Consider the following 72,089-nt stretch of genomic DNA (forward strand, 5'->3'; position numbering starts at 1 on the left):
CCTTGGGATCCCTTAGTTCAGATTTGCACTCGATCAAGCGTTTTGAACGCAAGAACGTAAGGCATGTATGTGTTGTGCTGCCTGCTGAAGGGTTGTTTTGTTCTCTGTATTAACTATGTGTTGCCTATACAGCTGAAGTTTCACTTAGTGCCCTCTGGAGTAAACAGGTGTTACTACAAGCTTGCATTTCTCAGGAATCTTCCTTATTACGGTTTGGGGGCGTAATTTTTTTTAACGCGTTACTTTTAATAAAATGTATCAAACTGAATGAATGCGTTAAATCGACAGCCCTTATAAATACTATAATTTATTTTTATAAAGACTAGTTGCATTGACCTAACTACAGAAAAAAGGAGCCATATAGTCTTATATGCTTCTGGCTTTGCATAGTATATAGATTTTAGTAAATAAACTGGCCTTGTTTTGTAAACTGGCACTTTTTATTTTAATTTAACAATGCATTTGTTGAGGGGGCCTGGGTAGCTCAGCGAGTAAAGACGCTGACTACCACCCCTGGAGTCGAGAGTTCAAATCCAGGGTGTGCTGAGTGACTCCAGCCAGGTCTCCTAAGCAACCAAATTGGCCCGGTTGCTAGGGAGGATAGAGCCACATGGAGTATCCTCCCCATGGTCACTATAATGTGGTTCTCGCTCTCGGTGGGGCGTGTGGTGAGCTGTGCATGGATGCCGTGGAGAATAGTGTGAAGCCTCCGCATGCGATAGGTCTCTGTGGTAATGCGTTCAACAAGCCATGTGATATGATGCATGGATTGACCATCTCAGATGCGGAGGCAAATTAGATACGTCCTCTGCCACCTGGATTGAGTCACTACACCACCACGAGGGCCTAGAGCACATTGGGAATTGGGCATGACCAATTGGGGAGAAAAGGGGAGAAAAAACTATGCATTTGGTGATTTGTTAATAGTTCACTGAAGTCCGATCAAGATGATTAAGAACATTGAGTGAAATATCACAATATATCATATTTTTGATCGTAATACATCAAAAATAAAGAACCGCAATCATATCGTATCTTGACCGAAATATCAATATAATATCGTCTTGCCAATTATTCTGCGATTCCCACCACCAGTTCATATGTATATGTTAGAAAGATTTTTTTTGCCTTTTCATAGTTCAGAACAAAATTAATATGATAACCATTAATCAACTAAATTTAATTCTCTATCAAATCATTTAGATGCAAGAGCAATACAGGGACGAGAGTAAACAAAGAAAATAATATGAGAAAACAATACATCTAGGTTATGGATTTAACCTCCGTTCCCTGATGGATGAATGCTGTTTCATTCAGGATTTTTCTGAGCCGACAATGAGGTTCGGCCGCAACAGTGGCTCGGTTCAGCGACGTGGCTGGGAGGACACAACGTCTCGTTCCCTCCATCAGGGAACAGAGGTTACATCTGTTACCTAGATGTTTCCCGTCTGTCACTCACTTCGACGTTGTGTCGAAGAAGCGACACTTGGTATCCAATTTAAATCACGCCATGCGCTGAGCCGTGTAAGTGTACTGCTGACACAGGAGCGGGCAGGTATTTTACGTGCCAAAGAGCTGTGCCAGGCTGCACATACCCTTCCCCAAGGCCCCATAAAATTGTCAAAGACTTCTGGTTCTTCACCCCCGACAGGGGGGAAAAGGGGACGTATCTCTCTATGTTTCTTGCATGGAGTTAAAGCAGCTGGGGCCATCTAAACGCTATCATACGCATCGGGGAAGGCGATCTTTTCCAGTTTTCCTATTCTTTCCAGGGGGAAAGACCCTGTGGAGACCACACCTGCCCAGACTGGGGGCGGTAAAGAGTGGTGAAATACATCTCATGGGCTTTTAGGTCACATGTGGAGAATGGCACAGTGGTAGATCCTACCTCATTGGGAAGGAGGAGTTGCTACAAACACGGCGACCGGGGGTGCGTGAGGACTGTACAGGGGAGACGCAGGTCCGCTCGCAAGGGGACCATACTCACAGGGAATAAAGTCCACGTGGGAGCCCGTCCTGTGGAGCACCTATTCCAGTACAGGGTAAATTGAGTACCTGCATTGGTCTTGGTCGGCAACTTCTTCCGCTGAATTCGCGGACCAGATGGCTAGGGAGGAGTCATCCAGGGTGCCGAGTTCATGGGATCTCCTGGGGTAAAGGCGCATGGTATTACCTCAAGGGGGGGGGAGTGCGCTATATGCAAGCGGTCCACTCAGTCAGTTTGTCAGCATGTACCAAGTTCTACCGGCTCGGACCTGAGAAATCACGGGACGAAACCGACTCAAATCTCTTAAAATGTTGCAAAGGTATTGGGTGTTGCCCGACCCGCTGCTCTGCATATGTCTGCTAGGGAGGTGCCCCTGGCCAATGCCCATGAGGACGCGACAATTCTTGTTGTGTGTGCTCGTGGGGGGGGGGGCACGGCTTGGGTGCGATAGGCGAACGTAATGGCGTCCACTGGGAAAGCCTCTGTTTGGAGACAGTGTTCCCTTTCCGCTGTCCACCAAAGCAGACAAAGAGCTGCTCAGAACGTCTAAAGCTCTGCGTGCAGTCCAAGTATATAAGAAAAGCACGTACTGGACATAGCAATGAAGGGGCTGGGCCTGCCTCCTCCTGTGGCAGCGCTTGCAGGTTCACTACCTGGTCCCTGAAGGGAGTGGTAGGAACCTTGGTCACGTAGACCGTTTGCGGTCTTAGGATCACGTGAGTGTCTGCCGGACCGAACGCCAGGCAGGTGTCGCTGACAGAGAACGCTTGCAGGTCCCCAACCCTTTTGATGGAGGCGAGCGCGATCAGGAGGGCCATCTTCAAGGAAAGAAGGGAGAAAGCCGTTGATATGCACTGTACATCCAACAGCAATCGCACTCAGAGATGGGAGGAACAGTGTGCGACTTGCATCTCGCTGCATACACAACTAGTCGGCTCCGAAGAAAATTTCTTAATGAAACAGCCGCTTTCCCTCCCTTTATACCCGTATGTCCGGGGGCGGGACATGCAAATTCTGTCTGCCAATTTCTCATTGGCCTTTTCTCATAGATCAGGGATGCAAAAGGCTCTCAAGAGAGACCCCTAGTGTCGCTTCTTCGACACAACGTCGAAGTGAGCGACAGACGGGAACACAAGATGCAATTAGAATGTAAAGTGTGTAAGTGCTCATACTAGTATGGCATGGCATTTATTTTTCATAATGCTTTACAGGAAAATCTAGTATGCAAATTTTAAATGTACAGTACATTGTAGACAGTGTGGTCACAATACCAACATTTCCGTGGTCTGTAACGATACTGTGAAAACTGATGATTTTCAATACCACAGATAATTTGAACAAATTTGTTAATAACGTAACATTAATTTTAATTCTCAAAAATTATAAAAGACAAAGATATAGTCAGTAAAAACATACGAAAAAAGAAATAAAAGAAGAAAACAGTGGCACAAGACATACAGTAATTACAATAGGAATAGGTCGCATCAGCCTTTTTGACCGCTTCTCTTTTTTGAAAATGTATTTTCCCTTAGCTGGGACCAAGATATATTCGCGCCGGGGAAGATGTTCTTTTCCCCCACAGAGACCACATCCTGCCCAAAGGGAGGTTAAGATGTGGAGAGCACATCACATGGACTTACCTACTGGGAAGTACCACACATGGAAAGGAGTCCCTACGGTAGTCCCTACCTGGAAGGGAGGAGCTCCACATGCGCAGCAACCAGTGGCATAGTAGAGCTCTGCCCAGGGGAAGACACGGGTTTACCATCAGGGAAACCGTACCGTGGAAAACATATGGGATTACTGGCAGGGAACCACTACATATAGAGCACCTATCTCAAGTACAGGGGCTGACCTGACAGGGTATACTTCATGAGTACTGGGCCTGGCATCAAATTCCTCCACCAAATTCGCCTGCCACTGGGTGCTGGGGAGGAAAGATATGCTGGGTTTGCTGGTCCTGGGAACTCACATGGATGAAAAAGCACACGTTATCCCCTCAGGGAGAAGAAATGCGCTGAGTGCAAGTGGTACACTCAGCTGCCCACATATTTACCTGTTCATACCTGCTAACACACAGAACGAAACTGGCACAACCGGGAGATTGTAAAATCTTTCAAAGGTGTTGGGTGTCACCCAGCCTGCTGCTCTATAGATGTCTGTTAGAGAGGCGCCGTTCCCCATGGTCCAGGAGGATGCCACACTCCTAGTGGAGTGTGCTCATACTCCCAGGGGGAACAGCACGTCAGAGTATGCCAGACCGAGCTCTAGGCACATATTGCTGACAGAGAACATCTGCAGGTCCCCAACCCTCTTGATGGAAGTGAGCGCAGTCAGGATGGCCATCGTCAATGAAAGGACTTTTAGCTCGACTGACTCCAGTGGCTCAAATGGGGCTCTCTGTAGTCCCAGCAAGACTACGAAGAGGTCCCAGAAGGAATGAGGCATGGCCTAGGAGGATTCAACCTCCTGGGACCTCTAAGAAACCTGATGATCAGGTCATGCTTCCCCAAGGACTTATCGTCTACCACATTGTGGAGTGCCGCTATGTCGGCCACATACACTTTTAAGGTGGAGAGGGACAGCAGCCCCTCCAACCTCTCCTGCAGGATGGAAAGCATCGACCTGACTGCTCATCTCTGTGGGTCTTCACCTCGGGAAAAAATTAATTTACAAACAGACACCACTTAAAGTCATACAGCTGCCTCATAGATGGAGCTCTGGCCTTAGTGATAGTGTCTACCACTGCTGGTGGTAGCCAACTTAGGTCTACATCTCATCCAGGGGCCAGAAATAGAGGTTCCAGAGGTCTGGCCGCTGGTGACATATCATGCCCCATCCCTGAGATAGGAGGTCCTTCCTCAAGGGAATTCGCAAGGGAAGGGCAGTCGCAAGGAGCGTGAGCTCCGAGAACCAATCTGGGTGGGCCAGTAAGGTGCCACCATCATGACTTGTTCTTCGTCCTCTGTGAAGGCAGGCTCACTGGGGGAAGCATATATTTGCGAAGGCCCTGGGGCCAGCTGTGTGCCAACACGTCCGTGCAGAACAGGGCCTCGTCAGGGAGTACCATAGCAGGCAGTGGGAGGATTCCTGGGAAGCAAACAAGTCTACCTGTGCTTTGTCGAATTGACTGCAAATCAGCTGAACCACCTGGGGGTTACTTATCATATGGCTCGCTGTGCATGACACTGCGAAGACTCACTGTACGTGGAGACTCATGCTATTCTCTGCGATCAACGCACAATTTACCACGCACCCCACTGAGACAGAGAACCACTAATCGTGACCACGAGGAGGTTACCCCATGTGATTCTACTCTCCCTATCAATCAGGCCAATTTGGTTGCTTAGGAGACCTGTCTGGAGTCACTCAGCACACCCTGGATTCAAACTTGAGACTCCAGTGGTGGTAGTTGGCATCAATACTCGCTGAGCTACCCAGGCCCCAACAGGTATTTCTTTTGTAATTAAAACGGTCAAATTAATTTGTTTCTTTTTGTTATATGAAGGTCACATTAAAACTGTCTTGGAAACTTTTAAGCATGTCCTTGTCACAGACACCGATTTTCAAATGTAATTTACTTAAATCCATCATACAATATTGTTACGTTTTAAATGTTATTATAACTTAGAGAGAAATAATCATCAACCCTTTCAACATTCGTAAAAATTAATGAGAAAATTATGACTTTTTTACAGTTGTTGTGGCATCATTTACACCATAAAGCAAGTTAGTGAAGAGCATAATTCCGATGAAATGAGGCAATTGGTGGTGATGTGTGGAGAAAACAAAGAAAATCAGTTAATAGTCTTTTTAAAAAATGTCCAGTCAACCTGCAATTTTATCAAACTATGCAAAAAGTGTGGAAATATAATTTCATTGTATTTAGGATATGTCTCGGGTTACTTAACTGTAACCCCTGTTCCCTGGTAAAAGCGTAAGCATTCCCTATCAAAAAGCTACACTTTGATGCTGCGCTGATTTAGCATTTTGGGAACGAGAATACCCACGCCGCCGCACTGTGGATGTCCGGACCCCTTACGGTTGTGTAGTTGTCCTCACAAGAGCGCGAGAGGTCTCAGACATCAGCTTGTGATGTTGACTCAAGGACATAAGAGCCCGGAGTGGCATGAACATCCAAACTATAAAATCTTATGAATGTGTGTGGAGAGGACCAGCCTGCCGCATCACAAACAGGCTGCAGAGGGACACCTCTAGCCAAGGCTTTAGAGGACGCGACCCCTCTGGTAGAGTGAGCCCTGATCTGGCGAAGCTTGACTGCGTGCCTCGTAGGCCAGGGCAATAGCGTCCCTCACCCAATATGACATAGTTTGCTTGCTTGCGGACACCCCTTTGTTGCAGCCCCATGGCAAATGTATAGTTACCCTGACTTATGCCACTAGCTAGTGTGGTGGACATAAGTCTGAAGGGCACGGACTGGATACAGTCCATGAAGTCTTTCCTGCTCTGGTGTTGTAAATGATGGGGAGCAGAAGGCTTCGAGAGTGACCGGATGTACAGAGAGAAAGGAACCTTAGGCAGGTAGTCTGGATGAGGGTGCCAAATTGCTTTAGCCATTCCTGGGGCAAAATCTAAGTAGGCTGGCAAGACAGACTGTAGTTCCCCAATTCTTTTTAGAGAAGTAATTGCCATAAGAAAAGAGAGTCAGAAGTTTATCAGATGCTGACTCTAGAGGTTCGAAGGTGTTCTCATCCAGACCCTCAAGGACTAGGGGTCTCAGTTGCATGGCTCCACGAACAAAGCAAGTGAGCAGAGGATGTCTCCCCAATGGCACCCCTTCAATCGAGGGGTGGCAAGCCGATACAGCAGCCCCGTAAACCCTGAGAGTAGCGGGGCATGTGTCTGCTGATAATTTCTCCTGCAGAAAGTCCAGAACTGAAGCAATCTGGCAGTTAACTGGATCTGCATTATGTGCACTGCACCATCTTTCAAAGACACCCCATTTATTGGCATAACTTCTTCTAGTAGAGGGAGCCCTAGCACTTAGAATGGTCTCGATAACTTCAAGTGAAAGCCCAGTGTCCCTCAGTTGGTACCCTTCAGGGATCAAACTCCTTGATGGTTAATGTAAGAGGCTACCGCTGTGTTGTCCACCTGCACCAAGACATGGCAGCCTTTGGAGGAAGTATTTCAGCACGCTTCAGACTTACGAGAAGGACCAGCTGAATCTGGGGAGAGAGCGAGCAATAGGGACTAATCCATCTCTCGCTCCTCAGCCAGATCCATGCAAGAGCCCCACGATGAAAAAGTGGTCACTGGCTATTGGAAGCGAGAGGAGTGCGAAGCATTTTGACTGCAAACAGATCGCAATGCTCGCACCCGCCCTGCCCGCCCCAATGCAAGAGCAGCATGCTCTTCCCCCAAACACACAAAACAAAACTGGTGTGTGTCCGTTTCAGCCATAGAGCTTAAACATGGGAACAAACACTGCTTGCTTTGCTTCACACTCATTCTTGGAAAAGAGAAAAGGTTTTCTGCACACTACCTAACAAATTCTAACTGAGAATTCCTAACAGAGGAAAGCAAGTTCTGACAGCTTGAGAAGCACAACACACACAGAGTGGTCTGAAGACAAAAGACCTGACGATGCACCTGTGACACATCTATTTATAGCCCTGCTACAGGTGCATCCAATTATGTCACCAGCAGAGGCTATAAATTCTAAACATTTATTTTGTTAAACATAAATATGTAATATGAGATATGGTGGAAATGTCATTGTGGTGAAAATATTCATGGCAAAAATGACAGAATTCCCCTGTGATGCATGTATACGATGGACATCGTTAGTGCACACATTAAATAAACTAGTGAGAGTGTGAAAAGTGTTTTTATAAAAGTTTATTTTCTTAAAGTCCACATGACCAAAGGTAAACCAGGGCCCAAGTATCAAACAACCAGGCAAACTCCAAAGCACACTGCACTCACTATATATACCTCAGTCAAAAAGAATACAAATAAAACAGCTGAGACGCGCAGCTTGTGTCTGAACAGAATGGGTCTTTATTCAGGGAATGAAAGAAAAAGATTGTAATCAACACCCCATTTAAATACAAAACAAATCAAAATAAAGAACAACATGATATTCAGTTTGCATATCAAAGATCCATTCAGTAATAATTACAGTCAGAACACTTCATAAACCACTTGTGTGAATCTATACACAAACTTGATTTAGAAACTAGAACATTAACAATTTTACAAAGATTTTAGCTTTCAAAAAATAATTCGAATCGAAATAATATTTTAGCAGTTAGCATCATAAAATTATATATTCATAAATTTCCACATAAAAATACAAAATAATATTAATGACATATAATATGAAAAATTATCTCAAATATTTTGCCACTATCAGAGTAAAATTAAAACAAAAACAAACAAAAAAGAAATAGAAATATGCATGAAAAAGTTTCTCCATTTGTTAGCAAAACACTATCCAAAATAACTACAATCATTTACATCAGTACAAAGATATCTGGATTTAAAAATAGTTGCAATGAAAAAAAGGGGTTTCATCTTTTCTGACAGTAAAAAATGACACTGTGAATCAGAAATTTGCAAAATATGCAATGAAAAAAATAAATCTGCATTAAAAAGGTATACACTGCAATTCTTACTTTTTTATACAAACATTAGAAACAGTATTGCACGTCACAACACAGATTCGAGGTTAGTAAGCCTTTCAAAATGTGTTATATTCAAGTTTCTGAGTATCAGTGAGGGGAGGGCTGATACCCCTCCATTTAAACGGGGAAAGTCTCAAGTGTTTTCCATGAACATAATAGAACCCTCAATGTTTCCTTTCTTCAAATAAAATAAATGACAAACTTAAATAGTAATCAAATCCATGTGTGTTAAGCAATAATACATAAATATATACACGTAACTTTACGGGTGTTTCAAGAAAAAACAGGGTTTTACATATTTCATGTCAACACAACCATAAATACATTGGGAAATAAAGTGAGTGTCAGACCTTTATGAAAATAGAAAAATAAAATTTAAATAGTCAAATAAATAAGATTTGTTTTTTTAAATGACGATTACGAAAACCCACACATACATGTACACAGCAAACAATGTTGAACACAGAAAACAGAACACAGTACTCGTCACGAGACAGGTTTTAAAAGGTGTAGATGACAAACAATGTAGCGGCCATCTTGTTCAGAACAAGATCATCACACAACATTTTTTTGCCATTTTGATGGGATAATGATTCACGTATTCCACCCGTCGTGGCGTTGACAAGGTCCCAGAAACACCTTCGCTATTTCATCCGATTACATGTTAGATTACCTATATCATTTAAACAGACTCTTTGTCCAGCGTCTTACACAATACATGAAATAAGTTACTATGTAAAAATAAAGATATTTAAATGATCTGATAGACTTAAAATAGGTTTTGATTCTTCAAGAGTGTAAGAGTGAACAAAAAAACATGATGTGATGCAAAATAAAAGAGACTTTTGTTTTGCATTCGAGTCAAAATTTCATTGGTGGGCCGGACTGCTAGGGAAAGTGGGATTGCTTTTGTCAGCGAAGAAAGGAGAGGAGAGAGGGGATGCACAAGGGTAGTGCATCATGTCCTAGAAAGTGACTCAAGATTCGAAAGTCTGGGAATAGATGACGTCAAGAAATAAATACAAAAAAATTTAATAAATAAAACATAAAATCTCAGCTCACTGTTGACACTTGAAAGATTAAATCACACATCCGAACCAATTTCTTCGGATATATAGAGTGCAAAAAAGAACGCAAGAGCAGATAGACAAATAGAAATCGCAGTACAGTACCAAATGACTGGTTTCGGCACCAGCATCCATTGCTTCTGTAGAGATTGTCCAAAAGACTGATCAAACACAGAGAAACCTCTGATTCCTCCGAAAAGGAATCTTAATACGGACGTTACGCTACAAAACTATTCTACAAAAACCTGACAAAAGGGTTCCTTTTGGAAAATCTCTCTCCTCTCTTTTCTCCATTTATGTATATTCCTAGTATTTACCGATAATTGTTTGTCCAAAGAATAATCTACAAAACATATGACAAAACTGGGCCCACACACAGACAACAGTCACAATTACGATTTCATCTAGAACCTTTTGCGTGAATTCCTATATCTACAGGAACAGACGACAACAAGAGTGTAGAATGTGCCTTCTACATTCTTTTTCCACGACAGAGCATGTCGCTCGAGTGACTATCATAATAAGAGGAGCGGAGGAGGGGGGAGGTGTTCAGAGGTGTACAGGAAGGGCAAATTTTAAATGTCGATAAACCGAACAAAAACCTCAATTCATAACTAGACTCACACTGCACGAAGACGAGACACAAAACCACAGGACAACACCCTTCTCTTGACTAATTATCGAGTTACAAAATGGCAGAACTCACTACTCTAAAAACTAACGTCACTTCTCTCATAATAAGTTCGTAAAGGAATCATCACAACAATGCATGCAAATGTTTTTTACGAATGATTTTACACTGTTTGTTTTTCTTTCATTATTATTGATTATCTTATATCTAAGAGTCTGATCTTTTTTGCCTCATGCTACATAAATTCCTGTTTATCGTTAATATGCATCATGTTTTGTTTGTTTTTTATCTTTTCTTTTATGTGCTCTTAACTTTTACACTGCATGCAAATGATGTACAACCACAAACATGCATGCAAGTTTTCACATTCTGTGTTTCCATGGCGATGATCAGCCATGCCTTTTTGAGATGGAACAGACTGCATTTCTGTTTGCAAATTCACCATTGGCATCACACAGAACACCTACACTATCTATTCGGAATATCCTATATAGCAGCAAAGCTTCTATAGCTTGTGATTAAATTGCAAGAGTAGAGCAATAACAAGCCAGATTTTATATTCTGAGGTATTATCTTTTTTACCAGTGGAAAATTATTGAATCATTCCTATTCCTGCTAAGAGCACATTGGAGCACATCAAAACAATAGAAGAGGGGAAAATATAATGTTTTTAAATTTTTATTTTAATTATTCCGCGGCAGAAATGTCTCTTTTTCAGGCCGCATGTTTTGCTACCTTTGGTTCGAGAAACAGGCCAGGCATCAGAGATTACGTTATCAAGGTTTTTCTAGAGACAAATGCCCACTTTGCCCACTGGGGGGGATGATTTAGCAGCAGACGAACACGTAGACAAACAAATGAACTAACAGAATGGACAGACCCCCCCACCCCCCCAGCGAAAACATTCTTGTTTCTACTTTTCAAATCTCACATATAAAAATAATTTGAAAAAAACTACAAAAATCAAACTCTTTTTTTCTTAACCTCCTTTTAAAAAAACACGAAAGTACCACAAAAATGCTGTTTTGAGCCTGAGATGTGCATGGAGGGAGAAGAAGTGGTTTGGTGAAATAAACTGAGGCTTGTGTGTTTCTGGCTGCTACAAAAGATAAAGATATATTTTTATATTTATAGTCATATATATTCTCTATATACTGTATATGGTCACGTAACTATACTGACAGCTTGGGTTTAAGGGCCAATAAACAAAGCAACTCTTTATCCACTGCAGACGTGTTGTTTCTATGATGTCTTGCATGCTAGCATTCCCAGCTCTCCCTGAATTCCAATCTTTAGTTCCATCGGAAGTGGATCTGGCGAGGACGGTCGGCTCCCTCTTTCACGAGTGGCTTGTGGAATTCGCGGCCGGCGCGGGAGTGGATGTTTGCCCAACAGAACTCGCAGTAATACTGCAGGCAGGTGACATTAGCGCAAAAGAACGGGGCGAACTTTCCGCCGCAACGTGCACCCTGACATTCATCACATAGCTGGTCATCCAACACATACGGTTTCACCTCCACCTGCATCACAGAAATAAAACAAATTTGGTTATCCTTTGTTAATTTCTATTCTATTAAAGACATGTAAATACAGTCATAGTTAAACGGCACATAAATGCCCACAATATCATATAATTCATTTAAAATGATTTGTGTGGATATTAAATTGACTCTAACACAGCTCTCTCTGTTGTAATGCATGAAATAATAATAAACGTATACCCTACAACTAAACATCATTATATGATCCCAAGTTTTTTAGATTGCAAGAAAATAGGGTTTGATGAATAATCAAAAAGTGATATCAGCCACAATTTCCAACATCTCTCGGAATAGTTATGTTATTCTGAACACTCGTTTCCCTGTCAATCCAAGCATTATTCCCAAACAAAAACAAGCTTAACATGTCTGGTTACCCGTTTGTCGATGTCACCATGCTGCAGCTGGACGAAGCGGGCGCTGATGGCAGCGATGTAGCTCTGCTGATTGGAGAAGGCCACACGCCCTGCCCCCTTTGGGTACTTCAGTTCTGGATCAGTGTCAATACCCGCGTAACACACCCCACCATACAAGCGGTCCATGATGATAGCCAGCTCCACTGCAGAGCGGGACACAATTAAACAAATTCAGGTCTATTTCCAAAAAGAACAAATACATTAGTAAATAAAAATATATTTAATAATAAAAAAAAACATTTATTAATTTTAAATCTAAAAAGTAATTATAACCAAAAAAATATTTCCTGAAAAAACATAGAAAAATTCTACTTGCTAAAAGAACATTCATTAAAATATATACATTTGTTTAATACAATAAATGAAAAATTATGATTAATTATTTTACTAAATTTAAATTGAAAAAATAATGCTATTAAAAAAGTATTTCCTAAAAGAACATATCCATTACAAAATGTATATTAGTACATAGAATATTTAAAAATGTTATAACAATTTTTATTAATTTTAAATTGAAAAAGCAATTCAAAGTCTATTTTTTTAATTAACAAACATTAGAACATGTACATTAGTATAAAATATATTTAATAATCAATAAAAAATATTGTAATAATTTTTTTAATGAAAAATTATTTTAATAAAACCATTTAGTCTATTTCCTAAATATAGCACAAACATTAGAACATATACATTCGTATATAAAATATATATTTAATAATTACTTATTTAAATTAATTGTTACATTGAAAAAGTTATTTTAATTCAAACATGAAGTCTATTTTTGAAAAAAAAAAAAATAGAACATATAGAACATTTATATTAGTTACATTACAGAAAATATGTAATAGTACACCTATAGTACTAATATACATTAGTAAACAGTATGTATATATATATATATATATATATATTGTCAAGAAAAAAGTACTGCATATACAGTACTTCTTTTCTTGACAAAATGCATTTATTTCCTTTCATAGGAAATAAAAATAAAAACAAACAATATGTAACAATAATGCCTTATCAACCCTCAATAAGACTTCTAACAGTATAAAGGCAATGCACTAAAATAGCACCAATTCAAGTAATATTAAATATTTCTCTAAATTGAAGTGGGAGGTTGACTTATTGAAAGAATTAGTCTCCTCACAGTATTCATTGCAATGTGCATTTAAATCACTTAAACTCTCATCCCCCATATTTTGAATCTGCCAGCAGGCTGTGGCTTTCCACTTTGGATAAGTAATGCAACTGATTCACATCAGGGTGTCAAGAACTGCTTTGAACTCCACTGAGTCATGTTCATCCTTCATCCAAATTGTCTTTTAATCAAAGTGAAACACTTTCACTTTGAAAGATCAGTGACAATGGGTTCGAAGTTGAAAATATTGAACACCCACCACGGCATTCTCTTTTAGGTGACAGTTAAGACTTGACATGTTTCTGTGGTAATTAAATTATGTCGAGGCTACAAGGTACTTGATTTCATCACTTGATCATCAACACGGAATCGCTGTTGTGTGTTTTTTGTGGTGTGTACATCAGTGTAATAATGACCCTGCACACAATGCAAAGGTTCCTCCCATTAGAGTGGCAGAGGCTATTTGCACTCCTAATTAAACACTAACATACAGTATAGGGGCATCACTGCAGTGTGTTTATTGTGTTTAATTAGAGTCCCACAAACACCCTACACCAATCCCAACCCCCACCCCTAAACCTAACCTTCCCTTACAAAAATAACCACAGTTTTACTACAGTAGCCATAGTATCACCATGACATTTTGTATTAAAATCATAGTAACCACACAATTGAAAATGGTTACTATATTTACACCATATTACTAAAGTATCACCATGATTAATTGCATTAAAACTATAGCTTCCAATAAAATCATGGTTACACCAATATTACTGTAGTAAAACCATGGTTCATTTTACTCAGATCAAACCTTTCTCTCAACTCCCAGACATCACTGTGACCAAATCACTGTGAGGAAATCAACCTTTATATACATTTTTATTTATTATTATAAGTAGTATAAAGGAAATATTAAGAGTGGAGAAAGGAAACAGGATGGGACAACTGGGAAAAAAGTCAGAATCAAACTCGGTTCGCCTGAACGAAAAAAGCACATCCACACCATCTTTACACCCCACACCACTGCAGCAACACTAGGAACGCAGTTTGTCTTTAATTGTTGTTTCCACCAGACTATTGGAGTTCAAATAGCCATGCTGTGTGGCAGGTGCTGTTTACACCTTTTTTGAATACTTTTTAGAACTTGTTACAAAAACACAATTACTGTCACATGGTTTAAATTCTTGGTTTTGTTTTTAGCATCATTTCACAAAGCAGCCCATGGTAATCTCTCATTTCAAACAAAGGCACAACAAAAATGTGTAGATGAGTCACTGACGTACCTGCTCTGAGTGGGCGTGGCACTCCTCCTACAAAGATGGTCTTGCGAGGGTCCAGTGGCTGAGATCCGTCCATCACAAAATCACTGTCACTCAGATTCCATGGACGAATCTGGACCTGAAACATCAAACACAGATCCAACATATAAAACAAGTGTACACAACAACAGAAAAAAGCTTATTTTTTATAACACTTATTTTCCAAAAAGCGCCACATATAGTATATCATGTATCCAAGGCAACAAAATATTTTTTATTGCAAATATAGTGATGGCATGTGTTAGATATGTTGAGGTTACATGTAGGCAGGACAGACAGTATGAACATACATGCAGATTATAATGTGGTGTCCTCTATTCTGAAGTGCTGAGGATCTATCCACACGAAGTGCAAATTAAGGCGATTTTCTCCAACAATAAGTTGTGAGAGGCTGTGTGTTACAGCGATTGCGCCAAATCGCTAAAAATAGACTTCATTTTCTATATGCAAAATATAATGTCTTATTTGTTTCTTTTCATTTTGGAGTAAAATATGACCAGGACATTTTCTTGACAAGTTGAGAGATATTTTTTTGCAGGACACAAGCTATGTTGACCACATTTATGATACTTTTAAGGTGCTTTTTTGTCATTTTGAAGCTTGGCAGTCACAGTCCCCATTGTGTTTCTTTATATGGAAAATAGCAGCCAGGATATTCTTAAATTCACAATTTTGTGTTCCACGGAAGTGAGAAATTCATTCGACTTTGGAACTAATATGCGTGTGAGTAAATAATGACAGAATTTACATTTCTGTGTGAACCATTCCTATAATGTGTTTGTATTTGGATTTACAGGCTTGTCTTTGATGGTGGGGCTTGACACACACAGGTAGAGTTTCCCATCCTCCTCCAAACAGGCTTCAATAAGGGCCTGAACCGAGGTCTCCTCTTGAAACAGGAGGAAGGCGTAACCTAGAGTACACAACACAGTCAAAGCTGTAACCATGACAACCAGAGCTTTGTGTACCACATAGAATGTTGTTCTGAGAGGATGATGTATTGAAAGGAATACAATTAAGGCAACACTGTATCCAGATTTGTTGGGTGATTCTCTGAACTAGTCAATCAATCAGTTTGAAACAAACAATTAAAAAAAAGAGGCATTTTTTCACTTTCTGTGGCATTGTGCCCAGAGGCACCCTTAATTTCTCACCCTGATGTACAGAAATATTTGTTGTGCATTATATTTATAAAGCTGTACTGATAGATATGTGTTGATCTTTCTGGAAGTACCTTTAGGAGGAAAGTAAGACTTGCTCTCAGCTTTGTGTGGCCAATCAACAATCAGGTGACCAAAGCGTCTAAAACTGCTTGTGATTTCATCTGTGAGGAAGATCAGACAGTGAGAGAATCAGAGAGAGACAGTTGCAGGAACTGCTACAGATATTCATTCATCCAGGAAACATGACAATTTTAGTCAGCAAAATGCATTTATTTCCTTTCATAGGAAATAAAAATACAGAAAGACATTGCAATTAAAAATGACACAATTCTTTTCCATTGGTTCAGCCTGACCCTGATCTCTAAGCAAGACCTATGCATCAATATCTGCAGTTGAAGTTTATTGAGAGATAATGAGTTCAAGTTCTGCTCTCAGCAGATCTTCACTCAGCTGAGATTTTAGGTTTCTGTGCAATCAAGTTTTGGATCCTTTACAATCTTATCATAACCCAAAGGAAAATGCTCAGAGGTTGCTATATCATGGCTCAGAAGACTTAATTGAATTATCTGTTATATAAAGTGCTGGCTAGTAACAGATTACATGCAATCTGGATTATGTAATCAGATTACATTACATTATAAATACTCATTATTGGATTAGAGTTACTTTTTATGGATTACATGACTGCATATTAACTAGACAATGGGAGTTAATTGTTCATAATTATTTATCCCCTAATTCTTCTTAAAAAAAGACATTGTTTATTTAAACGTTTGTTTTTTTAAACAGCCTAATACTGATATACTGTATGTTTAATCATTTTTTCTCTCTTTGTATTTTTATGTCAAAATGATACAAGACTATCCTACTTGAAGGCATGTAACACAAAAAAAATATAGTTAGGTCAGACGTAATAAAAAAAGTAATCAGATTACTTAAACATGTAATCCAAAAGATTACATTACGGTTACTATTTCAGCACTGATTATGTTTCATATAAGTATCAATTTTGTCTCAGATTTTTCTTCATAACTTCCTTAAAAAATATATAAAGAATAGAGTATAAAACAAGTGTTGACATACAGTATACGTATAGAGATCTAACATGGATTCTGAGAGTATTAGCTCAGATGATTAGTATTGAAAGAATTTAATGAGAAATGTTTGAGCTCATATTCATTTCTCTTATTTTTAATTGCAGACTTTGATATCTTGGCAAATCTGAGCACAGTTTGAGACAGAATCAAGAACTCTACAGGAGACAAGTGGGACATTACACATGTCGTTTTCTTGTGAGAAAAAATCTGTGAAGCAGGAGACTAAAGCAAATGTCTAGGAGACATTATTGAGATTTCATTTCTGACAAAACTGTTTTATTTTATGTTTTACACTCTCTCAAACGTACCTTCGTCAATGTCTGGGGGTAGGCCGCCAACAAACACTTTGCGGGAGAACCTCTCGATGCGTTCCCCGTTCTGATGGGGGTAACAGTGAGGAGACCCCAGGACTCCCGGGACACCCTGGTTGCCGTGGCTGTCGTCAAGGAGACCGTCGTCAATGGGGAAGAGGGAGGAGCGTCCTGTGGAAAAATTAATGATAGGTGAGATGATCCTTAAACACACACACAGGCCACATTTACACCTGGTAGTAACATACGTCTCGCATGTACTGTATCTCCTGTAAACACTGATGATCTGATTTCAGGAGAGGGTGTCTAACTTTGTGACTTCATACATCACTCACTAGTACATCAGTTTATCAGCATGTTGATTTCTGGCACAGTTGTGTATGTACATTGAATTATGGGTACTTCCTAATTTAAAACTCTGGTGCAATGATCATATGTTGCATTAGTTGGCAGTTTTTATGCATTGTCTAAGTAGCATCAGAACACAAAATGCACTGAACTCAAATTACACAAGTATTTAGTACTGACCACTTGTTATCAGATCACACAAGACCTGATACTCTATTAAACTAAAATAAATATTTGCTAGTGATCAATAATGTCACAGGGAAATGTTGCATAGCTTTTGAGTAAACATACACACACATACACAGTGCACCTATGAATAGAATTTTGCCATGCCAACACATAAAGCTGTACAAAGTGAAATTTACCTCGTCGTCTCCCATAGCTCCTGGCTGCATGTGAACAAAAACAATACAGAAATCTGTGAAACAACTGACTGAACACTACCTTCAGTATACATACATAAATGTTTATTTATGTTGATGTCCCTGCCCCGTTGAAATATTCAGTAGACTATTGCTGGTCACCATGGTGCTGATAAAAAAAATCACATACATGCATTGGGATATTCTAAATCAGTGATTCTCAACCTTTTTTGGATTAATGCCCCTCTCCTTCAATCCCTTACCCCAATACCAATGGATGCAGATGTAAATGTACTGGTATTAACAACAGTAAGATTATATATAACATCTATAAAAAATTATTCTGACAGTGTGACTGAGATGAAACTCCTTTCATCAGTTTCTTATTGATTCAAATTCTGTCATCTCTTGGAATTTCTGAAGGCAAAAAAACTGTTATATTTTCTTATGTGCAAAAAATCAAAAATATATATGTAGAATTCTGTGCCGATTTCAAATGGGTTCTCGTGTCGTGCTTCTCACTTGTTCTCACTGCACTGTGATAATCAGTGGTGCGCATTTACAAGCTCGAGACCGGTCTGCGAGAAAAAACGCACCTGCTTTGCGCTTGCGCTGCTCTGTCTATTGAGCTATAACCAACTACAGAACCATAGAGTTGCATTAGTGGAGGTTGTGACTCCACCTCTCTATTTGATGCTGCTAAACCAGATACTTCAGATGCATTGCTAGACTTTAGAATCAGATGAACCATGGTACAAATGTATTCCAACACGTATAATAGAGAACAGGTATATTACAAATCTAAATATGTTTTTGAGCAAAGAGGAAACTGAAGAAAGATTTGATTAATATGACCGATAAACACCCCCATTTGTCAACTAATGCCCCCCTCTCTACTAACATGTTCTAAGTGCCCCCTGGCATCCTTTGAATTCCCCCGTTGACAACCCCAATTCTAAATCAATCTGGATATCGAAATTTTTTCGAGTGTTTGCAATCTTTGTTCCTAAAATGTTACCTGTTGGACGTTCGAACAACAATCAAGCCAGCTACGAAGAAAGTATTTGTGTGCGTTTATTATGAAATTATGGTAATCTCCATAGAGAACACAGATAAATCGCACTGCGAATTCAGAGAGAGGAGGTCGAAAGTTCTGCTGCTGAAATCGGTCTGTGCTTACCGAAAATAAACCACTGACCTCAGTGGCTGAAGCTGGAAGTGTTGTTGAATTGATATATCCACAGACTGGCGTCAAAAGCGATGTTTATAGTCAACAGAAATCCATATAATATTTTATGAACCCTAACACAGACCCCAACCCTAACCTAACAGTCAGTAGAGTGAAAATGTAATTTTAGAGCAAAAATGCAACCTCCAAATCGTGCTCACCATTGTTTATGTGAACAACATTACTTCCTGGTTTCCATAGGGCTTGAGGTTTGTCGTGCAACATGCTATCAGCAGCGCTAAGCGGAAAGGTGATATTGGTTGAACTGATGAAAATATTTAATGACTGATGGTGCTTGTCAGTGAATTGCCAGATTGGGGTCAGTTATTAAGCGATAAGCGATACATAAATTTCCATTGTGATCATGTTGGAGAAGAGAAAGTTGGTGCTGTTGATATCTGAAAACTTCGAGCACTCTACTAAATTTTCTGTTGCTTGTAATTTGTTTCTTTGCTTTCTTACTAAATGTTTATGTGAAAATGTACCTAAAAAACGTAGCAATGTTTCCTGAGCTAAGAAATACTGGAAGGTTACATGGCATTGTTTTAATGTCAGTTGTTATATAAATGTTTCCAACAGCATATTAGTCCAGAATCCTAATCACTGGTTCTGGCATCGACAACTGAAATTTTAGTATTGTGACAACCCTAGTTAATACACAAATATAACTCTTATAATGGCAGTTTGTCTCATCTATGCATGTGTTCTTACTGGGTCTGCTGGTTACCAGTTTTAAATGATGGTGTGCTGGTTTGCCAACTTAACTTGCCCTACTCAAACTTCCTATCTAGCAAGATCGCATTGGTCTTCCTCAGAAAGACAGTGCTGGTCGATCAGCGTCTTCTGCTAGTTTACCAACTACACCAGCACCGAACCAGCCCTTTACCAGCATATACCAGTCTGTTTTGTTTTAGCAGGGGGAAGGTACAATATGAGGTTTTGCTCATATGAAGATTTTAAAATGCTCCCAATGTGTCATCCCCAATAAACATAGCTCACAATACACGTTTCAATGAAGCACTTGACAAACATCACTGAATACTCCTAAACATCATGTGATCTACACTTACACATGTCCTGCTCACTCATGTGACTCAAACCAGCTCCACAACCCAGTTAAACACAACATAAGACAATGGTAATGTTGTTATTTCGGTTTGATCACGGTCATAATGCTAGGTTTTGTGGTTTTTAGCACATTGCTATGCAGTTGCTAGGGCATTGCAAGTTAGCTAAGAGCCCACCCACAAGTCTCTATGATACGCTGGTCCCCCTTTCACTATAATTTGGGGATTTTTTGCCTGTTTTATTGCCCACAAGGAAAAAATAATTTGGAAAAGTAATAGCACACCCCACATGCCACAGGATTTAAAATAGCATGTTCATGTTTAAAATAGCATGTTCATAGCATGTTCATGTGAAGGGTGAAGTTTATTACAAAGGGTCAGGGGTTTGATCAAATCTTTAAACCTAAATATGAATGATTAGTGATGCTTCACCACAAATTAATGAGACAAAGCACACAAAACAAAGCCTTTAAGCTTATATTTCTAAGGGCAAGTCTGTTCTTATTCTCTCTAAATACACAAGAATGAAACAAATAAAGAGTGCACTCTGTTGTGATCCATTTATCCACAAAGCAATGCAACAACAGCTGTTACTGAAGTGAATCTCAGCCCAGCCAATGACAACAAGCAAGAAATCAGACATGCTGGCTAAAATGAGCCTCCTGCCCTCCTGGCAGATGCTCCGTCTATACAAAGTGTTAGTTCAAACTGCCACAACAAACAGCATAATTCAAACATTCTAAAGTTGGCTGTTGGATTTATACATTTGGGGAACTGTCATTTTCACACGGGCCCAACAAATAACAACGGGGTTAACAAAAAAATCATCCAACACAACACAACAACCATTGGAATTTAGTGTTTGCTGGTGTTTTTAGGCCAATGTGAACAAGCCTTAAAAATATTGACATTTTGACATAAATAGCCATGATATGTTATTCATCAAAGCCAAAATATTCAATAAACCTAAACTTTCCTACACTGCCTGCTGATATTGGATGATTAATAAAAAACATATGTTAAGTTAGTTATTAATTATGTTAGTAAACATTATTTCCTCAAAATTACCATATTTGAAAATACAAAACATACATTGTGGATTTACTGAAGAAAAAAACTGTATTTATTCAACATTAAAATCACAATATGATTTTTATTAAAGTGTGTGTTGTTTTCTTAATGTATATAAACTGATATCAGACAGCCTATCTTCATTCAATTTTCCAAGTCACAAATTAGTTTCTAAGGATGGAATAAAATAGTTGACACAAAAATGAAAATTCTGTCATTATTTATTCACCCTCATGTCATTCCAAACACATATGCTGTTATTAAAGGAATAGTTCACCCAAAAATGAAAATTCTCTCATTATTGACTTGATGCCATCCCAGATGTGTATGACTGTCTTTCTTCAGCTGAGCACAAATAAAGATTTTTAGAAGATAGAGCTCTGTCAGGGCCTTATAATGGAAGTAAACGGGTGCCAACACTTTGACTGTCCAAATGTCACATTTAGGCATGATGCGTGACTTAAGTACGTTGGTGAGTTCAGGCGAGAATTTGGAAGAGCCGCTCATTTTCAACAGAAGAACGAATGTCATGCGAGAGTTTGGACATTTCAAACAGCATCAGAGCCATGGACGGAAGCAATGTTTTAAAGTTAAAAACATTTTAATTATTGACATATTTCTTACATAAACCTATCGATTAGCTTTAGAAGACATTCACTGATCGACTGGAGTCACATGGATTACATTTGTGCCTAAATGTGACTTTTGGTCCATCAAAGTGCTGTTACCTGTGCATTTCCATTATAAAGACCTGACTGAGCTCTGTTTGCTTCTAAAACTCTTTATTTGTGCTCTCCTGAAGAAAGACAGTCCTACACATCTGGGATGGCATCAGGGTAAGTCAATAATGAGAGAATTAAAATTTTCTTTAATATTCACATGCTGCTGTTTTCCATACAATGAAAAGAGACACTGACTACGTGCTGTCAAGCTTCTTAAAGCATAAAAAAGCACCATAATAGTTGTCCATTTTACTTGTGGACTATAGTCGAAGTCTTCTGAAGTCATACGATAGCTTTGTTTGAAGAACAGATCCAAGTTTAAGTCATTTTCTTGGATAATCTAATTTTCACATCAGCTCTCAAATCTCATTTAAACTTGCGTTCAATACAAACATTGCACCTTTAAACCAGTCACTGCAGGTTTGATGTCACTGACACCAAAAGCCAACAAATGAGATTTGAGAGGTGGAGGAAAACGACCTATATTTCATTCTATTTCTCACACAAAACTCTCATTTGACTTTAGAAGATTTGGAATATGGCACACGAGTTAAAATTAACTACTTATATGAGACTTTTAAGAGACAGCCAATGGGAACTGTTGTATGGAATAAATTCTCTTTTGGAGTGACAGGTGAATGGCTTTCAGTTTTGGGTAAACTATTCCTTTAAGAACAGAAGAGAAACAGAAAGACTAAAGCTTGCTGTCATAATTACCATTGAGCATGAGTAGGCCGTCAACACCTGGGCGGGGGCATCCCACACGGCCTGAACATGAGACAGAGAGAGAGAGAGAGAGAGAGAGAGAGAGAGAGAGCAGTGTGAAACATGAGCATAGCTATGCCTGATCATCCAGTTCCTTACCCAGAGTTCTTGGTTATGTTCCAAAACCTAGTGAGCTGCCTACATAGGCAGCATTTTAAGGCATCATAGGCACACTCCAGAGACAAAGGTTGTTCCAAAAGCATGATTATGCTGACATCTATGATACCTCCCTAATGAAAAATACAGATTAAGCTGGTAGCTGTGTTTTGGATGGTAGCTGGTTTCAAGCTGGTCATTAGCTGGTCCAAGCTGGAAAACTAGCATAAACAAGCTACCAGATTTTTATACAGCTTATGTTGGCCAAGCTGGTTTTTGGAAGATGATAGCTGGTCGACCATCTACGGACCAGTTTGGACCAGCTCATGACCAACTTGGACCAGCTCTTTACCATCTTGGTCGTGGGACCAAGCTAACATACACTGGACCCCTGGTCCTATGTGGATAGGACCAGTTTGGACCAGCTACAATACTCCAAAACACAGCTACTAGATATTTTCCAGCAAGGCTTGTTTTGGCCAAATTCTAAGGCAACACCGCATGTATTCTTTGCGGAAAAGCAATATTTGTGTATTTTTCTACGACTTTGGGCACTTGTCCCAGACCTAGACTTTCAATATTTAACTATGAAAATAACACATTTTATTTCAAAGGTTTGTTTACTTGTAATACAAGCTGACAAACATGTCAGTGAGGAGCAAGCATTGAACTGCATTATTAGACAAGTTCATTATAAGACAAAAGTCCATTAAAGCTGCAATTTTGTTAAAAATATTATTTAATTGTCTGTATTTAGGATACATAAATGTTAGACACATAATTGTATTAGACCCATAACAGACTTTGAGATGTGCTGCAAATGATACTGTAGTGGGAATTTTCATGACTTTCAGAGAAAAAGAGACAAAAATTACATAAAATCTCATGTGTTGCATGTACATACACTGTTTGACATTGTTGGTAGACCAAAAAAAATAAAAAATGAGTGCGAGTGTGAAAAATGTTTTAACAATACATCACTTTCTAGACGTCGACAGTGCTAAGAGTTGCTGAAGTTGAAGAAACACCCATTTATGTTACAGAATTAGCTTAGCAACATGCTAACAAAAAAACTTCACTAAAATAAATTGTCGCGTTTCCTGGGATCTACATGTGAGTAGAGCTATTTGTATTTTGCATAGTTAATTGAGCCCTTGTTTCTTCAGAGGAATTTTTTGAACCACAATGAACTAGCTTTGTGATGTCACCCTTAAGTTTGACCCCCATCAGATGACAGATATCACACATAGAGTGAGGGTCCAAAGGTCGCTCAGATGACAACCCCAGTAACAAATGCATGTGAGCACTTAAGCCGCAGAACAATTTGCTTCAAATTAGTAGCTGTTATATAGACTGACCATAAATCTTCCTAAAGAGTCAGCATCATACAGAAGTTGCTGCCACAATGCTAGCATGTTGTGGATGGTTGTCAGGGTCTTCTTATATGGTTTCTAAGGTGTTCTGAGTCATTACTAAGGCGTTTCTAAGACGTTTTCCAGGTGGTTGCTTGCTTGTAGAGATCAACTGATATTCACACTTTTCTGCTTAATTGGTTATATTTTTTAAATATCCAGTATATTGACTCTGCCGATAAATGCTACCTGGTATATAAACAATAGCACCCAAAGATGCTGCAGTGTGTTAAAGACACAGAGATGTTAACAGGTAAATCAACTTTTATTGTAACTTAATGTTATTTAGTTTGCTGTACACAGTCAGATCTTTTAACAAAATCTGTACTTGCAAAACTGCCGAAATTACATTAACATACTGTATACTGTTATATTGACTTAGTTTCACCATTATTCCTCATCCATGTTATCACAACTCTGGAAAACAGATGTGTTTTGACTAAGCCATATATATACTGTATATAGTATATACTGTATGTATAACGTTTACAAACATACATTATATTCTACACTTATATTTTAGTAATATTATTTTATTAATACATTGACATTCATATTATTATAATATTCATAGACTAACGTTATTTTTTTGTATTTTTTTTAAGGACCATGTTTAATTACCAAAAGCTTTAAAATATTTGTTTTGCATATCAGTAATCAAACATGTAAACGTAAAAATCATTGTTTGCTATTGTTGAACCAACATGGTTTGAATGATGGATGTAGGACAGTTACAATAGACCTTATTCATGCTAGCACCATCTTTGATTTTTATTGGGAATGACAATGAGGCTGTGAGGGATAGATGTTTAAAGTGTTTTTGGTTCACCATTCTATAGGGCTTGAATCCCTCATTATGAAAATGTGGGAATGGAAATGTACTTTATTGCCCCAATAGAGGCATACAATCTAAATCATTTGGTATAATTTAGCAATTTAATAGAAAAATTTAAATCTACTCAATTTACACCGTAAGGTTTTAAAATGCCTGCCCGAAGGTAACAATCCATAATTAACAAAAAGAATGTGAGATGGGTCATTTAAAATGATCCTAGCTTCCCTTAGTGTACACTGTTCATACAGAGATTGCATGCTATAATAGTCCTTCTGTCCTGTCAGTTTCATTGCTATATGCGTCAGGTGCATCAGTCTAGATTTTGATTTCACAGTAAGGCTTCCATACCATGTGGTTACACGATAACTTATAACACTCTCTTATATAGCTTTGTAAAAAAGCAGAAGGATTTTGTTGTTCACCCCATTGTATCATAGTCGATGCAAAAATACAATACAATACAATACAAAAGTCTTTGATAAACTTGACTACCAGATCAACATGTTTGTCCCAAGTAAGTGAACTATCTATGTAGACTCTGAGATACTTAAAGGACTGCACTTGACAAATTTCCTGGCTATGTATGAATTTACTTTGATGCACTGTTTGTTAGAAAAGAATTATACCAATGTATAATAGCAGGGTTAACACCCATTCGATTCATCTTTTTAATTATGATGCGTGGATGAATAGTATTAAAGGCTGAGCTAAAATCAATAAAAAGCAGCCTGGTGTATCTGACTCGTCAAGGTGTTTTAAAACTAGGTGTATTAAGCTATTGATGACATCACAGTTCCTCTGCCTTGCTGATAAGCAAACTGGAATGGATGCAGTTTATTTTTAACATCTGTCTTTAGCATTGACTCTACACATTTCTCAAGACATTTCATCACTATGGAAATTAGAGATACAGGTCGAAAGTTGTTATTTTCTAAAGGACGAGCTATCATTGGCACAGGAATAATAAAATTCCTCTGCATATGTGTTTAAAAGAAAGGATGGGATGCCATCTGCCCTGCCATTAATATCATAAATGTCCATATGCTATAACAAAAAAATTAAAAAGAAGGAAAAATCAAATGCACACATTGAAACCAATCCAGTACAAGATATTCTAAAGGATTTGTTTGAAAACGCTCAGGTACACTGAGAATCAGTTGTGATACTTCCAAGTCCTCTTAACACAAATCCACCCAATCTGTTATTCAATAAATACATGAGAGACATCACAATGTCCACAGATTCCACAAGCTCTTGAACATCTATCCCATAATGACCTTACAGTTTTGATTCAGCTGTTTCTATTCACATTGCAAGACAAACCAATACTGAGTGTTGTTCTCCAGTATCTGTGTTTAATATTTCAAAAGGAGTTGTTTTCTGTTTTGCTTCGGCAGGAGTCAGCACGTTCCCCGATGCGGGCATCCACGACCGCTTGTGACAATCCATTAACTGTGCAATCGTTTACTTAGCATGTTACTGAGAAGTGGTTTGCTCAGCACATCTCACACAAACTGTTTATTTAAGAGCATTATGGCATGTCACAAAAGCTAAGCACATCAACTGAGCTGGTAGCTTAGCTACCCTGCAACTAGCAAAACATTTAGATGGAATTTTGATGGTTTCATATTGCCCCCACTGCTGTTTAAGTCAATATGAAACAGAATTTGTGGCCATTTAACTTTGATAATGTAGTATATCTTTTTTAGAGTGAAACAGGATATTCAATGTAAAAGAATGTAGGGCAGGGTGTGATTTTATCGATCACGATTTAATTGGAAATATGGGTGTTCCATACCAGAATGGAGCCAGACTGGAATGTGAGTTCACAGTGAATCCTCTATTAAACACCAGCAGCACCCACTTTTGAAGGGTTTAAAACAGAATATTTAGTGATAAATAATCAGCCTGATGTCATGAAAATTACATGACAGTGGTGACATTTTTGCAAAATGACATAACGTGGTTAATTACATGTATAGCAGCAGTTCCCAGGTGAAATGTCAACATAGTGGCGAGTTAAATGTTCCCCAGACAGAGGATTTTAAGGTTAATGATCTGTTGAGCTTTAAATCAACAAAACTGACCTCCCTTCCCTAAAATGTAAACCTAAACCTAACCAATAGTGTCAGAAAAAGCAAATGAAGAAGAAGAAGAAAAAATGCTCAAACAACCATGTAATTTTGTGGCTCTTCTATAACACTTTCAATTCACATGTTGACTTGTGTGCTCTTCAGGACTTTTCCAGCTCCTTTACATCGTAAGTGCAACAATCTTTCAGTTGAGTTACCACACAATTTAATCATGATCATACAAGCTTGTAAATGCAGTTGGTTATGTTATACAAATGTTAAAATGTATAGCTTAGCAAGTCATGCACTGTAATGAAAGTGTTTTGATGTCACCAGAGAGCATTTACAAATCATGTTTTAAATGTTAGGTATACATGATTGTATGACCAGGTTGGAAATAATGTAGACAAGGGGGAAGATTTTTTTTAACCATCTGGATTTTCTTGGATCGTGAAAAATAAGCTATGATTGGTAAATATTATTTTTCCCTGCCTGCATGGCCTTGGTGACATCAGCCGAAAAGGAAATTAGTTTCAGTGGTAATTACATTTTGATGACCAAGATAAAAAAAAATATTTGTAGAACAACATGCACCAATGAACTGTGCATAATAAGACCAGGAAAATGTCTTTAGAAAGTAAATGGGGTAAATTTTTATTTCATGTTGACTTTAAAGAAGGGAATGTGGAAACCGTTGTAACGTCCCCTTGTTCACTCTCTTCTGTCCTTTAGCTGTCACACACAGAGTGGCAGAGTATGTCCTGTGCTAAATATAGTCCATACCCACACCCTTCTCTCTCACCCTCTCTCTGTAGTGAGTGCTGCCCCATGAGTCCGCTCCACCTGCTCCAGCAGGCTGAGCAAGAAGCTCCAGTGTGAGTGAGTGAGTGAGTGAGTGAGAGAGTGAGAGAGAGAGAGAGAGAGAGAGAGAGAGAGAGAGAGAGAGAGAGAGAGAGACTGCAGCACAGTGCCACACCCAGCACTCACAGCTCTGCCCTGCTATGACTGAAAGACTGGGCATTATACTGGCATTCTACACTAATTAACAACATACAGAATGTTCTTTTGGGTCCAAATAAAGCAAAAAGCTACAGTAGGCTTAGCACTACCATGATTTTACCACAGTTAAGTTTATCCGATAGCCCAACATGGAACGTGCCTAAAACACTAAATGTGGAACAGCATTCACAACCGATTTAACTTCAGTAATCTGACAATTCTGAGTGAAACAGGATATTCAATGATAAAGAATATCCTGTGAGAATTGATAGGATCATGAAAAGCAGGCATTCCACAGTCTCAAAACAGTCAAATATAGGCAGATTTATCAGTTTGGTGACAAATTTGTGCAATACAACGGCTCATCCAATCCAATTTTAGAACTGAAACCATCCATTTTATAAGCTCTCCATCAAAAAGCTTGACAGTCAGACCCTATAAATATATTGTCTTTAAAATCTATAGAGAATGCAGGATGTTTTGACCCTGTATCCATCATAATATGATAAACTGAGAAATCTGTTGTATTTTTCTACATGAAAGCTCTCTTCAAAAGACTTGTAATACTGTTACCATAACAATGGTGCAATGCACAGGAAATGGATCTTACCCTTCAAAGGGTCCTGCTCTGCCCTCATGATGTCGATCAGGGAACTCTCCAGCGAGTGCATGTTCAGACTGTCATACATCCTGGACCGATCCTGAGATCAAGACAGAGAGAGAGACAGGGGAGATAGACAACGTGTCAATATGTGCAATACAGATCGGAGCAGCTAGTGTCAAGTCACACATGTTCATTAAATGGTTGCACCACTAAATCATGTAGCATTTTAGGGCAAAAACATGCATCTTTTAGCAATATAGTTTAACAAGACACTAAATGTGCTGAAATACCTTTGCGTCATGGCTTTTTCAATTAGGAACTCACCAATTGATCGGCCAATAATCATTCTCGTTCAATACTTGTTTTAGCAAGTTATTACCTGCTCCCCCCTGCTGCGAAACCCTGCCCAAAAACAATCATCCCCTTAGTGCCCCTCGCACGTAGCTTGGACGCATGGCTTTCGCTGTCCAACCCATCGCGCTGGTTGACTAGGACCATCTGACTGTGCTACGTGATTCAATTAATTTCAGCGGTATTCGCTCTACTTTGAAGCATGGCGGAAACGCCAGCACTTTACAGGCAGAGATTACAACTCTGCTCCTCAAGGATGTGATAGAGCCTGTCCCTGCAGCCGAGATGAATGGGTTGTGGCCAATCTTGGACTTGCGAGTTCTCAACCAAGCTTTACACAAACTCCCGTTCAAAATGCTCATGCAGAAACTTGCGTTCGGCATCAGATTGATTCTCAGCGGTAGACCAGAAGGACACGTATTTCCACGTCTCCATTCTGCCACGACATCGATCCTTACCTACGGTTCACGTTCGAGGGGCAGGCGTTTCAGTACAAGGTCCTCCACTTCGGCCTGTCCCTGTCCCCTCACGTCTTCACCAAGGTCGCAGAGGCAGCCCTTGTCCCGCTACGGGAAGTGGGCATCCGCATACTCAATTACTTTGACGACTGGCTCATTCTAGCTAATTCTCGAGAGTTACTATGCGCTCACAGGGACCAGGTGCTCAGGCTCCTCAGCCATCTAGGGTTTCAGATCAACTGGGAATAGAGCAAGCTCTCCCCGGTTCAGAGCATCTCTTTTCTCGGCATGGAGTTAGACTTAGTTTCAATGACAGCGCGCCTCACGAACGAGCGCACACAGTCGGTGCTAAGGTGCCTCGCTCTCAGCGGTTAATCTAAAACAGTTCCAGTGCCTCCTGTGGCATATGGCATCCTCAGCCATGGTCGCGCCGCTCGGGTTGATGCAAACGAGAACGCTTCGGTACTGGCTTCAAACTCGAGTCCCGAGATGGGCATGGCTCCGCGGCACATACCGTTTGTTAATCACCCCTTCATGCTGTCAGACTTTCAACCCTTGGACAGACCTCTGTTTTATGCAGACTGGAGTCCCCTTACAGCAGGTGTCCAGATGTGTCGTGGTCACCACAGACGCCTCTCAACTGTGTTGGGGCGCTTTGAGCAATGGGCATGCCACCGCTGGCTCCTGGACAGGGCCCCGGCTGCGTTGGCACATCAAGTGCCAAGAGTTGCTGGCGGTAATCCTTGCCCTGCAGAGGTTTCTCCCGCTGATTCGGGGCAAGCATGTCTTGATCCTTTCAGACAGCACCACGACAGTAGCGTACATATATCACCAAGGCAGCATGCGCTCTTGTAATATGTAACAACTCGCCTGCCATCTCCTCCTTTGGAGTCAGCAGCGACTCAGGTCGGACACGCTGTCGTGACAGGTATCGCTCAGCGGAGAGTGGAGGCTCCACCCCAGGTGGTCCAGCTGATTTGGGGCTGATTCGGCATGGCACAGGTAGATCTCTTTGCCTCCAACGAAAATGTTCTACTGCCCGCTCTGGTCCTCCCTAACAGAAGCCCCTCTTGGTACAGATGCGCTGGCACACAGCTGGCCTCGGTTGCTGCGTAAGTATGCATTTCCCCCAGTAAGCCTTCTTGCACTGGTGCTGTGCAAGGTCAGGGAGGACGAGGAATAAGTCAACTTATTGGCTTCTTTCTGGCCCACTTGGTCTTGGTTCTCTCGACAGCACCTCCCTAGCAAATTCCCCAGGGCCTTCATTCCCAGGGACGGGGCACCCTCTGGCATCCTCGGCCAGATCTCTGGTACCTCCACGTCTGGCCACTGGACAACACGCGGAAGATCTGAGTGACCTACTACCTGCGGTCGTAGACACAATCAACCAAGCCTGAGCTCCCTTTACCAGGCAGCTTTATGCCCTAAAGTGGCACTTGTTCGCAAATTGGTGTTCTACCCGGTCTGAAGACCCCCAGAGATGCACAGTTCGGATACCCACGTTATCCTAAGACCGCGACTGGGCTACGTGCCCAAGGTTCCTACAATCCCCTTTCAGGGACCAGGTGGTGAACCTGCAAGCAAGCTGCCCCGGGAGGAGGCAGACCCAGCCTTCATTACTGTGTCCGGTACGTGCTTTGCGTATCTATTTGGACCGCACGCAGAGCTCTAGGTGTTCTGAGCGACTCTTGTCTGCTTTGGTGGACAGCGGAAAGGGAACGCTGTCTCCAAACTGAGGCTGCCCGCTGGGTCGTCGAATGTAAATGGCCGTACCTTATTCTCGGCTTCTCAGTGCAAAAACCTGACTGACAGATGCATGGCCACTTCCATTTATACCCGTATGTCCGGGGGTGGGACATGCAACTTCTGTCTGCCAATTTCTCATTGGCCTTTTCTCAAGTTCAGTGGTACGTGAGGCTCTCAAGAAAGACCCCTTGTTTCATTACAATGGCATGGACCAATGACAGTACGACGGTGTTTAACAGCCAGCACAAAGTTTTCATGCTGGAAAGCAGTTTTGAACCACCGCAATGAACTCAAAAACACCTGTTTTTTTTTTTATGAACTCACCTTCGATCTTTCTTTGATTTTTTGCTATAAGTATATTGGTGCCAGTGCATGCAAATCAACAATGCTATCAGAGGGAACAATTCATTCTTTGTTAATTCCCAACACACTGTGGCGATCCATCATCAGGCAATTACAGTATTATAAGGAGTGGCAATTCTAGATCATTTTAAATGGGGTGCTTGTAGGGGGGCATCTGCAATTTACTTTTAAAGGGATAGTTCATCCTAAAATGAAAATTCTCTCATAATTTACTCACCCTCATGTTGTCCCAGATGTGTATGAATTTATTTCATCACCAGAACACATTTGAAGCAAAATAGAAATATATCTCAGCTTAGTAGGTCCTTAAAATGCAAGTGAATGGTGATTTTTCTTTTGACATAAATCACAGACAGTTAGCATAAACGTCATCCATACGACTCCAGTTGTTACATTAATATCTTGAAAACCTATACAATTGCTTTTGGTGTGAAAAGGATACATTTAAGTACTTTTATAACTCTAAATAATGCTAAATAAAGTACCATCTACTTGCAATTTAAGGCTGAGCTGAGATATGTTTCTATTTTTATTCAAATGTGTTCTGGTAAAGAAAGCCATACATATCATGAGGGTCAGTAAATAATTTTTTTTAATGTCCTCTTGAACATGTATAAAACAACATTTTCTATTTTTGTAATTATGTATTGATTCATATACACTCCCTGATGCGCTTTTATTGTCTGACATACTTCAGACATCGCCTAAAAAATCCACCCAAAGCGCTAAAACGTTGGCAGTGTCCAAGAATCAATTCAACTGTTGTTTTAATATCAGGGTTTGTTAAGATAGAACATGCAAGCCAACTGAATGAATGCTTTGAAGACAGAGACGTTTTAGTGCAGTGTGTGGACCTTTCACATGGACAGTTGTCTATGTAATGATATTCCGGACATTATTCAAAAGGAATTGCAAATTGTATTTGCAATTGCGTTTTCAATTTGTGGACGCATAAAATGTGACATAATCCAAACGCAATTGCAAATCGCGCATTACCGCTTTGCATTTTCGCTTAAGCTTAACGCACAGTGATTGCCAGATTTCAAATGGAAAAGCAAAGTCCATTTGCAACTGTGTTTCCCATATCTTACGAGTTTTGGCCCTGTCATATTTAAATAGCAATTTCAATTACCAGGTCTGCTTTTTCACTTTCTCAGCGTCACGTATGTAGCCAGCCAAAACTCAAATGGAATACTAATTCCTTAGTATTTCCATTTCCGATGCCTTACACGGAAACCTGTCAATCAGGGTCAAGGGTGGGATTATGCTATGGGGCGTGTTTGTCTTGGGAAGTGACATCACTCACAGTCTATCAGGATCAATAATTAGCACTGCACTTTATTCATCTATAATCTCACACTGGACTGTCAACATATTCTCCTCAATATACTACTTCATAGATTATATATATATATATATATTTCATATACTCCTACTTATTGTATTGTATATTGTGTGTATTGTTTACTGTACATTGTATATAATTATTGTGTTGTGTAAGTATGTGTACATTTGATATGTAAATTGTGTTGTGTAAATATGTTGTTTACTGTAATTGGTATATGTCTCGTCACTGTCATGACTGCTATGTTGCTCGGAACTGCACACAAGAATTTCACCTACTGTTGCACTTGTGTACATGGTAGTGTGACAATAAAGTGATTTGATTTGATTTGATAAACCGGCGTCTGTTCAGGGCATCACCTCTTGACCGTCGACTGTGAGTGACGTCACTTCCCAAGACAAACACGCTCCATAGCATAATCCCACCCTTGACCCTGATTGACAGGTTTCTGTGTAAGGCATCGGAAATGGAAATACTAAGGAATTAGTATTCCATTTGAGTATTAGAAAATCAGTTATTTTGAATTCTTATAATAAAGGTGGCTTAAATTTCATTGATTTTGATTCTCTTAACAATACCTTAAAAATTAATTGGCTTAAACGTTTCCTTCACAATCAATCTTCTATTTGGAGTATAATCCCAAGATATATTTTTTCTCAATTAGGAGGTATACATTTTCTTTTAATGTGCAATTATTCAATTAGTAAACTTCCTGTCAAACTTTCCAATTATCATCAGCAGATGCTTATGGCTTGGAAACTTATTTACAAGCATAATTTCTGCCACACAATTTTTTAATTTGGAACAACTGTAATATTCTTCATAAGAGGAAATCTTTATTTCTTGAAAACTGGTTCAATAATGGGGTGATATTAGTAAACCAGCTATTTGATAGTGAAGGTAATTTATTTAATTATTCGATTTTGTTTCAGGATACCAATTCCCAGTATCTAGTAAAGAATTGAATATAGTTTTCAAGGCCATCTCTTTGGAAATCTGTATGCTGTTTAGAAACAATAATAGTGCTACAGTGACTTCTGTTTCTCCCCTAGCCCTGAATCTACTGTGGTTGGTTCTATTTGTTTTTCAATACATAAATCCAATTATAAAATTAGGTCATTATTTTTGGACCCTGTTACTTCAATTCCTTCCTCCATTTCTTATTGGAATAACCTTTTGATGATATTAAATGGTCATATGTTTGGTCACTTCCTCAGAAATTCTTTCTAACTAATAAAGTTAAAGAAATATCCTATAAAATTATTCTTAGATTTTATCCAGTTAAATACTTTTTAAAGAAATTTAGAAATGATATTGATACTTCCTGCTCTTTTGTGAAGCCTCCTCTGAAACTGTTGATCATTTGTTTTGGGAATGTCTTTTTACTCGGTCTTTCTGGAACAATATTGATGCTCTGATTGTCCAAAAGGTTTTATGTAACTTTTCTTTATCATATAGACACATTCTTTTTGGATTTTATGTTAAAGACAAGAATCTAATTAATGCATGTTTTTGTATAAACCTTCTTTTATATATTGGAAAGTTTCATATCCATAAATGTAAATATATGAAAAGTAAACCCCACTTTAGCTTTTTCAAAGAAGAATTGAAGATGTATTTAAATACAATTTCAACTTCTGTTAACAAGAAAGCAATGAAAACATCCAGAATTAGTGCCATGTTTAATATTCTCTCTTAATGTTTTTTTCTTTTGTGCCCTCTTCTTCTTTTTTTTTCTTTCTTCTCTTACTCTCTTTTCTTTTTAGACTATTGTTGAATATATTTAAATTTCTTTCACATTTCCTCTCTTAATGTATTCTGAACCATAATTTCTCTTTTGTTTTGAAAGATTGTTTATATTTCTTGTATGTATCGTCTTGTTCTGTTTGTTAATATTGCAATAAAAAAAAATAAAAAAATTAGTATTCCACTTGAGTTTTGGCTGGCTACATACGCGACGCTGAGAAAGTGAAAAAGCTATTTAAATATGACAGGGCCAAAACTCGTAAGATATGGGAAACACAGTTGCAAACGGACTTTGCTTTTCCATTTGAAATCTGGCAGTCACTGTGCGTTCGCTTAAACGAAAATGCAAACGGTAATGCGCGATTTGCAATTGCGTTTGGATTATGTCACATTTTATGCGTCCACAAATTGAAAACGCAACTGCAAATACAATTTGCAATTCCTTTTGAATAATGTCCGGAATATCATTCCATAGTTGTCGCATATTTAAAGAATATAAAACTTAAAACAAATTTTACTCCACTACAAATTTTTGGCATTCATTATGTATTGATCGTTTATTTTGTTTGGACTATTAACTGAGATGTGGGCTGTAACAATTCTACCCCATGTCAATTAGTCTGTAATAAGTCCAGTGTACTTATACATGAAAACAAGGAATTGTATGTTTTCCGAGCTACAGTATGTTTTTTTAAGCAGGAATAGAGTGTGTTTGTGTAGGCTGCCAGCGTGGTCACCGTTGAATCCCTAGAATAGTGTGGCAGCTAGAATTCTGAGTCACGCTCACAATTCAAACCCTCTGGAATGTTGTTTGTATAGCTGTCATGAGTGGAATTAACCAGAGAGGTTCGTTCTATGTATTTCTGCCTGAATGTTTGGCCAAATCACCTCAGACTACTGCAGAAGGCAGAAGGCTTTGTGAGAGTTTAACATTTGCATGTTCAGCTGGGTTTACAAGAAAATCTCTCTTCTATACTGTTCCGGCTCTCCCATCTCCCTTTTGTAACACCTGTCCTAACAGCATTCCACAGATATCTGTGTTATTACTGCAAAAAGGAAAGTGAACAAAAATACATCCGCCTCTCCGGCTCTGCAGACCTGAGTGTACACATAGCAGGAAACACACTCTAAAAATCAAAGCAAAACCCAGATTTTTTATAACTTTGCAAATGTATTAAAAATAAAAAAACTGAAATATAACATTGATGTAAGTTAATACATCATATGCTTAGTTGAAGCACCTTTGGCAGCGAGCCTCAAGTCTTTTTGGGTATGATGCAACAACATTTGAACACCTGGATTTGGGGATCTTCTGCCATTATCTCTGCAGATCAGCTCAAGCGCTGTCAGGTTGGATGGGGACCGTCGGTGGATAGCCATTTTCAGGTCTCTCCAGAGATGTTTGATTGGGTTCAAGTCCGGGCCCTGGCTGGGCCACACAAGGACATGCCTAAGCCACTGTTGCGTTGTCTTGGCTGTGTGCTTAGGGTCATTGTACTGTTGGAAGGTGAACCATCGGCCCAGTCTGAGGTCCTGAGCACTCTGGGCCAGGATTTCATTAAGGATATTGCTGTATTTTTCTGCATTCATCTTTCCTTCAACCCTGATCAGTCCCACAGTCCCTTCCACAGAAAAACACTCCCAAAGCATGATGCTACCGCCACAATACTTCACCGTTGGGATGGTATTGTGCCGGTGATGAGCGGTGCCTGGTTTCCTCCAGACATGATGCTTGGAATTGAGACCAAACAGATAAATCTTTGTTTCAACAGAGAAAAGAATCTTGTTTTTCACAGACTGAGAGGTGCTTTTTTGCTAATTTCAAGCGGAATTTCATGTGTCTTGTACTGAGGAGAGGCTTCCGCCTGGCCACTCTGCCAAAAATCCCAGATTGGTGGAGTGTTGCAGTGATGGTTGTCCTTCTGCATTTTCTTCCATCTCCACACTTGATCTCTGGAGCTCAACCAGAGTGACCATCGGGTTCTTGGTCACCTCTCTTACCAAGGCCCTTCTTCCCCGATTGCTCAGTTTGGCCGGGCGGCCAGCTCTAGGAAGAGTCCTGGTTGTTCCAAAAATCTTCTGGTTAAGAATTATGGAGGCCACTGTCCTCTTGAACACCTGGATTTGGGGATCTTCTGCCATTATCTCTGCAGATCATCTCAAGCACTGTCAGGTTGGATGGGGACCGTCGTTGGATAGCCATTTTCAGGTCCCTCCAGATATGTTTGATGTTTGTACAAAAATATTTTTGTAGCCTTCCCCAGATATGTGTCTCGACACAATCCTGTCTCTGAGCTCTGCAGGCAATTCCCTTGACCTCATGGCTTGATTTTTGCTCTGAAATGCATTTTCAGCTGTGAGACCTTATATAGACAGGTGTTTGCCTTTTCAAATTATGTCCAATCAATTGAATTTTCCACAGGTGGACTCCAATCAAAAAGTAGACACATCCCAATGATGATCCAGAGAACTGATGCACCTGAGCTAAATTATAAGTGTCATAGCAAAGGCTCTAAATACTTACGTCAATGTGACATTTCAGTTTTTTCTTTTTTAATAAATTTGCAAAGTTATCAAAAATCTGTTTTTGCTTTGTCATTATGGGATATAGATTGGGATATAGATGTGGAAACAAAATAATTTAAAGCATTTGAGCATAAGGCTGCAACATAACAAAATATATAAAAAAATGAAGGAGTCTGAACACTTTCTGAATGCACTGTATGCTAGAGCTACCCTGAGTGACACATATATATGTATCCTAATGTGGTTTGGAAGCACACAGAATACATGTGCTCACTGCGTCACATACAGATGCCTCAACTCAGAGCAGTTACGGCCATCACCCTCCTGCAGGAAGAGCAGGTTTTATAAAGCAGTGATTTATTTATCATTCTTGCTCTTTTTACAGCATCCAGTCATATTCACAGGCCCTAACACTAGAGCTTACACACAGTGCAAGCTGGGAAGGTGCTATCATACTAAATATAGCTTCAGCAACATCGCCAAAAATAGTGTCTGAAAAGCAGCTTGGTTCTCCAGTGAGGAACACGAGGCTTGAAGACAAACTGACACTCTACAGAGACCTCTGTTTTTATTCCACAACACCAAAAAAATGATTTTTTTAAGTTAATGTTTTTATTTACTAAATACCATTTATTTACAAATTGAATTACTGTTCTTGATCCATTAAATTACTAATTGCAATTGACAAGCGATTTATCAACAACTTATTGTGAAAAAACTCCAGTCATATTCACCTTCCCCATATGTACTTTTCTCTTCCCTCCATTTGTATATTTTGATGATGAATTTGAAAGATTCAAATGGTTGTTGTGAAATTAGAACAGTACTGCTACAATGTTAAAATTCAAAAGGTCAAATTGTTGGAATCCCTTTATAATCTCTTTCCCTCCTCTCTCTGTCCTTTTTTCTTCTTACATTTCTTACATTTGAGAATTCAAACAGGATTTTGTTAACATTGAAATTGAAAGGTTGAAACATTTATTGTGACTTTTAATTACATTAATTAGAAATAAGTATTTTTGTATAGTTGTATTCTATCTCTATTCTATGTCCTTTTCTTCTCCTACCATTTCTGGAATTCAGATGCCATTAAATTATAGTCCGTTTCTCATATTCAGTTCTCCAAATTTAAGAGTTTACAACGTAAATTGTGTGATGGACTCTAAATGATGGAATTTATAGCCATACTCATTTTTCTTCTCCCTTCATTTTTCAAAATAGAATATTATTTTAAAATAGTTCAAATTCAAAAGTTCAACCATTTATTGTGAATGGTCCGTGTACCTTCTGGTCATTCAATTTTAGTTTTAGAAAGAGAAACTAATAAAGGAAAAGCAAATTTAGTTTTTATTATCTTTCAATATTCTAAAATTAAAAAAAACGTAAAAACAATTCATTTTCCCTTTTCTCCTTTGCTGTGACTAATAGAAAATCGCAGATAGAACAAAACAGAAAATGTTTTGTTTTTTCAATTAATTCTAGACTACATTAGGCTACAATGAAAGTTAGGTCTGGAACATAGGCAATAGCTCGTGTTGCCCCCACCGTCCCTTTTTTAACAGATAACAACTGCAATAATGCCATTAAGTGTGTGCTTGTGACCTCCGTTCAATGTGTGCAATGTCATATAAAAGTCTAAATACATTCCCATTCTGTCAGAGCACTCCTCTATGGAATGAGCTCTCACTAGTTAGTTTATTTTCAATAGCAGCCTATTGTTATCTTCTTTGTTGGCTTTGTATGGTCACACCCAGACCCAGGGATGGACTAGCCATCAGGAGCACTGGGGCATTTTCTGGTGAACCATCACCGGTCAAGTAGTGTACCGGTCAGATGAAATGGTGTCACCTCTCTCACCTGAGCAGTGCTGACAAATGTGTTCTGTGCTCACACCACTGTGTCCAATAGTAAACACAGCGTGAGTTGTGCAACCCATTAGAATTCGACATTGAATTAACTATAATAAACCTGTATACAAACCTTAAAGGCTCCGTGCTGAAGCTTGTTGAAACCATATTAAAGAGTCCCAATATTCTAAACTGCAGTGACGAGGTGAACTGGAAAACATTGTGCCATGCACAGGATTTTCACAGCATCCTATAGAAATTTACCTTGCACTTACTATACTAACACTGACTGTACAAACTATGGTGTTTTAACAGATATGTTGTTATTATTGGAATTATATTAAATATAGTATAATAGGGGAATATAAGTCACTTTTATCAAGGTTGTTTTTATAGTTTCTGTGTTTAGGATATTGTTTAGTTCATCTAAACATTGTAATGAGGAGCATGGTTTTCACAGTGATTACAATGATCTTACAAATAACACTGTTATTTTCTTTTCACAAAAGTAACTACAGGTTAACTACAAAATGGAGGGGAAAAAAGCATTTTTAATGTAATAATGCAAACAAAACCTAATGCCCTTGCAAGACAAAAGGGCAGATTTCTGACATATTGTGCCACGTCGAGTGCCACCTCGATCAGCTGCTGTCTGCCATCTCTCTGCTATTGAAAATGAACGGAACCCCATGTGTAGGCTATCCCTTGTAAAATATTTCATTAGGCCATTTCATGTACAGAACTTTAACCCTTTTTAAAGTGACTAATAAGGAAATTATTATAACTGAAATAACCATGAAAAAAGATGATAAGCTACTGTTTTCTTTAAGAAAAGTAGAGAAGAGCGCGTAAAGTCGGCATAAAACCAACGCATCCATATCAGCACCAAAGGAAATGAACAGTGACCGATCAAACAAAATCATAGACATAACTATTGATTAGACTATTAAAAGAAAATGAATTGACTGTTCCAAAGATATCAGATATAGCTGGCATACTGCACATACGTTGATGCAATTACTTAGCTGTTATTAACATAACACAAGTTCAAACATTTTAAAAAAGAAATTGAAATATTGAAACATTTATTGTGAAATTGAATTAAGTCTCTTTATAGTCGTATTCCATCTCTGTCCATTTCTTCACATTCCATTTCTCGAATTCAAACATTATTTCAATAACATTCAAATTTGAAAGTTTGAATGTTTATTGTGAAATGTAATATATACATTTACAATTTTTTAATACATATTTAAAATAGTCTTTAAAGTCTCTTCAAATTCAAATGTTTGACTCCGTTTATAGTCTCTTTCCCTCTCTGTCCTTTTCTCCTGTCTCTTAGTCTGTAAAGCAACACTCTATATCTGTCCTTTCCTCCTCCCTACATTACAATCTCTTTTCTCTTTCCAGAACATGACTCACTAGATCTCTAGAATGAAAAGCAAACACAAAGCAGGAAGGAGGGGACAGAGGAAAGGCGCATGGAATGTGAAGAATTCCAAACGGCACTCTGTTTATGGAAATTAACAATACAGTTTATACCAGTACAGTCGGACCTGTTTCCTGAGAAAGGAGAAAGTGATGAAGACAAGAGCACATCTCAGGTTCCTCGGTTCAATTTGGTTAGACTGGCGCTCTGAGGACCCTTTAAAGGAGTTAACAGTGATGTGCCAAAGATGATCTGGTCTGAAAATTAAGTATGAACTAAGAATACCTTATTAGTCACCCTGTACATGATTCAAAAGAGTGCTTTCACAATACACAGTATTTCCAATGTCAACAACCACAGCTCTGATGATAAAATAATGGGGCAGGACTTTCTGTTTATTGACCAATATTTGCAATACAATAGATAATCCATATACATTCTAATAAGTTTTATTTTTATTTTGGGTGAAAAATTACCAGGACATATATTTTTTTTTTTTTTTTTTTTAAAGGTACTCTGAGATAGCAGTTCTAAGGGGGTGGGCCAGTACCCCTGTGTCAACAAGTCTGGCCCCCCACTAAATTTGGAGTGCTAGAATAGTTAGAGTGGTTTGCTTATTGTCCTTCACATTTAGACATCTGTGACCAACAGACAGGGTGAAAATGTACTTTTAAGTTTGATATTCGTTTCTATACATATTTGCCTAAGGTGTATAAGGGATCGTCTAAAAAATCAACATACTGTGCTAAAACATCGCTGCCGTCCAAGCGTTCGATTAGTTGACTTGCATATTCTATCATAACAAACACTGTTTTAAAAAAGTCCATTCCACTTTCTAAAAATTTTATGTATAACTTAGGCTACATGTCAAATTAATGAATGCTTGGACACCGCCAATGTTTTAGCGCTGTGGGTGTAATGTTGAGACAGTTCCTTATGTACGCTAGGCAGGCAATAACATGCATTTTGTATCTTGGCATAATTCTGCAACAAGCTTTGATTGTTTTGAGTACAATGTTTAATGTCTCTGTGATATAGTTATAGACTCTTTAACCTAATTGTGCTTGTGATATCTTTGCATTCTGGAAGCACTGATGGAAGTTTCAGCGTTAGTTCAGCATTTTTAGACCTGACAGGTCCTGCCTCAGTTCTCCTACATGTTCTACGTGCTGACTTGGGAAACAGGTTTTCATCATAATAAGAAAAACATTAAGATTACTTTAATAGCGCTATTTCCCCACATTATAATGACTAATTGTGTTCTGTATTGTGGAGATTTTCTGCCAGATTGAATGCATTAAGCTCAACTCACTTGCACATATGGCCTGTATAATTACGGTATAATGACATATTTTCATGTACTGTTTTGGTTGAAATGTCTTTACCTGCAGTGGGTTCTTCAAAAGCTGCACATGCAGTGGTTGAGTTTAATAAAGACCTTCTTCACTGGCAAACAGAGGGTTCACCACAAGATGTAAACCAGTTGTTTGAAGGTAAATATTCCACTGCATCTTTCGCTATTTTTGTTCTCTAAAGTAGTTCGATTCTAAAGCAGTTGTCACAAGACACTGTTTTACTGGGTGAGTAATCGCTCCAAATGATTCAGCATGTGAGTCAGCTGTCGGAATGATTCAACCTGAACCGCAATGGAACTCATTAAGACCTTTGTGCTAACCTATTTGAACAATTCATTGAAAAAAAATGATTCAAACTAATGATTTAATTGAATCAGACATCTCTACTCTTATTTTGATTCTGATACGGATAGAGAAGGCTACATGCTGAAAGTTTATTGACTTGCAAGTTTTTATTGCTATTTCTGCAATTGAAGACTTCTTTTTTTTCTCTCATCTTTTTGTTGCCATATTGTTGAGTTTTGGTTTGAAAAAAAAAAAAAAAAAGAATATGTGAGGTCAAGAATTGAACCCAGGTCTCTGGCACGCAGATGAAAATTCTACCACTGACTATACAGCCACAACTGAAATAAAACATAACTCTCATATTAATCACTTATTTTAAACTGAGGTTCAGAATCACCTGAGGAAATTATGCTGGCTAAAATAAAAATCTTGCTTGGGGCGAGGCAGAGGAATATTTTGGGGGGGTAATGCCCTCCCATTCACCCCCCTCGATCTGTCCCTGCCTAATAATATGAGATCTTAGAAAACCAATCTCTATATAATTTTCCTCACAAATTAGATTTCACTTGAATATATTTCATAGTTTCAGATAGCACTCTAACAGGAAACTAAACTGATATAATTACTTTTACCCAAAAACAACACTGAAAATAGACAAACTAATTTCTGTTGACACCTAAACTCTACAAACACTGATGAAAGTGGTGCTCTACTGAATTTTTGTCCACCACTACATTCAGTCTCTGAGAAAACACCCAAGACAAAAAATAATGAGGGGAGAGGATAGGTTCCAAAAACCATCAGTGACCTCAATGTGACTCACTGCGTATCTCGGAGTGTCATCTTGAACAAAAGTGTGCTCAACACGCATGTGAATCACATACATCCATAAACACATTCATCTATGAACACATTAGAGATGGGTATGCGAGTTCATGAGAGAAATGTACAAATGTTTAACTTGGTACATGCATACCATTTCAAAAGCATGATATAAGATGTGAAAACAGCAAGACATGATACAATGCGTCTAACGCATATGTTGGCAATTTAATAAATAATGCATGTGGAGCTCGCTCTATCAGCTCCCTGTCCAAAGACAAGACTTTTTCAGTTGAGTCAAAATGACCAAAATACACATCCCTAAAACATGCACATACCTGCAGGGGCAGCAGTGTGTTGCTGTTGTTGTCGGTACGGAACATATTTTCTTCTATCCAGGACTTTGGTCCCAGGGAGCCAGCGGAGCGGGGAAATTTCGGCGGAGCGATGATGTTGCTGGAGAAAGGTTTTTTCATGGGAGATATCGAGCCAGGTACACCCATGCCACCCCCACGCCGGTGGTCTCTGCCCCAGGACATCCCGCCAGAGTTCCAGCCGCTGCCCTGGTGGTTACCCCATGGAGACTGCTTCATCATGGGCTACGGAGAGATAGGAAGTGGTCCTAAAACATACTATATCTCACAATAAACACCAATAGAACTCTGACGCAAACCAGAGGTGAATTTCAGATATTCAGTGATTTCTTTCTTGTCACATAATTACATAGTTTCAATGCAAATCAATATTTTATTTCTGTGTACTTATTTATTTGGTTTGGCCATGTAATAAGCGGGATAATGTACAGTCAGTTGGTTGTTATCGCAAAATGAATCCCTTCAGGCTGATACAAGACTTCCGCTTCACGTTGGGGTCCTGATCACCCTGTCGGGTTTATTTTGCGATAACAACCGGCAGACTGTACAATATGTTCTCCTGTAGCTGGCACTGGAGAATTCTACAGTTAGAAGCTTGGTTTTACAGTATAACAGTGGCCTCTACAAGTGACAATACCCTTCATATAGTGACTATATAGGCATTTACCAGGGCCAAATCTCCAGCATTAAAAAATAAGTTTCCCAGGTGTTTCAGATGTGTTTATAGTTAAAATTCCTGCGTTTTGCACCAAATTTATTTGGCTATTATTGGAATTTTGGTTACACAATAAACTGCATCTGGGATTTTGTTCATTATGTAGTCTTGTAGCCTCTTTGTCTGTGCCCGTCATAGTAAGGAAAGAATACGATTTTTATTTACAAATTCTGTTAATCGATTTTAAAAACTGTTCGCTGATAAATTGGCTATCGGCCTTCCCGTGTTAGTTATCACTATTGGCCAAATCCACTATTGATCGATTTCTATTCAAAGCCAACAAATATGGACTAAAACCCATAAAACCCTATTGTGATCTCATGGAGTCTTATTGTATTATTTCTACATTACTGCAAGCCCTTTTGACATTTCACCAGATATGAGGATATGAATCCTACTAGTTCCTACTACTAATCCTACTATCAACTACTAGTTAAACTGCAATCTGTTGATATCAGTAATGGAAATACTATTAGTGAAAGTGCTCATTCTTGTTATCAGTAATTATTCAATTTGCACTACTAAAAACGTTAATTCTTGATTTAAAAAATGCCGTCATTAGTTGCAGAAATACCTATTCTAGATTCAAACCTGGTAAAAAAAACATAATTCTTGATATCTGTAACCGGCTTTTCAATAGTAGAGTTTCACAGTGATTTTCATTCACTCAGTTCAGTTCAAAATGCAATAACAGATATCTATAATTAATTTCTTACTAGTTCCCCGTCTGTCACTCACTTCGACGTTGAGGGCCTTTTGCATCTCTGATCTATGAGAAAAGGTCAATGAGAATGGGCAGACAGATTTGCATGTCCCACCCCGGACATACGGGTATAAAGGGAGTATGCGACTGTTTCATTCAGAAATTTTCTGTGGAGCTGACTGGTTGTGTATGCAGCGAGCTGCGAGTCACACACTGTTTCCTCCCATCTCTGAGTGCGATTGCTGTTGGATCTACGGCACATATTAGTGGCTTTCACCCTTCTCTGCACGGCAGTGCAGCTTTGCCCCTAGGAGCTTCGACAGCGCAGTTAAAAGAGTTTATTTCTCTAAAAGAGTTATTTCCTCTAAAAGAGCAAATACACAGCTGGCGATGAACGTCCTTTTCAGGACGCGTCTTTATAAAGATGCCCTTCCGCCCCTGTGTACTTCCTGGATACGGTAGAGTGATCTCCGCTCCTGACGGCCACAGGCGCTGTCTCGTGTGTCTGGGCAGCGATCACACTTAGGCAGCGTTTGTGGATGGCTCATGTTCTCACTGCGAGAACATGACCATGGCAACGTTGCGGTCGCGGCTTTCCTTCCACTCCAGCCGCCCCCCGCGTCGCTCCTTCTTCCCATGGGATTGAGGACGACGCGGCTGGCGATGGAGGTGATTTGGGGATGGCAGCGGATGCGTTTCGCCGGGTATGTCCCCTCGAACTACCCACCCCCCAGCACGCTCATTGACTTCCGTCCGGGTACGAGGCAACAGCGGCTAAACTCACAGCCAGCCTGCCTATCCTCTTGAGCCCCTGAGCCCCTGAGCCGGATGAGCTCGCCGCTTCATCGGAGAGCGGTCTGGCGTCTGACGTGGATGACTCAACTGGGCTGCCACCTTCGGGCCAGCACGCCCAATCTGAGGCTGACGCCCAGATGTCCAACATGCTTGCCCAGGCTGCCGTCAGCATGGGGCTGGACTGGAAACCTCTTTTATGGGCGCGTGCAGCCTGAGACAGCCGGTCACTTTGGCATGTAAAATACATGCCCGCTCCTGTGTCAGCAGTACACGTACATGGCGTGATTTAAATTGGACCCCTAGTGTCACTTCTTCGACACAACGTCGAAGTGAGCGACAGACGGGGAACGTCTAGGTTACGGATGTAACCTCTGTTCCTCTCATAGATCAGAGATGCAAAAGGCGCTCAAGAAAGACCCCTAGTGTCGCTTCTTCGACACAACGTCTCGTTCCCTCCATCAGGGAACAGAGGTTAAATCCGTAACCTAGACGTTATACACGTAAATGTATTTCAGCTATGTACTTCTTACTAGTAAAATAATAAACTTTGATATCAATAATTATATTTTTTCTAGTGCAAATTACAACTAATAAAATGCTATTTTTTATCATTTTAAATTACTTTTAACATCAGTATTTCAAATATGTGGAAATTTATTTTAGATTTAATTAAATTGAAAAGTAATTAAAGATTAAAGAAGGCTTTCTTAAAGAAGGCTTTCTTACTAGTTACAATCACATTACAGATATCAGAAATTAACATTGTCACTAGTTAAAACCAAATAACAGACCAAAATTTTCAATTTTTACAAGTTGTAATTCAATAGTGATATCAGAAATGGACATTTGGCCTAGTAACAGTGTACAGTAATTATTGATCTCAAAAATTCTAAGTTTTACAGTAGCCCATAATTTGGAATTCCAACTAGAATGAAATTAATTATAGATATCTGTGTTTTGAAAAATATAATTATGTTTTTTGACTAGTTTTTGATTTCAAGAATGGATATTTCTGTGAGTAATTGTTCATATCAACAATGAACATTTTAACTAGTACAAATGTAATAACTGATCTCAAGAATTAGCATTTTAACAAGTGATAATTGAAATGTAGATATCTATAATTCATTTCTTGCACATGATTAAATGCTGAAATGGCTTGCCACTACATAAGTAAGCAATGTGTATAGTGAGAGTTACTGCCGTAATCATCCATATGTGAGTGTGTTACTTTGAACGTGGCCAGGCTTGGCTCTGCTGTACAAATAAGAAGATTTAAAGCTTTACATCTAACATTCCACATCCTGTGTACACACTGGTAGCAACAACACACACTGTCTTTATCTTGGAATAAAAGACACACACGCAAAGGCACTCTTTTTAAAGCATAAACACCAAAAAATGAAAAAAATTCAAACAGGATGAGCACACTGATGTATTCATCATTAGTGTCTGTGTCTGTATAGCATTGTATGTGCAATGCTCCCTTTAATGAGTGCCACACCCATTTGGTGTGTAATTGGGTAATGGCTTTAGCTTGGTTGTGTGTGGGTGCCAAACTGTTTGCATGTACAATTTGGTTGAGATTTTAAGGGACCTTGACATATAATGATAGTTGATGGTGTCTAGACACTGGGAAAGATGAAACCCACACAAAAAGCTTGACTCCTAGACTTAAGGCATTTTTATAATCCCATGCTAAAAGACACTGGCTTTGTTCGGAATTAACATACTACTCGTAAAGTATTCTGCAACGCTGCTCATATCCACCATTGAAAGCTGATGCAGAAAAGAAACTGCAAGCGCAGTTGTCGGCCATGTGACGTCATGGTAATTTCACCTATCTAAGTAGTAAGCTAGTAGTCTATTCCAAACGCAGCGATGTACTCTTATACAGCTGTTATACCAGAACAGTTATTTCACATAAAGGGCCACTCCCCCTCCTCCTCTACCTCACCGCTTCATGACCAAACACAAATGCAGCAAGATGCTGAGGACTAAAACTCAACCATGTTCAAAGATGTTTCCTGCAATTACATAATTGTACTGTGCCTCATGTCCATCTCGGTTTTGTCAACACTTTTTCGTTTGGGACAAAAACAGTGTTTCCTACAGAATTTAGTTTTGCTGCAGGGAAGCTGCAAAACTGTCGTCAGACTGATTTAAACCACTAATTCATTTGTTTTGTGAGTCTTTTTAAGCGATTCATAAATGGCCAGCTCTTAGGGATGGGAATCGTAAGAAATGTTATGATTCCGGTTCAAATTCTGATTCCTCTTAAAGCTTCTGGTTCCTTAACGGTTACAGTAACGATTCAGTAATTTTTCAGTTTTCAGGAAGAATCATTTGGAAATAAGAGATACAATTTTTATTGCATTTACTGCCTTCTGCACACTGTTGCCAAATAATCATTTCAAATCAAATGTACAAATCAGAAATACATTTAAATCTATTCTTGTAAGAGGTGTGTTTACAGACTTTTTAGAGGCAGAAATGTAATAAAATAATTCATTCTAACAATTTTTTAAAGGTGCACTCAGTAATTTTTCCCCCCATGACAAAAAGGTTTACTCCTAAATGAACTGTCATTTTGAAACATATGCATAAAATCATGAGCACTCACATGAGATGAGCATTCTAATCATATCAGTAACCTTATCAACAATATTCTCAGTGAGTCCACTGTATTTCGCAAGGTGGGCCGAATTTCCGGTTGGCTAGCGGAAGTGTGATTGGTTGCTGTTTTGTGTGTAGGCGGTTTCTGCTTGCTTGCATGTCATGCGGTCAGATTCTTGCTTTTAAATGTTGTATGAAAGCTCATAAATTTCCAGGACAATGGTTATCCTATTAATTAAGCGAAACAACTAAAGTTTGACCTAAATCAGGTATTACTTATATTATCCACCGTTACAGCTGCGATAGACGTCCAGAAACTGACCGCAATTAATTACATAAACAATAGCATTATTTTGTTAGATCATTAGAACTTTTGAGAATATGTTCATTTCTATTTAGTATCTTTTTTTTTGTAAATGCTTCCCATGTTTTGAAATGTCATTATTACTGAGTATAAAAAGGAACAGTATTTTACCTGAACTGTCTGTGAGTAGATACAATGTTTTCAACTGTTTTCATGCTGTGATGCATGTATATGTATATTCATATATATTCTACAGTGAAAGACCATCATTATTAGATGAGACATGTACAGTTACAATAGTGAGATGTTTTACCACGTTTGAAATTAATTGTATTATGATTTTCCTCTTTCCTGCATTTTTCCTGCCTGCAATTCACTTTATATTGAGTGTCTTTGCAGAATGTGCAATGTCTTCCCTTAAGGGGAAAAGGTGATTTGAAAAAAGTGTGGACATTAATTCAGTATCAGTTTATTTGTACAGCTAGTGCTTTTAATTTTTGTACAATGTTTGTAATGTATGTCCAAATAAATATGTTTATTTGTATTGCATGCAGTTCTTTTTGTATGGTACAGTTTATTGTGTGGCTGCGAATACATCCTTATTTCCTACACAAAGAGCAATAAATTCAATCTATCAACAGGATCAGTTGTTCAGTCAACAATAAAATATTTAATGTAGGTTATAGCATTTGATATGGATATTATGTATGTAAACTAACAATTAAAAGCTAGATTGAGCTTACTACAGTCATATCCCACAAAATAATTGTATTTTATCTGAAAAACGGCAGCATGACAGTATCATCGCCTGTGTCCTGCAATACACGAGCATCCTGCTGTCTGGACCTCCCCTGTATCTAGAGTAAGTATATAATCTCGGTACAACAAACTCTTCAGGTTCAGCCTAGACTCATTATATGCTTTAAAATAAACATAATTATCTAAAGTTCTCAAATCATGTTCAACTTTACAGCTGTGAAGGTGCTAATAGGCTACATTGCTTTTCAGGTTAGTCTGCACAGGTTCTTCCATCGATGGATAAATACTCAACAAAATAACTAAAATGCTTCATATTTGCAATATTTGGCCATCCTCCTTAAACCCATCATTATTAACAGATAGGTGAGGAAGAACAATATCACCTCACTATAATTCTTTGATCATGTTTTCTCAAGTTTCTGTCATTTTTATGCTGTGTTTGTACATAACATAACAATTGTTTAAGCTTAACTGGAAGTTCTGCCCACATCACCCTGTTATGTGGGCAGCCAGCGAAGATATGCAATTAAAGGATATGTTTTTTATTTATTGTCTTTGTATAATTTCGGTGCAACTTTGTCTTTTTATCTCATCATATTAAATTCAGCTACAGACCCACAACTTGGTGTAAAATGGGCTATAATTTGTTTTGCAGTAGCGCTGTAGATTCAGTATAGTGGCATAGTGCCACAACTGATTGTCGATGCAGAGAGTACTGTGATAAACCTGCATATAGAAAATATAGAGACATAGTGGCTTGTACTAAAATAGCCAACATATAAATTAGTTAAAGTTATATGTATTAGCATAAGCATATTAGTGAAATGTCTGTGCTAATTGTGAAGGTTTAACTGCAGATTATTGTAATAACAGCTTTAGCAAACAATGCTGCAGTTTAGCAAGGTGCTGACATCTCTGGCCTCTAAGCCCTCAATAGGTGATTTCACAAAAGGTCGTGACATCTCTGGAATGTCACATGAATCCCTTGAACAATATAACAGTGGCACGTGCTTGATGGGCCTGTGTCTGCTGCAAGAAAATATGACTGTAGTAAGAATAGCATACTACTATTCATACTATTTCTGCAGAATGAAAATTGTGCGCAGTACGATCATTTTTCATATAGGCCTGAATGACGATTGCAAAGGGCGACTTCCATGCAATATTACCCAAAATAGTGAGCACTTTAACTTACATGTTAAAAATGCTTAATTAATACACTTATTCATACTTATATTAATCAAAAATGCCCTAATTTATGATTCAACAAGTCCTCTGCTATTCAGGTCTTCATACCTATTCACAGAATATGATATAGCCTGGTGCATAACACCATACTGAACATTATGTAAATATGATTTAAATGTTGACAACTGTTTAATAAATGCTTCACATGTGTCCACTTTACATTGTTACATATGTTGAATAAGTGTTATTAAACATTTATGACATGTAAGGTAAAATGGCTCAATTGTTGGCAGGTATTGCATGGACGTCACCCTTTTAATGATGTTGTTGTCACAACATATTAATGATTAATAACGCATTCGTAAATTAATTATTAGTCATTAATGAACCACTTTATAATCAAGGGAACGATAATGTAAGGTTAACTGAAATGTGTAGCGCTGCATAAAGCATAGAGTTTCAGATTTTAAAAACCTAGTAAGCAGTATATTGTATACTGTGTAGTATGCAGTAGGCAGTGGGCTAGTAATCCATTGCGAACATAGCCTATGTCTATAAGTAATTTTAAGGGAGAATCCTGATTTTAGATAGATAGATAGATAGATAGATAGATAGATAGATAGATAGATAGATAGATAGATAGATAGATAGATAGATATTATAAATTATGCCGCATTTGTTTTCAACGCACAGACGTCAAGTCACGATGGCACCACTGAGAGCTGCAACAGTGTAGCAATGCATTATGACGCAACAATTCAAGGCCACGATTGCGTCACAATGACAGTTTAACAACCGCTTAATTCATCCTTAAGCATCGTCTGTAATACAGTTATTAATAGAAGGCAATATATTTTGCTTGATTCTATGAGTGTAAAGGAGATTGATTCATTGAGGTGGGTCGCTCACCTGGTGGTGATTGTAGTTGTTCCGCTGCTGCAGAAAGGCGCCCTGCTGCAGCGGCATCTGCGGGCTGACCGGGGACCGGCGGCTCTGCGGCTGCTGAGGGGGCACGTTCATCTGGGGAGAGAAGCTACTGCTGAAGCCCTGCACTGGGCACGGATTGGGCGAAAAGCTTTGGAAGAAGCCGGGGTTGATAGAGGACGGGATGCCGTGGAAGAAGTTGTCAGGTTCGGTGGCGGATATCGGGTTTATTGCGTTGGCGGAATTGGTGACGGGTGGAGGCGGGGAGTTCGTCTGAACGGACCACGGCGTTCCGAAACCGGGCAGGGTTGGGGAAGCCGTGCCACCGACGCCGCCCCCGGGGTTCTGCATCTCCTGATGGGGGATGTTCGCAAAAGCGGATCCGAGCATGTTATTGCCACCGGTTCCGTTTGCGTTGGTGACATGGTGGGCGCTTGGGGATTCCATTTGGATCCTGACCTTATTGGGATTCACGGGCGATGGCGCATCGGTATCGAGGCCCGCGGATGAGTAGGGCTGTTGGCCGTGCTGAAGGTCACTGACTGTCTGCGCTTGACCTACAGAGGAGAAATGGTTCAGATCGCTGCTGCTACTGCTGCTGGTCTCGCTGGACTGAGAGGCTGTCAACCCCGCAGGCTCATCCTGCATGTTGTGCTGATGTGACGGGAATAGAGTGGACACCAGAGGCGAGCCACAGAGGCGCACCGGAGAATAGGGTGTGAACGCGCCTCCACCGAACAGTGACGTGCCGCTGCTGATGTTCGCTGTCTGCAACAAGCCGAACCCGTAATCACCCATTTATTTGCGTCCAGAAAAAACGCCAGCTTTCGTATTCCCAGGCTCTGTCAAGAACAATACGAGAATGCACAGTGTCCTGGAACGTCCTATAGCCTGTTTGGAGCGAGAGAGGAGGAGCTTTCGATCGAGTCGGTCGCCTTTTTATTCTCTATATATATTTGCGCTCGCATTTAATCGTCTGCGGCTTTATTTTAGCCGTTCTACCCGTCCGTCCGACCGACCGCGCATCCCCCTCTTCGCGTTACCGGCTGATCTGCTGCTGCGGCAGAGGATTAAAACTCCTGCATGCGCGTCACCGCCGCGTCATCATGGATGCGTGACCCCGCCTGGTCTAGAGCCGCAGAGAGAGCCGCAATGTGCGCGTCACTCCCTCATTCATTATTCAGGAGGTGCAGCAGCAGCACAGCAGACCAGTCCGGCCTGAATGCTGAGCTCTGACCCTCTCGGAAATATGGCAGCTGTTTGATCAACAGCTCATTCTGGTGTTTTCTTGCTGTTTCAGCTGTAGCCTTTATCTATATATTTTTAGAAGAAGTAGGAGGAATGGAGCATGTATGTATATACACCAGTAATGCTCAGAACCCAGACAAAATTATGAATATCCACATATCATATTATCTATGCAGGCCCTTAAAAAAGTAACCATGGTTTTATGTATTTAGTACTGAAGTAAAACCATGGTTAATTGTAATAAAAGGATTGTTTATGTTTTCAATCATGGATAGTAATATGAAAAAAAAAAAAGTTTGGTTAATTTTCTTAAGACTACACCATTTGGATTACGTCATCACATGGCAGTGCAGTATTGACCTGTTTCATGTGACATCACCGTGTGACCGCCCTACGTTTGTGACCAAAATTCCATATACCTTCAATGTGTTATGCTGTGCGATGTAAAATATGCGTTCTTCAGAAGTTAAAAGCAGCTCTTATATTCATACAGACAAGATCATCTCAGGCGTTTCGTAATATTGAGACCAAATCAGACCTGAAAATAACACATAACCATTTGTAAGGTCTGAATGAGAGATGTTTATGGTAGCCTATTGGTGGGCATGTGTACTTATTGGTCACATATCAGACTCGCCTGTGTACTGAGATGAATCGTGGATAAAATATTTGTAAATGTCTGTGTAAAAAAAAAAAAGTCCAATATAATTGTCTATAATTGTGCTGTCTTCAGACTTGTATGAACTATACATGGGACTTGCCATGGATCAAAAGCTATTTTGATGTTATTCTTGATATCATTTCACACGTATTTGTCCATTCACCACCACTGTTTCCTCCCACTGATGGTCACAAATATGGCGACTACGTGGAAAAAGTGGCATCATTGAAACAGGCCAATATACTAAAGCAGGGACTGAAAACATTCCAAGGAACAAAAACAAACATATTTTTTTTTTGTACAAAAACAGTCCTTTTCAATTGTTCCAGAGTGAAAAGGTTCATTTTAAATGTTGGTAACTGGTTAATAACTGGTTAATTTCACACTCTAAATGTTTTTTCACATACATTTTCGGAGTACACCACTTCCTGTAGCCCTGAAAATAGGCCTCTCTCTTTTAAGTAGAGCATGATAAGCTCTACTTGATGCCTTCTGTGACATGTTGAAGAACTTTTAGACAACTATATATAATCACTACGTATACATGCACAGTTAATCCAGATACAAGGGAAAATATCCAGGTAAAAAATGCATTTCAAAGATGTTTCCAAGTCTTCACTGAATTATTGTTAGACGTATATGATGATTGATTTGATGCTGCCGGGTTCTGACTGAGAAGCAGAACTGTGATTAAAACAAATAATTAAAACAAAATTATGAAATAATTATTAAATGTTTAAAATTTGGGCCCGCATAAGATGAAGTTTAGTCCAAACATGCCCAAGCAGCATGTGCATGCATTCAGGAGAGGGCTAGTAATTGATTATAGATGGCCAGATGTATTTTAATTTGAAATATTTGAAATATCTGGAACAGGACCAAACAAGTATTTCTGTTCAGAACAAACCAAAATAAAAACATTTCATTTTTAGTCACTGATACATAGTAAGCAGTGCGGTATAAAGAGTATTGTACAGTGTATTATATAGCATACAGTATATACTCTAATATATATATTTGGCATACATTTAGTATGTAGCATAGTATATAGTGAAGCCTATTCTATAATGAAGTCTAGATTATACTGAAGCATTTATAGTTGTATATTGTGCAGTACACAGTAAGGTGTTGTATAAAGTGACCTAAACATTTTATTTTTATGACACAACACACCAGAGACGCGACACAAGCATGTCTGACGCAGGTCGTATGGTCTTTACCTCACAAATATTGAATTACCAACAAGGTTAAGGAGGTGTCCTTTAAACTGTTACACCATATTTACCCAGTCAATCTTTATTTAAGAAACATGCTCCCTGAAATAGATCCACTTTGCTCCTTCTGTAATGCTGTAGATGAATCTGCCCCTCACCTTTTTCGGGAATGTGTCCACGCTGTAGTATTTTAACTAGTTTTTCTTTGCTTTATAAAGACATTTTATTTGGTTTTCACAGTTTTGATAACTAAAGTTAATATTTTCTGATTAATCTGTTTATTTTTCTTGCCAAGTTTTTTATACATAAGTGTAAATTTATGTCTATAAAGCCCCTATTTGCTCTTTTTTGTAAAGACTTGAAATATTATTTAAATACACTTTGTACCTCCAACAATGCCAAAGCATTGAAAAGCATTGCACTATGTAATGAATATAATGTCTTGGCATTATTGTAAAATATATCTGTAGTATTGTGTACTATGTATACCCCTGGCTTGTTTAAAAAAAAAAAAATGTCTGATGCAGGTGTACATTGACGGGTCCTTAAACAAGCCCTCATAATAAATCTCCAACTGATTGACAAATTCACTTGTGTAATGGATTGCTGTGAACTGTATGCCAATGACTGACTTATGATCAATAATAAGGTAGTAAACTATACATTGTATTCTAAAGCCAGTTATCAATGATTAACTCTTCTGCCACAAGAATGTAATGCATTTTAATTATCTGAATATTATTTTTTTTATAATTTTTTAATGTTTAAAGATAACTATGTATAATTATTTCATCATTATACATTGAATATGAGGGGCTTTCTCAGCAAATATTTGTATATGCGATTAATCACGATTAATTTATCGGGACACCATGTAATGGTGACAACCCTATTTTTAAATCCAGCATTCTGACATCTTCTCAGCTCCTGAGAGATTATGGGATCATGAAGTGTCCAGTGAATGCGCACTTGAGAATCTCACTGGAAATAGTAGGTCATCCGGGCATTTCTTGCTTACTGTTTTATGAATACTGAGGATTTGAACATACTACTCTATTAGTATACTGTTAGTGTATGAAGTACATTGTGTGTAGCGTGGTATATATTGTAGTATATACTCTATATACAATCTAGGTTATACTAAAATATTTATAGTTGTAAATTGTGTATTAAATTGTATGTAGTGAGGTATAAAGTGTATAGTATATAATGTATAGCGTATGTATAGTATGCAGTGTAGTATATGGTGTAGTATAATCTATACATAAAGTAGGTTATATTGAAGCATTTATAGTTGTATACACTGTAGTGTAAAACATAGTATGTAGTGTGGTATAAACTGTACAGTATACAATGTATAATATAGAAGGTATATACTCTACTATATATTGTGAAAATGGTATTTAGCATAGCATTTATACAGTCTAGGTTCTACTAAAGCATTTAGTATATATTGAATAGTTTTGCATAAATTAATACATCGAATGTACACTAAAGTACAATGGATTTCCATGTGATACCATGACTGTAACATGATAACAACACAGTACATTTATGTGAGGGTACAGAGTAAATGTAGACTAGTTTATACTGTATTATTCAGTGTAATGCATAGTATGTAGTGTAGTATAGTGCAGTTCCAAAGCACTATGCTATTACAATGGCTTTTTGGACATGTACCATGGTACATGGTATTCTTTGAAGTCCCTGGGTGTACCATGTAAAAACCATGTAATAACGTAATTGAAGTATTCATTTAGTACCATGGTAAATGGTGTCAAAATATTCCATCTGATACCATCACTGTATCATGTTTATGTGAGAGTGTACAGTGTAGTTTATGGTGCAGTAAATGTAGTGTAGTGTATTGTATATACTCTAGTATACAGTGTATAATATTAGAGAGATGAGACAAGTGAATATGTGATGTGCAGCCTCCCAATATGCAGTGATGCTGGATGCTAAAAATATCTAATTTAAATGCAACTGGGCATCAAGTAGATTATTTCTTTAAGCATGCTTAAACAGCATCCTCATGCTTCCAACGAGGGGGCATTATCGTGTCTCTTTGTCCACCTTTTATAGCATCTGATCACATTTGACAGCTGCTCCTGTTTGTACCGCCCACATCAAACGTGGAATTTGTTTTGACCTCTTACATTTCAACCCCTTTCCCTCTATTTCTCTCTGCTGGGGTCTCCACAGCCCTGATCAATAATGGAAGATTTTACACGACGTGTATGGAGGGGAGTGTGTTACTCTATTACTCAGCTAAATCAATTCTGGTCATATCAAAGTCATTTAAAGCATCCTTTCAAAATTCCCATACATTTTCTATTCCTCCATTGATTCAATCAAATCAGAACAACAGTGTGGACCGATTAATTATAATCTTTGATCTTAAGTCAGTCAGAGTGGATTCATGCCTTCACCTCAATTCAAAGACTATTGTGATGGTTGCAGATCACAACTGATCCAAGGTTACTCACTCTACCCAGTCGCATACCCACTGCATGAAATATGTTTCCTAAGATTTTTTTCACACATGCAAAATGTGGTTTACGGCTAAAAGACGGATCCTGTAATTTGCAAAGGGACTTGTTGTGCTTCAATCACAAAGCATGCCATGTGCAAAATGCATTACATGAGATAAGATGACAACAAATGTGAGAGATCCAATACAAGTGCATTAAACCCTCCATACTGTCTTTATTATGGGTCATTAAAGGAATAGTTCATCCAGAAAGGAATATTCTGTTATTATTTAAACACCCTCATGTCATTTCAAACACCTTTGACTTTTTTCTGAACACTTTATGGAGCAATTTTCCATATGACAAACGACAACACTCATAGCGACCACATCTATCAAGCTCCAAAAATGGTGAAAACGTACCATAAAAACACATCAAAGACGTTCCTTTTGTGTTCCATAAAAAAAAAAAAAAAACAGCATTGGGGTTTGAAATGACATGATGGTGAGTAAATAATGACTGAGTTGTTATTATTGGGTGAAGTATTCCTTAAGTGTGTGCTGCAGTTAATAAAGTATGGAATAACCAGTACCAGCAGCTGACAAAGAATAGCAATTTACAGTAATGTTCCCATGGTTTGGTTATTATAAAGAGGTTTATGAGGAGGAGGGGAGATGATGATTATTATTATTATTACAATTTACAAAGTCTACAGCTTTCACAGAGACAGGTGCGATGTATCAGGACACTTCATTCATATCTTTAAGGGAGTAGGACATTTTTTTGCATACTTCTCCATGAAAAAAAATCACTTACATATAAGGTAGCCTATCATTCAAGTTCATACCACAAATGATGCAGGATGACTTATCTGCCTAATTTTAATACCTAGCCCTCACGCACTGTTCGGTCATTTTTGACAGAAATAAATGTTGTTTCTTAAATAAACTGGTTTCCTTTATCTGATGGGTATGAGACTTAGTGATATCTGAACACATGCAAAGAAATTGGAGTTGATTCGATCAGTCTAAGTGGTAGGGAAAACCACTGTTCCTGGTCAAAAGACCGCCATAGGTAATGGGAAATTAATGGGAAACACAAAAAAATAATTTATTACATAAAATCTAAAAAAAAAGCCACAATGCAGAAAAAAACACTCTGACATAAAGGGTGAGACTACTAAACATCAAGAGTGCAAAACACAAACACATTGTCATGGCTTCAGTGTTTGCCTGTTCATTCTCTTGTTTATTTTTCTCTCTCCCTCATGTTTCACATAATCGGTATTTCCATGGGAAAGCTGATCGCTCCCGGGGAGGCGTCGATTACGTTAATGGCTTTCTCACATACTCCACCTGTCTTCCTCTTATTGTATCCCATACTTTATCCCATGTGTGTTTTCTATACGTTTGCTGGTTTATTGCTTGCTATACCTTAACTTTGTTCTTCAGTTTAGTGTAAAGTTCTGTTCTGTAGGTTGCTTTGTCTCCTGTGGTGTTTGCTCATCAGATCGCCATTGCCTGGTGATCGCACTCAAGGAGGATTCCTTAGTTTCTCCCCAAGTGTAAGGAGACTAATTCTAGGCCCTGCTTTGCACCACACCACTCTTCAATGGATTGTTCCAGATCTCCACAGCACACACACTGATGAACAAACTATCCTCGCACCAGTGGCTATCCTTATTGAGCTCGACCGAGCTGGCGCTGTGGCACTTTTGTGTAGACTGTTTCATTAAAGACTTGTGAGCTTTGCCTCTGCGTTTTGGTGCTGTCTTTCCCCAGTGTGACAGAATAAACCAGCCAGCTATGGACCCAGTGGAGGAGACCGCTGAGCACTCATCCCTGTCTCAGCTAGGGGCTCTACTTGGTCGACATCAAGAGCAGATTTTCATATTCAACCATGAAAATTATGGCCTCGCAGCTCGTTGAGATTACTATGCTAGTTCAGCAACTCCACATCTCTCCCGATCCTAGTCTGGCACAGGATTTACCTCCTCGATAGGTTTACATGCCTCAACGAACAGATCCGATGCGTGCATCCTTCACCCAGCTTCATACTCGGGTGAGGGATATGTAAGAGCTTTTCTCTCATCCTGCTCAATCTTCTTCTCCATGCAACCCTCTACCTTTACATCTGACACCGTGAAGATTGCATGTATTATCACGCTCCTTTCCAGGAAGGCTGAAGAATGGTGATGTGGGACAACATCATGCCTGCTGTTCATCCTATGATGTGACAGATGTTTCCTATGAGGGGATTGTGAATGACGTACTTCCAGACATGGTCGATTGTTTGGTTTTAGTTTGGTTTTAGTTTATCTTGACGATATTCTGATCTTCTCCCAGAAAAGTCCATGTGCGGCACATCAGGCAGGTTCTTTAGCAACTGCTAGAGAACTGGCTATTTGTCAACAACTTTTACCAAAGATTTATTAGGAAATATAGCAGAATCGCCATGCCTCTGAAGGATCTTACCTCCACACGCACTGAATTTAGTTGGTCTCCGCGGGCAGAGTCCACGTTTGCTAAACTCAAGGAGCAACTTTTCCACCACACCCATTTTAATTACCCCTGACCCTGTGTTACAGTTCCTGGTGGAGGTGGATGCGTCAGAGTCTGGTGTAGGAGCGGTTCTCAGTTCTTTTTGCACCGGTTATCTCCGGCTGAACAGAATTACAACATCAGTAACTGGGAATAACTGGCTGTCTGGTTGGCCTTGGGTGAGATTGTGCGGGGATACCTTTCGTGGTTTGGACTGATCACAAGGACCTAGACAGCCATAGCGCTAAATGTCTTAACTGTAGACAGGCTTGCTGGGCGTTATATTTCACTAATTTTGATTTCACTCTGTCGTATTGCCCAGGCTCCAAAAACTTCAAGCGCGATTCCCTTATTCTATGTTTTGAAATCGAGACCTCCACCACCCCAGCGGACACAATCCTCCCTGCTTCTCGAGTGGTGGGCATGGTGTCCTGGGAGGTGGAGTCTAAAGTCTGCATCATGCTACAAAACACTGCGTTGCCCATCGCATGCCCAGCGGGTAAGCAGTTTGTTCCGCAATCAGTTAGAGCACACGTCGTTCAGTGGGGTCAATCGGCCAACATCGCTTGCCACCCAGGGGCTGCTTTTACTCAAACGCTCATTAGACAGTGTTTCTGGTGGCCATCACTTGCGCGGGGCATTCGTCAGTTTGTCACCACTTGTCCTATTTGTGCGACTAGTAAGAACTCCTGTAGTCCCCCAGCCGGACTCCTCCAATCGCTGTCAGTCCCTTCAGACCATTTTCCATCGCCAAGGTTATTAGTCCGGTGGTGGTCCGTCTCAAACTACCTCCTCACCTCCGTCGCATTCACCACAACTTTCACGTATCCAAAATTAAACCCTTTTTCATTCTAATTTGCATAACTATCTACTTGATGGGGAAAGATAGAAATCTCCAAAATGATTGGTCAAGACTACAAACAAAGATCACATTTTAAATCAACAGTAAAATCTGACAACAATGGTAAAATACTTGCTTTTTCTGAAATCTGAAAATAGCCTCCCCTATAAGCAAGACCACTGCCTATCTAAATATAGATTTACACGTTCTTCAATTATATGTAAGTGACAGCATGAACAAGAGAGAGAAAAATTTGCTAAGATAGCTTCTTTAGGCCAAAAAATAAGAGAGCTTCGCATGTATTCTTTGCAAAGAAGACAATCCAAAATTCATAGAAAAAAATTATTGGACCAGTCTGGAGAAACTTTGACATATTTCATTCAATACCAAAATGTATAAATAAAATAGCTCAGTCTATTCAAAATGGACTATTAAACTCAATATTTGTGCCAGGTCTATCAAATCAATTAAAAGTATATCAAATATTATAAAAAATTATCAGATAATTAAAATGCATTACATTATTGTGGCAGAAGAGTTAAGCATTGATAAGATGATACAAAAAGCAGCTTTATAATCCAATGTATTGTTTATTTGCATGTTATGATAGCATCTGGTATTGGCTCTTTTACCTGTAAGGCAGGACTTTCTACATCTGTTGGACTTTTGGCATTCCAGTTCTCCCATTCGTTTTAATATTAGTGTCATGTCTCTGTTAAATAGTCTGTGGTATTATATTGTCAGGGTTAGGGAGTAACGGAATACATGTAATGAAATTTACATTACGTATTTAAAATACAAAATACAAGTAACAGTAATAACAGCAAAATAAACTTAATTTAAAGAGAAAACAAGTTTATTTTGCTTATCCCATTGGCAGATGTTTTTTTCTTGTTTTGAGTCTAAAGTTCACTAAATTTAGTCGGATTTATCTTAAAACAAGACTTAATATCTTATCCCATTTTGCTTGACAAGTAAATAAATCATGTTTTAAGAAAGTTTAGATAATTTGACAGGAAAACAAGACAAAAATACTTTTTTTGCAGTCTTTGCAGTGTTGGAGTGAATGGGACCAGTCCATAAATGCTAAATACACATTTTTTCAAAAGAATAGTCACAAGACGTAAACATAACATGTATTTTTGTGATTTTAAGGTGATAAAATCGTTTACTAACCTTATCTGTGTAAATGTATATCCAATATTTCAACTTTGTTGTCATGACAATTAAATTTGTAATACCGATATTGGATAACTTTTCACAGAATAGGTTAGTAAATTATTTTATCACACTAAAATCATGTTAACCCGTATAAGGTTTAAGTTTTGTGGCCATACTTCTGAAATGATGTCTGGACTGGCCCTATAAATTTCCATTGTAAGTGCCTCCTATAGCCGTTTTTATTTTTGTTTTGATTTTTTTTTTTTGTGGTAATCAGCATTATGCCACAAATGCAGTTGATTGAGCTTAACTTGTATTGAACACAGAATATTTATGTAAACGGATAAGTGTGGACGTGGCTTTAGAAAGTAGCTACCTATGTAGGTAGTAGACATCATTAGGTTTTGGGTGCTCATCATTAGATTGAGGTGTCATATTCATGTTTTGTAGCAGCTGAAACTCTCAGACATACACACACATATACAACCCCCATTCTGTTTAAGAAGGGTGGCTATACATTGAGAAGGGGACAGCAGCTGTGTGCCCTCCCCCTGCAACCAAAGACACACACTATCAACCCTACCCAGAAATCACGCACACTAATCACAGCCAATGATTGCTTAGCACCGGCCACCATACCTGCCCTTAAACTGGTCTTAAATCCCAAAGGATAAAATGTTTAATTAATTTATTGGTTTGTTTAAAATATGAAGCATAACAGTATTATGATACTAGCTACATATAATAAACACCAGCTCTTTCCTACTAAAGTCTTGGTTTCTTTTCTTTTACTCCATGTCAAATAAGTTAGTTAGCCGAATAGTTATCAGCAAGTACACACAGAACTACCCCATATGGCAGCTGAAAAGGAGCATGGAGGAAAGGGGATGTTTAAAAGAGATCCCTAGAGAATACAATTGAATGATGAAGATGTGTGTTTGTGTGTGTGTGTGTGTGTGTGTGTGTGTGTGTGTGTGTGTGTGTGTGTGTGTGTGTGTGTGTAGCGTGTATTTATCACTTTGTGGGGACCAAATGTCCCCATAAGGATAGTAAAACCCAAAATGTTTGACCTTGTGGGGACATTTTGTCGGTCCCCATGAGGAAAACAGCTTATAAATCATACTAAATTATGTTTTTTGAAAATGTAAAAATGCAAAAAGTTTTCTGTGAGGTTTAGGTTTAGGGATAGGGTTGGGTTTAGGGGATAGAATATAAAGTTTGTACAGTATGAAAACCATTATGTCTATGGAAAGTCCCCATAAAACATGGAAACACAACTGTGTTGTGTGTGTGTGTGTGTGTGTGTGTGTGTGTGTGTGTGTGTGTGTGTGTGTGTGCTCAGTTGATGATTATTCCTCATTTTAAACGATACAGCTTAGCTGGTCCAGTATGAATTCACCATTTCATATTTCTTTGTCAAACAATGAGAGAATCTCATTCACAGTGGCTCATGTGAGGACTTTCATTTTTTTTTTTTTTTGCACTAAAAACTATGCAAAAAGCTTCTCTCATATTAGTCATGAAATGGCAACCGTCCCAAAGATATTTGCTGCAAAATGACTTAAACTGCAGGTTGTTTCTCTCCAAAAACCTATTGTATGTCTTCAGAAGACAAGGCATACGATGTACACATCACATGGTCTACTTTCATGATACTTTCAGGCAAGGGTGTAGCCAGGAAATTACTTTTGGATGGGCCTCAATTCAAATGGATGTGCAAAGACTTCGGCCCAATATTTATTTTTTTTCTTTACCAAATTTTCCTTAACAACAGAGAAGCGGCGCATTCAAACCGTACTTTCAGAAATCAGAAGTCATGCATTTTTTTATAATCTGTGTGGGCCTGGGCCTAATTTGGATGGTTCCTGGCCCACCACCACCACTGCTTTTAGGCAGGGCCAGTTTAAGACTCCTTAGTGCCTCTGTGCATGAACACATACTACATATTTAGTTTTAAGTTGCAAGCTTCTCTCGATCATTGTCCAAATGTAAAGTGTGTGAGATGTACTGTATTTGCCGATATTAACCGTCATGTACAAGAATTTACTTGCTGGTAAGTATTCGGCTAACTAACTTATTTGACATGGTGTAAAAGAAAAGAAACCAAAACTTTAGTAGGAAAGAGCTGGTGTGTATTATATGTAGCCAGTATCATAATGTTGTAATGCTTCATATTTTAAACAAACCAATAAATTAATTAAACATTTTATCCTTTGGGATTTAAGAAATTAATTTAGGCTATCCTAACTTTAAAGGAATATTCTGGGTTCAATACAAGTTTTAAGCTCTATTGACATTTGTGACAATATTGATTACCACATAAAATAATTTTGACTTGTTCCTCCTTTTCTTTAAAAAAGCATACATCTGGGTTACAGTGAGGCACAATGGAAGTGAATGGGGCCAACCGTAAATGTTAAAATACTCACTATTTCAAAAGTACACACAAGGAGTCACGTGGCACCATGTGAGGGTCGGACGTGTGGACTCTGAGCACCGGTGAGATTCAATACACCCTGTTCCATAACTGTTCTTTAAAGATAATATGTCAAAGAATTCAGAATCCTTGGGCTCTGGAGACATTTAAAGACACTTATGTGCTCAAGCTGTTACCCCTGACAGGGCCATTGTCATGGATCTACCTGACCTTCCCACCACAAAAACTCAACCTTCCCACAACCCTGAATATTAATCACCCTCACCTGCCTCCAATCACTGTGTCAATCAGCTCCTCTGTATAGCTCTCCACTATCCCTTCATACTTTGTATGTTATCATCGCAGTATGCAGACTCACTTGCCTTCTACTTATCTGACTCTTCAGACACCATACCAGCATGCTCCACAAGAACCTCAATGTCCAAATCTTCGCCAGGCAAGATGAGCCTTCTTCTTCACACATTTCAGATTCACCATATCATATTGTCCAGGTTGACAAGAATATCAAGGCGGACATCCTTTCCCATCTTTACACTCCACAGGAATGCCCCAAGAAGCTGGACACCATCCTTGCTCCTCACGTAATTGTAAGCCCTATCCAATGGTCCCTGGATGATAGAATCGCTGAAGCCACCGCCACTGAACCTGCTCCGCCGTGCTGTCCTGCCAACAAGACCTTCGTACCCTCCTCTCAATGTTTATCACTCATTGAGTCCGTCCACTCCTCCTTGGGAATTGTTAGAATTCCTGAGAACGAAGAAGGCCGAGATATAGTAAAATTCCTATGCGAGCTCCTCCTGAGTCTACTCAACATTAAAGGCCTTCAGCTGGAAATTGAGCAAGCTCACAGAGTTTCGGCTAAGCATTCCGATGAGGGAGACAGGCCCCAATCAATTCTGGCCAAATTTCTGAGATCATCCGATAAAAATCTTGTGTTATTCGAGGCAAGGAGTAAAGGAAGGCTTTCTTGGAAGAACACAGCATTTTCTTGTTCCCAGACTTTGCGAATTCGACAAGAGAGAAATGTGATCAATTCAAGGAATGTAAGAAATTCTTATATCAATGGAAGGTCACTTTTGCACTGATGTTACCGGACAAATTGAAAATAGATACAAGGATGGCCGCAAAATATTTACATGGCCACAGCAAGAGATGTTCTTCATAAAGTCAATGGAATGAGTAAGTCATTGTGTGATGTGGAATATTTCTTGTGATTTGGGCATGTGTTACACTCATGTAACAGCCGAATGAGCTGGCTCACTGAACATTCGTTTGACTGAAACTGAACTGCTTTTTTTTTCTTTGTGCTGGTTCCACTAGTGGATGGAGCTTGTTTTGTGGAGGCACACACCTTCGGGACAGTTATGTGGATGAATTTACATGTTCTTTGTGCCTATGCCTCATATTAACTGGCGTTTGTTTTATAAATAATTTTCTGTCGTGTAATTCTGTCTAAAAAAATGTGAATAGAAGCTCGAGCAATCCGATGGCAAAAGTGTCACGGGGGCTCTCGTGGACTGTTTGAGTTTAGAGGGATTTGTGTGTGGGGTTAATGCAAGCATTTTATTTTTCTGGGTTTTTTTGTTCTGGGGGAAGTTCGGGGTTGCTCTAATGTTGGAATGTGGTCTTTATAATTTTGATTTTGACACACAATCAATTCTTTCTAATGTGACAAAATGTCAAATGTTAATAAGAGTGGATTGTCTCTCTCCGCGTGGAATGTGAATGGGTTGGGGCACCCCATAAAAAGAAGGAAGTTTATTTTTTTTTCTTAAACGTAATAATTATGATATAGTGTTTCTTCAAGAAAAGCATCTGTGGCAGCGGGGACGTGGTCGAGCACCCGTCCGGAGAGAGAGAAAGTGGTAAGGGCGCTTACACCTGAGCAAAATTATGTCTAACACTTATCTCTTATTCCAGTGAGAATGGGGAGAGCGGCATATAAATGACCACACCACCGCCAGATGAGAGAGAGAGCGACACGTCAGTCCAGTGTTGGTGTGTTTCCTGAATGTTAAAGAACTGCATATCATTAAGAAGTTTATGTTTATGGAAAGTTTTTAATGTTTGTAAAGCTACCTGAGTGAGCTCAGAATAACACTAAGAAGAGTTTACAAAATTTGCAGAAATAAAAGCCTTAACTTGACAGTGTCTGTACTTACCAACTCATCCATCCCTTAGCCGGTGCACTGGTGCAGAAACCCGGGAGATAGATGTCTGCCCCCCGAAGATGGGGGCGGAAGATGATGCAGAGGCATCTCTATACCTTTTTGAGCAGACTGCTGAGGTTTGGAGCTGGCCACGTGACCAGTGTGTGGCCAGGCTCCTTCCGCTCTTGTCCGGGGAAGCGCAGCTTGCTGCCCAACAACCTATGAAGACCTGAAAAAGGCTATCCTCCAGCGGGTGGGTCTAAGTCCGGAGCAGTACCGACAGCTTTTCCGGTCCTTGATGCTGGGGACCGACCACCTGTTTGCCTTTACCCAACAGCTCCGAGACGCTTGCCGGAAATGGCAGCTGGCAGGAAACCGCAACGTCATGGGAGTCATCGATCTGGTGGTACTGGAGCAGCTTATTCTTCGTCTGCCAAAGGGAACAGTGGACTGGGTCCAGTGCTACCACCCAGCATTGCTGGAGGAAGCTGTCCAACTCACAGAGGACCATATGGAGGCTTTCCCAAGGGTGGAAGAGCCCTCTTCTTCTCTCTCTCTCTCTCTTCCCCATGCCTCTATGTGTTCCCCCCTCCCCTCTCACTCTTCTTTCTCTCCAGATCCCGTTCATGCCCCACGGAAGTGAGGAGCTCCACCACCGAGGCCAGTTCCTGACACGAGGTGGTAGGCACACCCCCCTGCCTCTTCTGTTCCCCGCCGCTCTCCCCCCCTCTGGGCCGACCTGCTAGAGTTGCGGGGACACTTCCAGGATCAATGCCCCGTGATGGTGCTGGGACGGTGGTCCGGATCCCCAACACCCCACAGGCTGCCTCCGACTGAGCCGGAGAGTAACTGATACCGGTAAAGATTAAGGGGGGGTACTGACCAAGCATTGGTGGACACTGGTTGTAATCAAACCACTATCCACCAACGCTTGGTTCAACCTGGGACCAAGGAAATCATATAGTTGCCACTTTAATGTATCTCTTTTGTAAAATCCTGAATTCCAACAACAGCCAAAGGCTGATATCAATGTTTGTATGGAGACCAACTGGTTCTCAGTATCCTCTGTGGGTGTGGCTTGGGAGGCACTTAAGGTGGTTCTTAGGGGTCGGATCATACAGTATACCTCATTCAACAAAGAATCCAAAGCACAGGAACTTGTGGATTTGTAAGGGAATATTAAAAGTGCAGAGGCAGAGCTGAAGTGCAGAATCTCATTTGATGGCCTGAAATACAGAAATAATACTATTTTGTCACGGAAGGTGGAGTTTTGGCTATTCAGAGCAAGAGTCGGGGGACAAGGCAGGGAAGCTTTTGGCCAGATATATTAAGCAGAGAGAGTCTTTTTCCCACAGTATATTCTGCTTGTGGTGAAATATTTACCTCAGCCATTGATATTAATAATGCTTTTAAAGAATAAATTGAATCTCTATAGTTCCACGTCTTCATCTACTGATGAAGATATTAGAAACTTTGTGGAACCAATAGAACTCCCTAAATTGATGAATGAGCAAAAAACTTCTCTTGATTTTAAGATAACCTTGGAGGAGCTGGTGAGGTAATTAAGGCCTTGCCTACAGGCAAGGCTCTGGGGCCAGATGGTTTTGCCGCTGAATTATTTAGATCTTATTCTACAGAACTGGCTCCACTTTTGTTAGAAGTTTATACAGAATCATTAAATAATGGAAAGCTTCCGCCAGCCATTACACAAGCCCGTATCAGGACAAAGATCCAAGTGAGTGTAAGATTTACCATCCAATTTCCCTGATCCAGCTAGATGTAAAAATATTTTCAAAAATTCTGGCTAACCGATTAAGTTATGACATCTCTTATACATACAGATCAGGTGGGGTTTATTCGGGGCTGCAGCTCTTCTAATAACATTAGGCATTTCATCAATATTATGTGGTCAGTGGTGAATGGTCAGACTCCGGTAGCTGCCATCTCACTTGATGCCAAAAAGGAGTTTGATATGGTAGAATGGGATTATCTTTTTAATATTTTGGAAATATATGGGTTCGGGATTACTTTTATTGAATTAATTAAGTTACTTTATAGACACTCGGTAGTGGCGGTACAAACAAATTGATTCATTTCAGATTATTTTACTCTGTATAGGGGCACCCGGCAGGGTTTCCCTGTTTCCCATTATTGTTCTGTCTTGCCCTGGAACCATTAGCAGCCGCAATAAGAAGAGACAATGATTTTCCAGGGGTGGTGGCGGGAGGTGTGGCGCATTAGCATTTGTTTTATGCAGATGATTTTTATTATTAGTCTTTGACCCCATTATATCTATGCCTTGCCTCCATAGAATTATTAACGTTTGGTTACGTATGTAACCTCCGTTCCCCGAGGGAGGGAACGACACGTTGTGTCGGAGAAGCGACACTAGGGGTCTCTCTTGAGCGCTGATATTCACCTCTGATCTATTGAAAAGGGCCAATGGGAGTTGGCAGTCAGTATTTGCATACCCGCCCCGGACATACGGGTATTTAAGCGGGGCAAATCACGGGAGTTCATTCAGGATTTTTCTGAGGAGCCGGAAATGGTCCAGCCACAACAGTGGCTCGGTTCAGCGACATGGCGGAGGAAAGACACAACGTGTCGTTCCCTCCCTCGGGGAACGGAGGTTACATACGTAACCAAACGTTCCCCTTCTGTCGCTCTCTCCACGTTGTGTCGGAGAAGCGACACTAGGGGACCCATTCCAATCTTGCCATGCGCTGAACCGTGTACGTGAACCGCCGATACAGAGGCGGGCAGGGATTTCATTCAGTGCCGCGCATCGTCTGTACCTGGCTGCACGTACCCTTCCCCAATGCCCCATAAGAACATCGGGATCCTTCTAGTTACCCTGGGAGGGGAACAAGGTGATGTTTGCCAACATTGGAACGGGCCAGCCTGGCTGGGCCTCTTTTCTCTCTATGTTTCTCGCATAGAGCAATCACGGCCGGGGCCCTTACACGCATATAGGGAAGGGGGTCTACCAGGGTACCCGCAGTGGCTTGGGTCGGCGAGTTCCTCCACTGAACCGCGGACCCGGAGGGCTGGGGAGGAATCCACCAGGGTCCCGACTCGGAGTGGGGCGCCCTGGGAAGAAGGCGCACTACTTTACCTTGATGTCAGGAAAGGGACGCTGGGCGCAAGCGATCCACCCGGCCGGTCGGTCTACGTGTTACCGAGTTCTACGGGCTCGGACCTGAGAAAACACGAGACGCAACCGACTAAACGCAGAGGTTGTAAAACCTCGCGAAGGTGTTGGGTGTTGCCCAACCCGCGGCTCTACAGATGTCTGCTAGGGAGGTGCCCTTGGCCAGTGCCCACGAGGACGCAACACCCCTTGTTGAGTGAGCTCAGACCTGCAAGGGTAGGGGCACGGCCTGGGTGTGATAAGCCAGTGTAATGGCATCGACAACCCAGTGGGCGAGCCTCTGTTTGGAGACGGCATTCCCTTTCTGCCGTCCCCCAAAGCAGACAAAGAGCTGCTCAGAGCGTCTGGTGCTCTGTGTGCGGTCCAGGTAAATGCGCAGGGCGCGCACTGGACACAGCAACGAAAGGGCTGGGTCTGCCTCCTCCGGGGCAGCGCTTGCAGGTTCACTACTTGATCTCGGAATGGTGTGGTAGGAACCTTGGGCACATAGCCCGGTCGCGGTCTTAGGATCACAGACGTATCTGCCGGACCGAACTCCAGGCAAGTGTCGCTGACAGAGAACGCTTGCAGGTCCCCGACCCTCTTGATGGAGGCAAGCGCGATCAGCAGGGCCGTCTTAAGAGAGAGGGCCCTGAGTCCAATTGATTCAAGCGGCTCGAAGGGAGGTCTCTGGAGTCCCCAAGACTACCGAGAGATCCCAGGAGGGAACTAGGCCTGGCCAGGAGGGATTCAACCTCCAGGCGCCTCTCAGGAACCTGAGGATCAGGTCGTGCTTGCCCAAAGATTTGCCGTCTACAGGATCATGGTGGGCGGCAATGGCGGCAACATAAACCTTGAGGGTGGACGGGGACAGCCTCCTGTCCAGCCTCTCCTGTAGGAACAGGAGCATTGACTTGATAGCGCATCTCTGCGGGTCTTCAGTTCGGGAAGAACACCAATCTGTGAACAAGCGCCATTTTGGGCGTGAAGGTGCCTGGTAGAAGGGGCTCTGGCTTGGTTGATTGTATTCACAACGGTCGGAGGTAAGCCGGCTAGCTCTTCTGCGTCCCGTCCAGGGACCAGACGTGGAGGTTCCAGAGGTCTGGGCGCGGGTGCCAGAGCGTGCCCCGTCCCTGAGAGAAGAGGTCCTTTCTCAGGGGAATTCGCCAGGGAGGAGCTGTCGCGAGAAGCCTGAGTTCTGAGAACCAAGTCCGAGTGGGCCAGTAGGGGGCCACTAACGTGACTTGCTCCTCGTCCTCCCTGACCTTGCACAGCACCGGTGCAAGAAGGCTCACTGGGGGGAAATGCGTACTTGCGCAGCCCCGAGGGCCAGCTGTGTGCCAGCGCGTCTGTCCCGAGGGGAGCCTCTGTTAGGGCATACCAGAGCGGGCAGTGGGAGGTTTCCTGGGAGGCAAACAGGTCTACCTGGGCCTTGCCGAACCGTTCCCAAATCAGCTGGACCGACTGGGGGTGAAGCCTCCACTCCCCACCGGGCAGGCGTTGTCGTGATAGCGTGTCCGCTACGACGTTGAGCTTGCCGGGGATGTGAGTGGCGCGCAGCGACTTGAGTTGCTGCTGGCTCCATAGGAGGAGACGGCGGGCGAGTTGTGACATGTGGTGGGCGCGTACGCCGCCTTGGCGATTTATGTACACCCCCACTGTGGTGCTGTCCGATCTCACGAGGACATGTTTGTCCCGAACTAACGGGAGGAACTTCCTGAGAGAAAGAAGGACGGTCAACAACTCCAGGCAATTGATGTGCCAACGCAGCGGGGCCCCTTTCCAACGGCCCGCTGCTGCGTGCCTGCTGCACACGGCACCCCACCCGGACCGGGAGGCATCGGTTGTGACCAGGACGCGTCGGGACACCTGCTGCAGGTGCACTCCTGCCCGTAGAAAGCAGAGGTCTGTCCAGGGTCGGAGTGTTTTGAGGCAGGCGGGGGTGATCCTTACCCGATGCGTGCCGTGGTGCCATGCTTGTCTCGGGACTCGAGTCTGGAGCCAGTGCTGGAGTGGTCTCACATGCATCAACCCCAGCAGCGCGACCGCCGCGGAGGACGCCATATGCCCCAGGAGCCTCTGGAAAAGTTTTAGAGGGACCACTGTGCCTGGCTTGAGGGAAGCGAGGCAGTCCAGCACCGACTGAGCACACGCGCTCGTGAGACATGCTGTCATTGAGACTGAGTCTAACTCCAACCCGAGAAAAGAGATGCTCTGAACCGGAGTGAGCTTGCTCTTTTCCCAGTTGACCTGAAGCCCCAAACGGCTGAGGTGCCGGAGCACCTGGTCTCTGTGTGTGCACAGTAACTCTCGAGAGTGTGCTAGGATGAGCCAGTCGTCGAGGTAGTTGAGAAATGCGGATGCCGGCTACTCGTAGCGGGGCAAGGGCCGCCTCTGCGACTTTCGTAAAGACGCGAGAGGACAGAGACAGGCCGAAGGGGAGGACTTTGTACTGGAATGCCTGGCCGTCGAACGCGAACCGTAAGAAGGGTCGGTGTCATGGCAGAATTGAGACGTGGAAGTACGCGTCCTTCAGGTCTACCGCTGCGAACCAATCTAGATGCTGAACGCCAGCCAGAATATTTCTCTGTGTGAGCATTTTGAACGGGAGTTTTAACAAGGCCCGATTGAAAACTCGCAAGTCCAGGATTGGTCGTAAGCCGCCGCCTTTCTTGGGTACA

General features: G+C 40.2%; 1 protein-coding gene across 2 annotated transcripts; it reads right to left on the reverse strand.

The window, feature by feature from the left end:
- Positions 1-7,946: 7,946 nt before the first annotated feature.
- On the reverse strand, positions 7,947-52,628 carry LOC127628652 (cytoplasmic polyadenylation element-binding protein 2-like). 2 transcript variants are annotated; one of them, XM_052105428.1, is made up of 11 exons: positions 51,538-52,628; positions 43,513-43,773; positions 28,908-28,998; positions 22,836-22,886; positions 18,034-18,057; positions 17,318-17,491; positions 15,984-16,073; positions 15,544-15,662; positions 14,714-14,828; positions 12,251-12,432; positions 7,947-11,855 (listed from the first exon to the last, which is right to left on the reverse strand). In XM_052105428.1, exons 1-11 carry the CDS (start codon positions 52,348-52,350, stop codon positions 11,628-11,630), a joined length of 2,148 nt encoding a protein of 715 aa, XP_051961388.1. In that variant the 5' UTR covers positions 52,351-52,628; the 3' UTR covers positions 7,947-11,627. The 2 variants fall into 2 exon arrangements, with proteins under 2 accessions (XP_051961388.1, XP_051961389.1); XM_052105429.1 differs by lacking the exon at positions 18,034-18,057.
- Between the last annotated feature and the right edge of the window lie 19,461 nt (positions 52,629-72,089).

This window comes from Xyrauchen texanus, chromosome 35 (genome assembly GCF_025860055.1).
Source record: "Xyrauchen texanus isolate HMW12.3.18 chromosome 35, RBS_HiC_50CHRs, whole genome shotgun sequence".
NCBI lineage: Eukaryota > Metazoa > Chordata > Actinopteri > Cypriniformes > Catostomidae > Xyrauchen > Xyrauchen texanus.

Bases quoted from the DNA above. Each gene is read 5' to 3' on its own strand.
- LOC127628652 (XM_052105428.1), bottom strand. From the start codon at position 52,350: ATGGGTGATTACGGGTTCGGCTTGTTGCAGACAGCGAACATCAGCAGC. The intron at 12,433-14,713 runs GTACGTCAGTGA...CCCGCTCTGCAG, and splicing joins GCCACGCCCACTCAGAGCAG to TGGAGCTGGCTATCATCATG. The intron at 11,856-12,250 runs GTAACCAGACAT...TCTGTGATGCAG, and splicing joins ATGGTGACATCGACAAACGG to GTGGAGGTGAAACCGTATGT.